This window comes from Entelurus aequoreus, linkage group LG11, assembly GCF_033978785.1.
Source record: "Entelurus aequoreus isolate RoL-2023_Sb linkage group LG11, RoL_Eaeq_v1.1, whole genome shotgun sequence".
In the NCBI taxonomy this organism is placed as follows: domain Eukaryota; kingdom Metazoa; phylum Chordata; class Actinopteri; order Syngnathiformes; family Syngnathidae; genus Entelurus; species Entelurus aequoreus.
This window is the reverse complement of record NC_084741.1, coordinates 51,758,899-51,830,987: the sequence shown is the minus strand read 5'-3', so window position 1 is coordinate 51,830,987 and position 72,089 is coordinate 51,758,899.

Genomic DNA, 72,089 nt, shown 5'->3' with positions numbered 1-72,089 from the left:
TGACCCCTTTAAGTCAACATGACAAGCAGATATTTAGGTATTCATTTTTGGTAACAAAAAAAAAGTTTGGAATATCAGGTAGTATTAAAATGTAAAATATGTGCAATTGTATTCAGTGAGTTTTTAAAATCCAAATAAAAATAATACATTTAGCCAGAAAAGTGCTTCATTGATGCACAGTATGGAAAAACTGACAATAAAAAACTTTTAAAGTCTTTAAGTACATCCGGGCTTTTGCAGGCCAGATAAAATGATGTGACGGTCAAGATCTGGCACCTTAGCCTTGTGTTTGACGCTGGGGACTTAGAAGATCCAGTTTTGTTGTCGAGAATTTCAGGGGTAAATTAAATATGTTTTAGCAAATACTATATTTGATCACTGTATCATCAAAATTCAAGCTATTTATAGGATCCTCTGATATTGCAGGTAATATTTCCACTCCTATATACTGTACATAAATATCAGTGACGTGAGGGAAGTTCATGCCGGTGAGGCACTAACTTTTTTCTTTTGACTTCAAATTGTTGTGCTTTTATAATTGTTAATACAGGTTGCTCATTAATAATATAACAAGAAAAATAGGAGAATGATAATTTTTTTTCGGTAAAAATGTTGTTTTCAAATACTTTTTAATCCAATCTATCTTTTTTTGAAAATAAAAATGATTTGTAGTCCAGGCTACATTTATTTTCAAAGTCCATGCACCAGCAAGCTCAAGTACGCCTTGCCAAATGTATCTGCAATTTGTCAGATTAGCAAGAATAATTATGTTACTCTTACATGGTTACATTACAGAGTGTTTGTCATTGTATTTGTAGATCCTCAAATGTCTCTGTGATGATAAATATGTTCCACCAATGAGCACCCAGCAGTGGGTTTTTTTCACCCACTTGGTATCAGCAGTAACTAATAGCAGGTAGAGCCATGTCAGGGCAAGTCTGTAAACAAGGGACACTTGTCTGCAAGCCCATTGCTCGTTCTGAGACAACTATGTTTTTGCTCCTGTCATTATCAAGTAAAATGTAAACCAAATGCTGTAATACATCCATAGAAAATGGTATTTTTCCAATTAGCTACACTCTTGTAACTCAATACTGGTGGAATATCGGATCTGGTCTAGTCAAGGCCATGATACGCCTGTTCTTTGGTTCAGTAGGATGCTAGTGTGGTCTTATTGTGTTTTGGGGAAAGCCCATATAGCCATTGCAGCGAGAGCGTGTGTGTGTGTGTGTGTGTGTGTGTGTGTGTGCGTGTGTGTGTGTGTGTGTGTGTGTGTGCGTGTGTGTGTGTGTGTGTGTGTGTGTGTGTGTGTGTGTGTGTGTGTGTGTGCTGTATATGTTACAAAGGATGCATTCAAGCAAACCACATGAGATGCACACTGAAAGGCCAGTCTATGTCTTCAAGCCAAGTTCACGCTACATGACTTCCGAAGCTGTCACATATTTGCAGTGTTCTCACAACAAAAGTTGCTGTCTAGAAAGATCAATCTTAAAAGGGACCTATTATGCTAAACCGACTTTTCTTCCCTAATAGTACCTGGTTTTTGTGTATTTGGGATCTGCATAAGTCCTGAAAATTGTTCATCAAACCATGAAGGCATGGCGGAGATATTTATAAAACAATCGTGCCTTCTTTCATACTTCCTCCAAACGAGCTGTTAGGAATTTGCCCAATTTGTGACATTAAGGGATATCTCCATATATGGTCAAAATTTACCCAATGAGCTTTGCACATGTCCGTCATTGTAGTCTGACATTGTAGTCAGTAAGTGTTTTTTTTCTCTATCCTCTTGTGGTGGTGCAGATTGGCTCGCACATGCACATGCGTCCTCCAATGTTGCCATTTTAAATACAAATCTTTCAGTAGACTCCATATGGAAGCGCTAAAAACTACATCATGGCTGACGGGGAGAAGATGCAGTCAAAGTGGAGGCACATGATTAAGGCCACCTGCAAAACGGCACATCCTAAAGAGTAGATCAGAAAATGGCTTGAAGATGGTCTGTAAAACATAATCTATGCAACATTTTGAACAACGAGTCACTAAAATAAAGAAGTGTTTTAAATGTAGAAAATAAATAATAATTGGACCCCTTTAAGTGTATTTTGCACAACAAGACTAAGCAGCACATTCTCACTAAGGATGGGTACAGAAACGTGGTTCTATAATAGCACCTTTGCAGGGGCATGCAGTGCATTTTGTACTTGGGCCTTCAGTGGGGATTCAACCGACTTAATCCACCTCCAAATAACACCCCTATCATGTCATACAAAATCATCAAAATTATATTACATTTTATTGTAAATTCAAGGTATTATAAATGCTCTTTGAATATCCATCCATCCATCCATTTTCTATCGCCTGTCCTGTACGGGGTCGCCGGGGTCTCATATCCAATATATAAAATGTGTTTAGCATCAAAACTAAGTTGAAATCAAATTAATATTTTTACTTTCATTTCATGTTAATGTAATACAATGAGTTATTTTGAGTCATACTTTGCTTAGAAGTCAATTCAAAATGACAATGCCAATTTGAAGTCAGTCAAAGGTGTGGCCAAAACCCAATAAAACTGACCTATTCTTTAGACAAAATACTTCTTAAAGAAAGATTTGGCTCCAATATGAAATTAAATAGAAAAGCAGTTTTATAAATACGGCCGAAAATCGGTCACACTGACCATGTTTAAAGCAATGCTAAATCAGGAGTTTGCTCTGCGAGCTTTTGAATGGAGACTCGGCTGCAATAGATCTGACTGGCATAATTACAAAAGGACAGGGACAAACGGTAGAAAATGGATGGATGGATGGAGGTTGACTCACCGCTGTGTATATGTTTGCAAGGACAAGTGTATCCAGTTCAGATCAGTTCAATTCAGGCAATCTAAGAAGAACAAGCAAACGCCTGCAGAGATTGGCAGCCACACAGACACCGGGCCAGCCATTGATAGACTGGTAGACATTTTGAACTCCAGCAATAGCAATATTAATTGAATAACATGACAGGCACATTTTAAGACGTTAATTACATACACACTCACTTGTAAGCATGTGGTTCAGAAATGGAGATCAAATCATTTCCCACGCTGAGACAAGCTAGCCAGCGTCGGGGCTGGCCAAACGTTCCTTACATGTTTAACTTGTCTTGAAAGGTGCGCCTTGAAAAGTATTTTTCTTAAATGTCCAACACAGAGTCAGAAAGTCCGCCTTTCAAATTAGGTTCTTATAATGTCCGATTCCAACTTTGCTTCTGTCATGATCCGTTACCTGGATCATGTTTTGTTTAGTGTTTGACTCCCTTAGTTCTGTTTTGAGCACTCCTGGGTTTGTGTTTTAGTTGCCATGACTGCAGATTAGTTTCTCCTGCCTCTGATTAGTGTTCGGGACGCTCACCTGCTCCTGGGCACTAATCAGAGAGCTACTTATTTCCTGCTTTTCGCCATACTCATTCTTGCTGTCTTGTTTGCTTTACGCAACAGTTACGTTTGATGAATTCTTGCTTCTATGATTCTTGATTCCTGTTTACATGCTAAGCTTTCGCGGTAGCTAGTTCCTTTGCTCCCTGTGCGATCGGCATGCGTCTCTTTGTTTGTATCCTGTATTTTTGTATTTTATATGATTTATGAGGAAGAAATCATATTCTTACCTGCACGCTTCGTCCGGAGTTCCGTCTGACTTCTTGGGAGAACGATTCGCGCATTACCATGCCACCCCGACGTGACAGCTTCCTACTCCGTCAGCCATTGTGTGCTGTATTGTCTGCAAATCACTACACATGATTAATTTTATCAATTGTCTTTGATAAACCAATCACGGAACAGAAACATGCTGACATTATTGTCCTAAAATCTGATGGTTTAAAGAATCTGCCACATTGCTATTACAAGCTGCTTTCCAAGTATATTGTAGGTGTTTCCATTAAAGGGTGTTTTGCGTCATGAGCCGTAATTCTTGTAAAATCTCATCCCGCGAGACTCCACTTTGAGGAAAATATTGCAGCCACTGCTCCGAGATGTCAATAGAAGGCAGTGGGTGATCGCTCAAAGGCAACGTCCTTACAACCCCCTTAACACTTGTTTGGGCATCCCCCCGAGCCTGCGGGGAAGGAAGACCAAGACTGCCCTAGTTGTCCTGCACAGTCGCCCCTTAAGTTCGGTGTTTAGGTGCCCTTTAAATGCGAAAAAAATGCTTCCTTCAGGCTTTTGCGAAAAACTTCAATATCGAAGCGTCTCAAAAACTACCTCATGAGAACACAAAAATGTTTTTGCGATATTTAAGAGGTTTTTCGAAATATGGGTGTTTCCATTACAAGCTTTTTTATTGCGATTTTTAGGTTTGCCGCATTTCTAGGGATAATGGACACGCAGCTAGTGTTTATGTGACTACCGCCTGCACTACTGATTTTTTTGTTTTTGTTTTTTTGTCATAAAAAAATACAATCATGTGTGCTTACGGACTGTATCCCTGCAGACTGTATTGATCTATATTGATATATAATGTAGGAACCATAAACATTAATAACTTTTGTGTGAATGAGTGTGAATGGGGAGGGTGGTTTTTTGGGTTGCTGCACTAATTGTAAGTGTATCTTGTGTTTTTATGTTGATTTTATTTTTGTATTTTTTATTTTTTTAAATGTTTTTTAAATGATTTATATATTTTTTTTTTTTCTTGTGTGGCCCGGTACCAATCGATCCACGGACCGGTACCGGGCCGAGGCCCAGTGGTTGGGGACCACTGAGTTAAAGTAAAGTATGGAAAGACAATTTCAGGGGTAAAGGGTCTGTTTTAGATTCAAATGTGGGCTGATCTAAGTGAAATTTCAGGATGGTTAATTTAGGGATGCTAAGCACCCAGTCACAATAGGGTAATATTACAGTTAATTTAGATCAGGGGTTCCCTAATGTTTGTCCTCCAAGGGTTTTTTTTTTTTTTGATTGAGACTTTTATTAGTAGGTGAAGTACATATTCCGTACAATTGACCACTAAATGGTAACACCCGAATAAGTTTTTCAACTTGTTTAAGTCGGGGTCCACTTAAATTGATTCATGATACAGATTTATACTATCATATATACTATCATCATAATACAGTCATCACACAAGATAATCACATTGAATTATTTACATTATTTACAATCAGGGGTGTGGAGGGGGGGGATATGGACATCAAGTAGTGGACATAGAGAGAGAGAGAAAGAGAGAGAGAGAGATCAGAAGGCATAAGAAAGAGAAAAAGTATCTGCATTTGATTGTTTACATTTGATTATTAGCAATCCGGGGAGGGTGTTAGTTTAGGGTTGTAGCTGCCTGGAGGTGAACTTTTTTTGCGGTTTTGAAGGAGGATAGAGATGCCCTTTCTTTTATACCTGTTGGGAGCGCATTCCACATTGATGTGGCATAGAAAGAGAATGAGTTAAGACCTTTGTTAGTTCGGAATCTGGGTTTAACGTGGTTAGTGGAGCACCCCCTGGTGTTGTGGTTATGGCGGTCATTTACGTTAAGGAAGTAGTTTGACATGTACTTCGGTATCAGGGAGGTCTAGCGGATTTTATAGACTAGGCTCAGTGCAAGTTGTTTAACTCTGTCCTCCACCTTGAGCCAGCCCACTTTAGAGAAGTGGGTAGGAGTGAGGTGGGATCTGGGGTGGAGGTCTAGAAGTAACCTGACTAGCTTGTTCTGAGATGTTTGGAGTTTAGATTTGAGGGTTTTGGAGGTGCTAGGGTACCAGGAGGTGCATGCATAATCGAAAAAGGGTTGAACGAGAGTTCCCGCCAGAATCCTCAAGGTGCTTTTGTTGACCAGAGAGGAAATTCTGTAGAGAAATCTCGTTCGTTGGTTAACCTTTTTGAGTACCTTGGTTGCCATTTTGTCACAGGAAAGGTTAGCCTCTAGAATGGAACCTAGGTAGGTGACCTCATCTTTCCTGGTGATGACACTGTCACCTACTTTTATGGTGAAGTCATTGACTCTCTTAAGTTTGATGTGGGACCCAAACAGGAGGGATTCTGTTTTACCCAAGTGGATGGATAGCTTGTTGTCAGCGAGCCAGGTGCAAGTTCTACAGAGCTCAGCACTGAGGATTTTCTCCACCGGTGACTTGTCCTTGTCTGATACCAGCAAGGCAGAGTCATCCGCAAACAAAAACAATTCACAGTCGCATGCCGATGACATGTCGTTTATGTATATTAGGAACAGTAAAGGTCCCAATATACTGCCTTGGGGGACTCCACAGCTCACCGAGAGGGGGGGGACACGGTGCCGTTCACCTCTACCACCTGCTCCCTCCCCTCCAAGTAAGACTGCATCCCAAAGTGAAAAACAGGATATTTAAGCATTTGTTAAAAATTCTTGTGTTCAGACAAATGTTTCTTTGTAAGAAAGGTTTCTCACGTGCTGACAGTTTCGGGTGACATTTCCGCCTTCGTCAGAGCTGTTGTAGCTTTTTTTTGTCAGCCGAAACTGTCAGCAGGTAGGAAACCTTTCTTACAAAAAAATATTTGTTAGAACACAAAAATTCTGAACACAGTTATTTAAGAAGACAAGATGAACACATTCGATTTAATTCGACGATATTCAAGCATAGGGCAGCACGCCGAGTAAAGAATTTAGCACCATGTCACCATATATAAAGAAGTACAGCTCATAAAATTCAATAGACTGCAACTATTTAGCCTTGCGGACATGCCATGAATAATTAATTGTATGAGCTTGAGAGAAGTCAGTCTGGATATATTTTCAATTTGGGAAGCCACCCTTTGGCAGGTCAAACAAACAACTTGGTGGGCCAAATTTGTCCACAGGAGCCAGTGGGACTATGCAGAAATGTGTCTATAGATGTTCTCATTCATCCATGTCATTCTATTCTCAGGGCATTCAATCGATCGCAACTGGACTGTTTGGTTTGTTTTAGAGGACATTTTGCCTCCAATCCAAGTAGGCTTCATCAGTTAGTGCTCATAGACTTAGATTGGTCAGATCTAGTCTAGCAGGCTGGTGTCGAAACCCCAAATAATTATACTCCAACACCAGAATGGTGTGCCTGGGCAAGGATGTTTCAGTCCTATCGTAGAGAGAAAATGCTAAGGTTGGGGATTTCGACTAATTGGACTGGCAGCGGTCGATTCACAGCGATCGCTCTGCCACACAATACATTAATGCTAACGAGGGGAAATTACACTTCAAAGACTGTCGTTGGCATTGGCAGTAGGATTGCTTGTTTGCATCTCAACACTTATGTAGAGATATTTGCCATAAAATTCTTATCAGCGGCGGAGCAAGAAGCGCCTAGGAATACATTTGCAGTACAATTTTATATGATGCACCCTTTCATTCATTAACGCACAGTGTATGATCTGCGTAGAGGGAAGGACGGCCGTGGTTGTGGGTCTCATTGGTGATGCGTGGGACCAATTCATACTCAAGGTTCTTTTCTTCCCTGGAAATGACCACACTTTGTAAATACTACCCATGCATTAAATCATATTCAGAAAAATGTGTGCAGATCACATTTGGTAGGCATTTGGTAGGCAATACTGTAGTTTAACTAAAATACAGAAAATTATCCTCAAAATCTTTAGCTAATTTTGTTAAAGCAAAGCTGACCTTACCATGGCTATTCTGTGTCATCAATCAGCCTTCTTCCAAAACACAATGCTGAAACAGAATTAATCTCACATGTATTACACTGTAAATCACAAAAAAAACATTCTAAATTGAGGGTTTGTTTTCATTTGACTGTGGATTGTAATCAGGAAAAAGTAGTCAAGTATATTGTCCTAATTCATTTTTATTTCAATAACATGCTACCACTGGAGGGGAGATAAACAGACGCATAACTAGCAAGCCACCACAACAATTTTGTAAAAATCCCATTACAAAACTGATGGCTTGTGAAAGAAGGAGAGAAAGAACAGATAATAAAAAATAGTCTAGTGTAACACGAATGGAATTTGAGGTTTAGTACGTTTTTCTTGATTTGGACATGTTTAAATAAGATACAACGTAAAATGGTCTAGCTTAAGCAATCCACATTCAGAACACAATTTCACCCACAAAAAGGAACATCTGTAGTGGCGCACATGTTGCTAGAAGAACAAGCTAGAACTACATTCTCTTATACTCGAACCTTGATAACACATCTCCCACATATCTATTCTCATCTACGTCCAATCCCACATCCCTGTCATTGACCCAGAGTCTCATGTTGGATGCACAGCTAAAGAGTCTAAGAGGCCAGGGTCAACGCTACTGACAGGCAGTCTTCACTGATCTGTCTGTTGGCTAGACACATGCACACAGATTTGGTTCCTGATAACGGGGAACTTCACAGGACAACCTGACATGCGCACAAACAAATTAATGTTTGCTTGTGCGCACATGTCTTGGTTTCCAGTAGTGATGTGCGGATCAATACTGAAATATCGATACTGGATTTATGCCATCTCAAATCAAAATATTGACACTGGATACCTTAGTTATTTGAGATAATATGTAATAACAGGAATACAGTGTAAAAAAGTAACTACACTTGTGAAAGAGGCAGTGTGTCAATATTGGATGCTTTTGTTGAGTGTTGTTCACATCATCACTTTCAATATTTTTATGTTCATTATTTTTATGTTCATTATTTTGTTAATTAGTTTTTATTCTTATAATAGTTCTCATTAATCGATGTATTTCAATGCTTTTATGATTATACTTCTTTCCATTTTTTTTTCATGGTTTGGTATTTTGTATGATTTTGTCCTCTGTTTTTTGTCTGTTGTATTAGCTCTATATTGTTATTTATGCCACTACCTCAATATACTTCAGAATTTGAACTAAATAAATAACTTTCTCTTATATTCTCGATGATATGAAATATGTTATTTGAAATACACAACTTTTTACATTTTAGCAGACATTATGTATATGTGCACAAGTATCAGTATCACATCGATGATACCAACCTGAATTTTACTTGGTATCGGTTCATGAATAAAATCACTGGTGTCATACATTACAAGTCTCGAGGGTTGTTTTCGACTTTTTTAGGATTTTGATATTTGATTGATTGATAATCAGATTAGTTTGATTTTGCCAATAGTTGATTATCAGTCGAATCTTTGGCATTTTTTTCACTTAATCGCTGGTCAGTACACACTACTACAAATCACAATCTGTTTATTTCTCTCAAAACAGTGCTATAAATTCGACTGATCGTCAACGATAGGCAAAATCTAACGAATCAGATTCAACTATGAAAATCCTTAGTTGAAGACAACCCTATTGGTTTGCATTAGGGATGTCCGATAATATCGGGCTGCCGATATTATCAGCCGATAAATGCTTTAAAATGTAATATCGGAAATGATCAGTATCGGTTTCATAATTATCGGTATCGGTTTCTAAAAGTAAAATGTATGACGTTTTAAAACGCCGCTGTGTACACGGACATAGGGAGAGGTAGAGAGTGCCAATAAACCTTAAAGGCCTACTGAAACCCACTACTACCGACCACGCAGTCTGATAGTTTATATATCAATGATGAAATCTTAACATTGCAACACATGCCAATACGGCCGGGTTAGATTAGTAAAGTGCAATTTTAAATTTCCCGCGAAATATCCTGCTGAAAACGTCTCGGTATGATGACGTTTGCACGTGACGTCACGGATTGTAGCGGACATTTTGGGACAGCATTGTGGCCAGCTATTTAGTCATCTGTTTTCATCGCAAAATTCCACAGTATTCTGGACATCTGTGTTGGTGAATCTTTTGCAATTTGTTTAATGAACAATGGAGATAGCAAAGAAGAAAGCTGTAGGTGGGAAGCGGTGTATTAGCGGCCGGCTGCAGCAACACAAACACGTAGCGACTACGTCGTAGCCGGTGTTTCCTTGTTTACATTCCCGAACGATGACAGTCAAGCTTTACCATTGGCCTGGGACAAGCTTTACCATTGCCCTTGGACAACAGAGAATGTTACCAGGAGGACTTTGAGTTGGTTACGCGGTACCGTGAGTACGCAGCTGTGGCTTACAAACATTTGATCGCTTGCCCGTACGTGCGTGCCGCTATGTGCATGTCATGCACGTAACTTTAGGGAAATATATGTGCTGTATGAACTTTGCGGAGGTGAACAGTACTTTGGGCTGTGGGATTGAGTGTGTTGTGCAGGTGTTTGATTTGTATTGGTGGGTTATATGGACGGGAGGGGGGAGGTGTTTTTTATGCGGGATTAATTTGTGGCATATTAAATATAAGACTGGTTGTCTTGTGGCTAATAGAGTATATATACAGTATGTCTTGTGTTTATTTACTGTTTTAGTCATTCTCAGCTGAATATCAGGTCCCACCCGCCTCTCACAACATCTTCCCTATCTGAATCGCTTCCACTGCCCTCTAGTCCTTCACTCTCACTTTCCTCATCCACAAATCTTTCATCCTCGCTCAAATTAATGGGGAAATCGTCGCTTTCTCGGTCCGAATCGCTTTTGCTGCTTGTGGCTATGATTGTAAACAATGTGCAGATGTGAGGAGCTCCACAATCTGTGACGTCACGCTACTTCTGGTACAGGCAAGGCTTTTTTATCAGCGACCAAAAGTTGCGAACTTTATCGTCGATGTTCTCTACTAAATCCTTTCAGCAAAAATATGGCAATATCGCGAAATGATCAAGTATGACACATATAATGGATCTGCTATCCCCGTTTGAATAAGAAAATCTCATTTCAGTAGGCCTTTAAAGGCATTTCCTTTGCATGCGTGCCGTCCGAGTCACATAATATCTACCGGCTGTTCTCATCACGAATTAATGCAAGGCATACTTGGTCAACAGCCATACAGGTCACACTGAGTGTAATGGTATAAACAACTTTAACACTGTTACAAATATGCGCCACACTGTGAACCCACACCAAACAAGAATGACAAACACATTTCGGGAGAACATCCGCACCATAACACAACACAAACACAACAGAACAAATATCCAGAATCCCTTGGAGTACTAACTCTTCCGGGACGCTACAATATAACAGAATAGAAAAATATTACAATAAGAATAAAAATAAAAAGCAACAATGAGAATAAAAATATAACAGTAAAATAATAATATAACAAGAGAAACTAGGCAGTAGTGACCATGTTATGAAAAAGTATTGCACTGTTATTGTTTTGAGGCATGTTAAAAAAAAGAATGCACTTTGTGACCTCAATAATAAATGTGGCAGTGCCATGTTTGCATTTTTGTCCATAACTTGAGTTGATTTATTTTGGAAAACCTTGTTACATTGTTTAATGCATCTAGCGGGGCATCACAACAAAATTAGGCATAATAACGTGTTAATTCTACGACTGTATATATTGGTATCGGTTGATATCGGTATCGGTAATTAAGAGTTGGACAATATCGGAATATCGGATATCAATATCAGTGTGTCAAGTGGTTTGTCTGTCACCTGCTTTGGTTTAGCACCTGTGTGATGTGGCCAAATTCGACTGGAATATTGCTATGTATGCTCACTCTCACTTGTTTTCTCACAGTAATTACTTGGAACTCAAAACAATCACATCTCAAAGCAGCCCCGGCAATTGAAATGAATTAAATCAATTTAATGAAGTGGACAAGCGGTAGAAAATGGATGGATGGATAATTGGTACTTGCCCCTCCCAAAACACCAACATTTGAATACACTTTTTAAAAAGTAAAGCAAACTTTTAGACAATAAATATTATTCAAAAAAAGCATTACAATATCATGTACTGCAAACAACTGCAGTAGTTTTATGTAATCATATTGTACAGCATTTTTCTTGGGGACCGGACTAATGTGGTGTCTCCTTCGAGCTGTTTCTCCATCCAGTGTTGCCAAGTCGGCTTATTATAGGCAAATTGTTTTCATAGTCCTGGTTGCTTGTTTATCTCGAGACATCTGGCAACTTTGTCTGTGCCGTATAACAACAGGAACTAGGGAATAGTTTTTTATGTTTCACGTGGAAGTATTTAAGTGACGGACCGGACAAGGGAGATGTGTCTCCAGTCCCAAAAAAATTCTCGACTGTCCAGTTTGTAAAATCAGGACTAGATAGGACAATTTGAAACACGGCATCTGCAGCTTCTCAATATTTTTATAGATAAACTTAAGTTGTTTGTGGCCACATGCCGTAAAGGCTGGCTGCTAACTGGGAGGACACATTTTTAATGGTTTGTTTCTTAGATTTGGTCGTCTGCTTCCTCTTCTTCGCACTGATTTTCTTAGTTGTGATGATTGGATGGCAGGATTGTGTTGATCTCTGAGCAGTGCTCAAACACCCACGTCAGCTGTCTAATCAAAACTTACGTTTTTTGTGTGAGTAAAGGAAGCAGGAACAGCAAAGTGTAACCGTATACAGAGGAACCTTAAATTAACCAACTTAATTCATTCTTGAACAGGGTTTGCCAAGTGAAATATTCATATAGTGAAACAGATTTACCCATGAGAAACAATGTAAAAATGAACAATTGGTTCTAGCCTCTACAAAAGTCCCTATCTTTTATAAAAATGCACACTTTGAAGACACTATTATGTGTATACACACTATATGTATCAAACCAACATAAGTCAACAATCTCTTTTTTATCCAAACACAACAAAACATCAGCCAGCTTAATACGCACACAAAAGTCATTTTGGTGCGCTCCTAAATGTTACCAAACATGTTGCTACAATGAAAAACAAAAAAGGAAAATCATTTCACCTTTAATATTTGTGGCAATTATTGAACAGTCTGGGAGTGGTAATCAAGCATAGCTTCACCTTTCAGCCACCGCTAGCGTTAGCACAAACTAGCAGTGTGAGGCGATCCTCCATCGACTTGTGTCTCGCTACTGCAACTTTCCTTTACTGTAATAAAGGTCCCCTCTGGCATTTTTTCTGCAAAAATCCGGTCTTATCACGTTTAAAAACTGACAAAGGTAGAAATCTCCCCTTCACAGAAAAAAATCCATGAGCAGCCTCGCCATGCTGCACCAATGCTGTAAATGATGGCTCCTCTTTTTAAACCTTTCCAAACACCCACGGCTCGCCTTAAATTGTTCTTCCGTGCTGAGTTCCAGTATGGTTACTTTTGGACATCAAGTCGCCATTTAAATGGCGAGCCTTCTCTCAAATGATAGCCTACCTTAGTGAGCCACCTTATGTGTTCTCTTAAGTGTAAATGTTTAAAGTTGTAATCTCGTTCAAACTTTTCCCCACTAAAATAATTACAGGCATAATGTCATAACATGGTCTGCTAGCGTTAATCATAATTAAAAAAAATGGTTAACATAATTGTTGTCATTGGCTTGGCTTCTTTTGCTTCTTGACTCTTGTCGGTTGACAAACACATTTTTACTGCTGTCTTTTTGTAACCACCACAATTTCAAAACAATTTACGTATACATAACACGGCCATTGACAGAACAGTATGTGTTCAGTCTCATTGATCTTGCTGCGGCTATTATAAATTATGCTTTACAGTATCAATTATGTATTATGTATGATGTTTACTACCTTATGGTTTGTGTGTTTGGTCGGTTTGAGGCAGTGGGAAGTGCTTTCTTGGTAATTACCTCTCTGGGGCATCAATATTAGTTAGAATTTCGGCATGCTATCCCTGTGTACAACATGTGCAATTATCGATATCAGGCTTTTCCATCTGCGGTTGAAATGCAACTTCTCTTGGATTCAATGCCAGCATACTAAAACATAATTATGCTCACATTTTCTTCATGAAAAGCATGAATTGATCACTTAAGTGTAACACTGTGTGGTATGAATCAGAGGGGCAGGTTGACGTAATCCACTATGAGACGTAAAACAATCACATAGTACTTTTTTGCATTTGACTATCTGCAAAAACATTAGCAGTAACTGCATTAGCCACACTATAGGATGGGCAGAAAAAGCACATTGGCTTGTACTTTAGAATTTTGGAAACAAAACACAAGCTGGTACATCTTTGATTTGTTTGATTTTGAAACTAATTGAATACATATTATATTCTAGCACCGCAGCAGGCACAAGACATTAAAACAACGTTGAGAACTTGTTGAATTAGGTCCTGACGTTGAGCAACTCAAACATAACGTCAACCACATGTTTATGACAACGTTTAATCAATGTCGGATTCTGACGTTGATTTGACCATTGAAATTTGGTCATTTCCCAACCAACTACATGGATGCAACGTTAAACATCAACGTTGTCTCAATTTACAAATACAACTATTTGGCAACGATGTTTCAAAGTCAGTTTTGAAGGACACTTTTGTAAAATCAACGTTGTATCAATGTCTTGTGCCTGCTGAAGCCAATCTGTCACCACCATAAAACATTGATTTACTGTTATGAATAGAAGGATTATTAGTATTGTAAAAACAGCGGTAAAATTCCCGACGGTATGGTGAGCAATACCACTTCAAATGTTTATTACCTCGAAACCATGATTAATTACCTTACTTTGAAAAACTAATGTTGAAATTGCTCATTTCTCGTAGATGTTGCTAGCAAGTTTGAATACTAACATGAATAGAAGACACATTAACATGTTTCCCATTACAAACATCATACATCAATGTCATGCACGCACAAATGGAGCAAACATTTTTGGTTTTATTCAAATAAGCTTAAACTTTTATTTTCTACACTGCATTACAATTTTCTTATATACTTTGACAAAAATATTGCTATGTACAGTAGTGTGAGCCGCATACAGGTAGGAACCTTTGTCACAGAAGCTGTTGAGACAGGATTGTGTTAAGGGAGAACTGTCGCCCACATTCCAGACGCAATCTGGATGAAGAACTGAGTTCTCCGTGTCTTACTTTCTCTTTTCATCTTATTTTATTTTATTCTTTTTACTGTTACCATATTCTGGGACATTCAATAAATTATGGGGGCTTGTCCTGGATTGTCATCATCCAAATTAGTGAGGGGAACAGATCCAGTGATGGAACCACAAGGCCAAGACGTGATGTGACTGCAGAGGTGACAACAGCCAGTGGGTGTCCAAAGGGGTAGATCAGAGCCAGAAGGGGGAACTTGTTCTTCCAAAGGAACCGCAGCGCTGCTTTCTCAGACTGACGTAATGTGCACGAAGCACTGAGTATTCTGTGTCTTACTTGCTGCGCTCATCTTAACTGTATCTACAGATTCTGTACTTTGCTAGTGTAGTACCGTATTCTGAGGCCCCATAACACCAATCTCAACCTTTTCTCCTCTATCCAAAGAAAATCATATTGTGTGTGAGTTGTTTGTATTAATTTATTTCAACAAACAATTGGTCAAAAGAAAAGTATTTTTTGAGCACATTCAACAATAACATGATAATAATGTTACTAGTGAAAATAATATAGTTCACAATATCCATACTATGATTTTTTTCTCATTGTTGTATCCCTAAGTATTTAAGCAACTTTGTTAAAAAAAATAAAAATTAAAAAGAAGTTAACCACAGTAAAATGAACTGTGAGGTGTGACATTAAAGCAGTGCTATTCAACTTGCAGGCCGCTGGCTAAATCCGATTCAGGAATGACCGAATGGCCCCTGAATTCAGTTCAAAACTTAGGAGACAAAATATTTTTGCAGCAAATTCCTAAAAACACAAGAGTGCTCCACTGTAAACACATTGGCAGATTTTTGCATTGATATTTTAACCTTTCTAGCAAACATAGACCACAGGGGTCCAAACTTGTGATTTTCATAACTGAGACGTGTCTCAAAGCAACTCTTTAAGTCCTCTGCTTGTTGGCAGTTATGTTGTTTTACATGTTTCGATTTATGTAACTCTGTTGTTGTAGCTTGTTTACTTCAGATGCAATCAGTAGTCATTTGTTCAACTTCTTTAATTATACAAGTGGTGTTCCTCAAGATTCTATTTTAGGTCCTCTTTTTCATCACTTGGGCCTTTCAACTGGTGGCCAAATGGCAAAATGAAGTTAAATTCTAGAATGCAGGACTTCTGCAGGAACTTTCTCGGTACACATTTTCCATTTACAAGAATGGTTCAAATCAAGGACATATTTTAATTGGCTCTGCCTTTACTTGCCATTGTGGAAGTGGGCATCACCCCTGTCACTTCTTATGGTTGTAGCCAGATTGGCAGCTAGACGTTCAGAGGTTTCATTTACATTAGAATCTGTCTGTGTGCATTTTTGTCTCCCCACCTGTGAGGTAAGTTGTGTCGATGGTTCCATTTGTCTTAATTTGTATCACTTAATTGCTTTGACCCCTTTAATGTTTTTTTCAAACAAAGCTACCGAATTGGTGTTTATGTTCTTAGTTTTTGATGGCAGTGACCTTATTTTGTGTAACATAACCACACAGCTTTCCAGTGGACCTGTAAAATGCTTGAACATGACGTTTGCCTTATACCCCTGTCAGACACACTCACGGGTGGTACCGCCGTGGGAACCAGGGATTCCTGCTCAGACACGCATTCCTGTCCAGCACATACACCTTCACTAAAACACACACACACACATATGCTCTCCCAGCCCGCCCACCTGGGCTGGATGACCCCCTAAACAGCTCCAATTACCAGGCACTGACAGACAGACAGATTAGGGCTGAACAAGGCTGCTGAGGCCTGTGCAGACAGAGAGACAGACGGGCTGAAAGAGGTAAAAACAGCATCACGGTCACGATTAGAGGATTGAGTCTTCAGTACAAGAGCAGAATTAACGAGGGAAATCTGTTTTTGATTACCCTTTTTTACACGAAGCCTTCTTCAGACCAAGTTTGGTTACATTTTACACACACACACACACACACACACACACACACACACACACACACACACACACACACACACACACACACACACACACACACACACACACATACACACACACACACACACACAGACACACACACACACCTTCACACTGCTGCCTGCCACTGTCCCCCATGACCTACGACACAGCCCTATCACTGTGAGCCTGTAACACACACACACACACACACACACGACAACATCACTGCAAATCACTTTTATTTGTGGGACTTTTCCCTCTGAAACAAATGGAAGGAAAAGGAAGGGAAGGGAAGGGGAAAGAACACATTTCCAGAGTCTGAATGAGGCCTTTAAGATGATTTAGTATCCTGAGAATTTGGACTTTCTTTTGTGTTGAAGTTTTTCTTGTTAGTAAAATATCTTGCTTTCTTTCCCTTTTAGCAAAATGCCATTTCCATTAAAGCCAGTGTTTCACAGAAGTGCATGAAGTGTTGAAAAAACATGCTACACAGTTAAAGAAGGAGGTACAGATAGATGTTTGATTGATGAGATTTTGCATCAATACAGTGCGATCAAAACAGTGATTTTAGTACTTTAAAAAAAGCTTTACGAGATACAGCTCATGGCCTAACCACAAAACCCCTTATGATAGAAACATACATACTGAAAACCAGCAAACATGCAAACATCTTCATGACAAAACAGTGAATCATGTTGTCCCCCTTTAATTAGTCATGCTCACAGCAGCCGCAGTAAGGATAACAAGTGTATTTTCTTTCCCCATAGTTCTCATGAGTGGTTTTGGGCTTCTTTCAATGCCGTTTTCTGTTTATGGCTGTGATAGAGTATTTTTTACAATTTTTTTTTTTTTAGGTCTCAATGTTTACGTTCTTGAGAAGGCCTTCAACTGAGGCCTTGAAGCATTCAAGTCAAAGTACAGTATGTGTGACTTGCAAATAGATGCGGTGTGGTTCGACTGGTTTCCCATGACCTAAACGAATCACATATTTATGACATTCAAAATCTATAACCTAAAATTTGTTGAGGTTTTACAGCGGAAGCCAAGCTTGTCACTTTCATTTTGCTTTCAGTTACACATTAAAACATTGAAATAAAACGCGGAAATATGACGGCTTGACAAGATATGAATGAGAGAGGTGAGCATTCACTGTTGATGGAATTTCTTTTGGCCCTGTTTCCATGTACTAGCACAATTGCCAGAAGTTGTCAAGGAGACAAAAGTTACCAGTTTTTCGCACATTTCTGCTGAGGTAACCACTGAAAACCTAGTACCCTTACAGTCATTCTACGACTGCGCTACTTTGCACACATGTACTGCATGTGAAAAACAAACAACATGTTTACTTGACCCACTTCCTGGGAAATTTATCAAGAAACTGTTTGTAATATTAGGATCATCAGTGCTAAATAGTATAAACTTATCACTTTCCTCTGGCACTGTTCCCCTAGCATTCAAAAAAGCGGTTATTCATCCTCTGCTCAAAAGATCTAACCTCGATCCTGACCTCTTGGTAAACTACCGGCCGGTGTCCCACCTTCCGTTTATTTCGAAAATCCTCGAAGAAATTGTTGCACAGCAGCTAAATGAACACTTAGCGTCTAACAATCTCTGTGAATCCTTTCAATCCGGTTTCAGGGCAAATCACTCTACGGAGACAGCCCTCGCAAAAATGACTAATGATCTGTTGCTAACGATGGATGCTGATGCGTCATCCATGTTGCTGCTTTTTGATCTTAGCGCTGCTTTCGATACCGTTGATCATAATTGTGGAAACCTCTTGCTTCAGGGTTCTTCGGACCACCAGTTACAGACAAGACAGCAGCTTGCATGGTTTGATACAAGGATTTATTTTTCAATAAATGTCTCTTGTCTTGCTTTTCAGCCATCGGGTTGTGTCTGTCTTCTCCTTCTCGCTCGAGCACATGAATGGTTTTCCCCGGAGTGTCGTCTGTCTTGTTCTTGCTCTCGCTCTTACTCATGCCCGTGTGTCACCAACCGCCATCACCAACAACAACCCCTTTCTCCTTCCCGACTGCTGCCTTTAACAGAGCGACAGGTGATCAGACAAACACTTACAGTTGTGTCATCTACGCACCTGCCGCTAATCTCGAAGCCGGTCCTGACACGCCCCGCTTCTCTGCAGGCCCGCAGGCCACGCCCCCCTACAATAATATTTTATTACAGAGTATCAAAACACGTATTGGTATGTCAGACTTAGCCTTCTCTTGGTTTATCTCCTATCTTACTGACAGGACGCAGTGCGTCTCCTATAACAATGTGACCTCGGACTATGTTAAGGTAACGTGTGGAGTTCCCCAGGGTTCGGTTCTTGGCCCTGCACTCTTCAGCACCTACATGCTGCCTCTAGGTGACATCATATGCAAATACGGTGTTAGCTTTCACTGTTATGCTGATGACACCCAAGTCTACATGCCCCTAAAGCTGACCAACACGCCGGATTGTAGTCAGCTGGAGGCGTGTCTTAATAAAATTAAACAATGAATGTCTGCTAACTTTTTGCAACTCACGGAAATGCTGATTATCGGTCTTGCTAGACACCGACACCTATTTAATAATACCACCTTAACATTTCAATGTCAATCAATCAATCAATGTTTACTTATATAGCCCTAAATCACGACTGTCTCAAAGGGCTGCACAAGCCACAACGACATCCTCGGCTCAGATCCCACATCAGGGCAAGAAAAATTTAACCCAATGGGATAACAATAAGAAACTTTGGAGGGGACCGCAGATGTGGGGATCCCAAAGATGTGTTTTAAGACATGGCTGGCTAGCTAGCAATCAGCTAGCATCCAGCCACACTTGGCAGTGTTTTATCTACTTCTAAATCCCTAATCCTCACCTCCATGGCGACAAATAAAGTAGGTTTCTTACAAGTATCATCCCTGCAATGACGAGGAATAGCTAAACATGTTTGTTAACAAACGCCATGGGTGGATCTACACCTGACATCCACTGTAATGATACCAAATACAGGGGCGTATCTTGTCGATACTTAAATTTGTGGTCTCATCCAAAACTAATGTAAAGTATCAAACAACAGAAGAATAAGTGATTATTACATTTTAACAGAAGTGTAGATAGAACATGTTAAAAGAGAAAGTAAGCAGATATTAACAGCAAATTAACATGTGGATTAATAATCAATTTTTACAGTTTGTCCCTCATATTTTTGACAAAAAATAGAATGATAAATGACATAATATGTTACTGCATATGTCAGCAACTAAATTAGGAGCTTTTTTTTGCTTACTTACTAATTAAAGAAAAGTTGTCTCGTATGTTCACTATTTTATTTGAGGACAAAATTGCAATAAGAAACATATGTTTAATGTACCATAAGATTTTTTGTTAAATTAAAGCCAATAATGACGTTTTTCTGTGGTCCCCTTTATTTAGAAAAGTACAGAAAAGTATCAAAAATACATTTTGGTACCGGTATCGGTGACAGCCTGAACGCCAGTCGTTCGGCTTGAACAGTGATTTGTACAACAATTCTGTGACAAATACGCACATATACTAGTTTTTTTTCTTAAAGGGGAACTGCTCTTTTTTGGGGAATATTGCCTATCATTCACAATCATTATGAAAGACAAGAACATACATGCCTTTTTTATTAGGATTTTAAAGATGATAAAAAGAGCCTGGAAGGTGTGGCTAATGGGAGTCACCGTTGTAGCCTTCAAAGCCCTCTAAGACAACTTCATAAACCCTCCATCAACGTTTTATATACACACTGCAAGTATATATATATATTTATATTTATATATATACAATGTTGTAACAGATACCTTCATTACAATATGTAATATGGTCAATATTTAGCATATTTTGATCATCTTAATCAATGCCTGGACTGACTTCTTCAACGCATTGATTTCCGTTTCCAAAGCAGCATTCTACAGACTTCTGGCAACAAATGTTTGTCCTACTTCCGGAAAAAAAACACTTGTGTGTGTTCTAATCATAGGCAGACTTGGTAACAAACAAGATTCATAACTCATAACTTTATCTTTTTGAATCTGAAGATACAGAGGATTAAAGATTAAAGTACCAATGATTGTCACACACACACTAGATGTGGTGAAATTTGTCCTCTGCATTTGTCCCATCCCCTTGGGGAGCAGTGGGCAGCAGCGGCGCCGCGCCCGGGAATCATTTTGGTGATTTAACCCCCAACTCCAACCCTTTGTTGCTGAGTGCCAAGCAGGGAGGTTATGGGTCCCATTTTTATAGTCTTTGGTATGACTCGGCTGGGATTTGAACTCCAACCTACCGATCTCAGGGCGGACACTCTAACCACTAGGCCACTGAGAACTGCTGCTTCTAGAAGCGAGCCCGAAGAAGAGGGTGAAACGTTGGAGCAGACGGAAGCTGCAAATGTGGAAGAAAAGTTATCTCGATATAAATGCCGTGCTTACCCCAATCAACCAGAAAAAGCTTCCCCGGCCAGCTGGACCAAAGAGACAACAGTCCCTCGAGTGAGTCACACTTTATATTGATTACGATGCATGCAGCACGTCATGCGTATATCATGACAGAAGGCGTATGCAGTCTGCCTAGCTGTGTACAAACAAAAAAATTAAATATGGCCTAATATTTTACAGATACTGCAATATGATTGTTTATGTTTTTTAGTCAGTACAGATTGGTGTCTTACCGCCTTGCGTTGTGCATCACAAACTCAAACAAGTTTTGTGTTGTCGTAGAAGCTAGCTTATCTCTTGCCGTAGTAAGCTTTTATGGATAATATCAAAGCGGCCAATGTGTTAGTATGCGGGAAAGAGAGTTCCTCAGTGTTTGCCCTTACGATAACAATGTCGCTCTAGTTTGGTTATTATACAGGTGACGAAACGTACACTACCGTTCAAAAGTTTGGTGTCACCCAAACAATTTTGTGGAATAGCCTTCATTTCTAAGAACAACAATAGACTGTCGAGTGTCAGATGAAAGTTCTCTTTTTCTGGCCATTTTAGCGTTTAATTAACCCCACAAATGTGATGCTCCAGAAACTCAATCTGCTCTAAGGAAGGTCAGTTTTGTATCTTCTGTAACGAGCTAAACTGTTTTCAGATGTGTCAACATGATTGCACAAGGGTTTTCTAATCATCAATTAGCCTTCTGAGCCAATGAGCAAACACATTGTACCATTAGAACACTGGAGTGATAGTTGCTGGAAATGGGCCTCTATACACCTATGTAGATATTGCACCAAAAACCAGACATTTGCAGCTAGAATAGTCATTTACCACATTAGCAATGTATAGAGTGTATTTCTTTAAAGTTAAGACTAGTTTAAAGTTATCTTCATTGATAAGTACAGTGCTTTTCCTTCAAAAATAAGGACATTTCAATGTGACCCCAAACTTTTGAACGGTAGTGTAAATGAAGTATTGGTGACAGTTTTTGAATGCATTTTTAAAGCGATTTAGAGGTAGATTAGATTGCTCCTATTAGCTGCATTGCTAGCCACTTAGAACGAGCCGATTTTTACAAATCTTTTGTCTTCTTGTCTATCATAATGGTTGTGAACGATAAGCAAAAAAAGTGCAGTTTCCTTTTAAACCACTATTGTCAACATATGATCACTATTGGAGATGTTCTTACAATTTTGTCTTAAAAATGTTTTTGTTTTAAACATACTGCACATACTGCACTTTCAACCTAATGTTTTGTTGCACAACGTTTCGAGGCAACCACTGCATCAAGGAATTTCTGTAATAAGACGTCTTCACCCGTCGACGGCTACTTTAGCCTAATCTTTGTGGACAAACTGCTTGCAGGGTTCCTTCTCCAGACTGCAGGTTTTAGCTTCTTGCACAGGATTTATAGCAGATCAGGGCTTGTAGTAGACCTCTTCAAAATGGTCCGGTGTTTTGTTCTTATTAGCCATTGATGACTGTTTCTCGCTGTATTTTAGGTCATTATCATGTTGGAGATTGAGGACCAGGCTTTGGGCAGCACATTTTGCTCCATAATGTCTTCGGAGTGTTGAGACGTCATTGTATCCGTTGTAACATAACAGAGTCTACTCCATGTTTCATAGTAGGCACACTGTTCTTTTCTTTGAATGCTTCTTTTTATCAAATGGCGTATGAGATAAATCTCTGTGTTATGTGGCCAAAAGGTTCTGTCTAATCTGTTCATAGGGCATGTTACGTTCTGTTCCTGCTTTGTTTTCTTTTGGTTTTATTTTCTTACTTCCTGTTATGGCTTTTGGTTGGATTTCTTTCCTAACTTCACTTCCCTGATAACACTGTGCAGATCGATGAGTCTGTATCTCTTTTGCCATGCTGTTTTTACCTGACCGTTTCTTATTGCTGTAGGGAGAAACCATTCTTGCCTGAACACAACCTCCAAGTCTATGAGCATGAACTACCGAAAGCCTGGTCGAGAGGCAAAACGTCTTCTAAGACAAATTGAACAGTGCAGTTGCACTCGATCGAATGTCCTGAAAATTCAATGACCTGGATGGATGAGAACATCCATGGACTTTCCCTCTGAGTTTTGACATTTTTGGTGGTTAGCATGATCTTTAAAGGAGAATATCACTTTTTTTTTTTTAAATGTGTTCACAATCATAATGAAAGACATGACGACAGATGTGTTTGTTTTTTTTTTGCATTCTAACTCATAAATAAACGTAAATAAAAGTCTGCTTACAGCGGAGTGAATGGGAGGTCCTCTATTCCGCCCATAAAACCCAATAAATAACCATCCAAAAAGCGCCAACAAAACTCCCTTTACATTTCGTGACTTAAATATATTAACCAAGTATTAGTGATATTGTTATTATAAGCGCTAACGCAGACAAACTATTTATAGTGGCGCCATGATCACAAGCTTGTGTGTCTATGTTTCCATGATCGATTGATGAGCTGCTTCCTTACTCGTTAAAAATTTTCTATATCGTAAATAATGCCTCTCACTTGGATGAAAGAAGAATGAGGATGTATTCCGACAAGTTGGGACACTTTGACAGCCAATTTAAACCTGAAAATGGTGAGAACGACACAAAAAAGATGCTTGGTTCTGAGGACAGCGTGGCGCAGTTGGGAGAGTGGCCCTGCCAGCAACCTGAGGGTTCCTGGTTCAATCCCCACCTTCTACCAACCTCGTCACGTCCGTTGTGTCCTTGAGCAAGACACTTCACTCTTGCTCCCGATGGGTCGTGGTTAGGGCCTTGCATGACAGCTTTCACCATGTGTGTGTGAATGGGTGAATGTGGATAAGCGCTTTGAGTACCTTGAAGGTAGAAAGGCGCTATACAAGTATAACCCATTTACCATTTGGTTCCACCCACGTTTTTCTTTGTGAGAATTATGAGTTATTCTTCATGTTAACTGGAATATAACCAGATCCTATCAGTCGGCATCCTAATGACAACAGACATTGTACAGTAGGTGATGTTTTATTATGTTTGTTGGCTCTCATTAGGTTTGCAATGAGTAGTAATCAGTGATGTTGAAAAAAAAAAGTGAACGTAATGCGTTTTTGAAATTAATGCACCACATATGCTTAAAATGATCAAAATACGTAAATATCAAATGTTATCATAAATCTGCCTGTTACTACATTACACATATACTTACATCATGTAAATAAAACCGCAATGGTGGTGTTAAAACATTTTTTAAGGGTTTTTACAGGCATATTGGAGCGACTCTCATAGGCTCCATTGTAAGCAGACTTTTGATCGCTTTTATTTACTATTTACAATGCTTTAAAAAAAAACATATTTGTTCATGTCTTACATAAGGATTGTGAATGATAGACAACATTTCAAAAAAAGTGCAGTTCCCTTTTAACTATACCAGTTTAACTATAGAGCGCACCTAAATATAATCTGCACCCACATATTTTTGGGGAAAAATTATATTTTGCACAAGTTTATAAGGCGCAGGTTTTGAAACACAAATATTTACACAGGTGCTTGTGTTTATTCACAAATTTAACAAACGGCATACACTAGCCTACCGTAAAAGTCTTTGAACGCTGTCTCTGTCCTTCTCCCGCACTCTAAAGCCGCTGAAGTCACCTTCTTCGGTGTCTGAGATTAAAAGACTGAACATTTTCCTAGCCTCGTGTTCACATTTACGTTCGTCTTGAGGCAAATTCACCTCTGAGCTTACGCCATCTTCTTCACACGTCCTCATACACAGCAGTCCAGTCATTCGAAACCCGTTGGGGATAGTGTATTTCCGTTCTGTGCAGCAGCTCTATATCCTTTTTTGATAGCCAGGTCGATCAACTTCAACCTAAAAGCTGCATTTTGTCATGTCTTTGCCATGATGAGGTTGAGTTCATAACGTGCTAAATGGATGACTGAATGATTGTGTGAGTGCATTTGATTTAATGTAAACAATATCATTGTGATCCACCCCCCACCCCCCATTCTCCAGCATGACTTTAAACAGTATAATTTGCTACCTGCTCAGTGGCCTTGTGGTTAGAGTGTCCGGCCTGAGATCGGTAGGTCCGAGTCATACCAAAGACTATAAAAATGGGAGCCATTACCTCCCTGCTTGGCACTCAGCATCAAGGGTTGGAATTGGGGGTTATAACACCAAAATGATTCCCGAGCACGGCCACCGCTGCTGCTCACTGCTCCCCTCACCTCCCAGGGCGTGGAACAAGGGGATGGCTCAAATGCAGAGGGTAATTTCACCACACCTAGTGTGTGTGTGACTATCAGTGGTACTTTAACTTTAATTTGTCTATAAAATTGTTATAACTATACCTTTGCGTAACATTGTAAGCTTATTAACATTAAAGGAAACAACCGTACTTACAGTGACGTAACAAGTCCTACATGCGCTTCATCATATCCTGGTACGGCAAACAAAGCATGTTCCCCTAAATTTATTGGTGGCATGTGAAGCTTGTGAAAAAATGATGAATTAGCCGCAACATCATATACATCGCATGGTTCAAAAAGTGGGAAAAAACTTGCAGCTTATAGTTCGGAATTTGCGATATTTTAAAAAAACTTAGAATTCTGAATCTGCCGCTTCTTTGGAGACCAACATTTAAAAATAAGGGTACAGAGAATTTTGTCCCAGTTTTTTGTGTGACCATTTTCAGGTTTACAATATATATATATATATATATATATATATATATATATATATTGGCAAGTCAACACAACATTAAAACTAATAGGTTAAGACGGTGTTCTTTATGACAGTCCACAACGCACAGGAAGTGTTTTGAAGTGTCTCGCCAAGAAAGACTGGCTCAACGTTTGATTGGAACCACATTGTCCCGACAAAGTTGACAACCCACTGAAACAGAAAAACAGCGGGAAAACTTCCAAAAAAAGAAGGACAGAGAAGAAATAGAGCGAGGGGAAGAGGGAATTGAGTTTGTGTTTCTCTGTCAAGGAACCCCTTCAACAAGCAGACTTTTTGGAGCAGCCTATTGGAACCAGATGATGACTTCCTCTCGCTGTCCAGCTCAGAGTTACTGATAATTCAAAAGACCACACTTGGTAGATATAAAATACTGCACCTGGAAACAAAAATTTGTTTTTATGATTTGCTCATTTTGTTTTCAACTATATGACAGGTGTTACATGTTTTACCAAGACAGCTTTAGAAGGCACAGAGGTCAATAGAATAGATGCAGCAGTTTGGAAGTATGGTCTTTTTTTTGCTTTAGTTTTGGAAAAAAAGTAATTTTTTCACAAATATTATAATTTGAATAACAATTTTAAATACTTGATCACTTTGGAGTAGCTTTCCCAACACACACTTGATGGGCAAATATGATGTTTCAGAGATAGAACGATCGATATTACCTTCATTGCCTGTTGCAAAACAGAAATGTACCTTCGACAGGCTCTAAGACAGGGGTCGGCAACCTTTACCACTCAAAGAGCCATTTTGGAAAGTTTCACAAATTAAAGAAAACAATGGGAGCCACAAAAAAATTTTGAAAATTTAAAATGAAAAACACCACATACAAAGCTTAAATTGCTTTGCGCTATGTTAACCAGGGGTCTCTGACACACGCACCGGCACGCATCTCTATATGGAAATTTAATGTTAGTGCAGCCCGCGACTTTTAATTGAACGGCGCTTGATAGCGCCTTTCTTGCCAACCCTCTCAAGTTTCCGGGAGACTCCCAAATTTCAGGACGTGCTGGCACTGCTTTTAGCGCCCTCTACAGCCTGCCCAATAGTGTTGTGTCGTTCGTGAACGATTCGTTCGAAAGAACGAATCTTTTGAGTGAACGTACTGAACCGAATCACTTCATGAACTGATTAGTTCCTTTCTCAGTTCAGTTGAGCTCCGCCGCGACCATGCCGGTATGAGTGGAACTGGCGCATTCTGTGACTCACTGAACCCTCGACGTCGGCGAACGACGCAGCCAATGAGAGGGCGGGGGGAGGGACTTAGCGAACGATTCGTTCACCGCGGATTAACGACATGAATCACTCAGTGAACGACAACGCTCTCGCTCTCTGCTCTGCTTGCCCCAATGCCGCGAGTGATTCTCCCCCCGTCGCGGGGATATGTTTCATGCCATTGGCATCCGTTCTCCATTCATTCTCCAAGCTAACGGCTAATGTTGACTCAAGCCACATGAAAACAAACACACGTCCCCATTATCTCAACACATAAAGTTAAAGAAAATCCGTGCAGGCTGAGCAGCAGCAACGCGAGGGGGAGGGGCGGAGGGTAACGTGTAGGGCAGGCTGTTTTGAGAAGATTTAAAATAAAAATAATAACTAATGTACGTACACATACATAGGCTATTATTTACACAGTTATTGTAACAAAAATAAATTTCTCCTTGGGGATCAATTTTGATTCATATTATTATTATTATTATCCATTCCACTGCAACTGTTGTTGTTGTTGTTGTTTAGTAGCTATCATCATCATTATAATAATGCTGGTTTGCAATTAAACTGTACTGCTGCTGCAGAAGTAATTCGGTACACGTACTGAACTGGCCCCCGTGTGGCGTTGTCAGTCACTGATTCTAGTGATCCGTACTGTCAAAAGAACTGCAGAAGAGATTCGGTACACGTACTGAACTGGCCACGTGTGGCGTTGTCAGTCACTGATTCTAGTGATCCGTACCGTCAAAAGAACTGCAGAAGAGATTCGGTACACGTAATGAACTGCGGCCACAGTGTGGCGTTGTCAGTCACTGATTCTAGTGATTCGTACAGTCAAAAGAACTGCCGAACCCATGAAAACAAGCCACATGAAAACAAAATGAGAGTAGACTAGTAGAGGAGACAGAAAGAAGGGGCGGGGGGTAAAGTGTAAGCAGGCTGTTTTGAGAAGATTTAAAATAAAAATAATAACTGATGTATGTACACATACATAGGCTATTATTTACACAGTTATTGTAACAAAAATAAATTTCTCCTTGGGGATCAATTCTGATTCATATTATTATTATTATTATTATTATTATTATCCCTTCTACTGCAACTGTTGTTGTTGTTAGATTAACGTGAGTCCCTACGCAGTGCGCGAATGTCTGCACTGTACTACGTACGCCCCCCCCCGATTTTTTTTATTTATTTTTTTTTGGGGGGGGGGGGGTGATTCTGTGAACAAATTTTTTGAACTAATCAATTTAAGGAACTGATTCTAGTGATTCAGTACAGTCAAAAGAACTGCCGATCCCATCACTACTGCCCAAACAGCGTACCTGCTTGGCCACATGAGTGCCAGCAAGGCATACTTGTTCAACAGCCACACAGCTTACACTGACGGTAGTCGTACAAAAACAACTTTAATACTGTTACGTTACAAATATGCGCCACACTTTGAACCCACACCGAAAAAGAATGACAAACACATTTCTGGAGAACATCTGCACTGTAACACAACACAACAAATACCCAGAATCCCATGCAGCCCTAACTCTTCTGCTCAACCGACGCACGGATAGGGGGGGGGGGTTGATGTGTGGGGGGGTTTGGTGGTAGCGGGGGTGTATAATGTAGACCGGAAGGGTTAGGGCTGCATGGGATTCTGGGTATTTGTTGTGTTGTGTTACGGTGCGGATGTTCTCCAGAAATGTTTTTGTCATTCTTTTTTGGTGTGGGTTTACAGTGTGGCGCATATTTGTAACGTAACAGTGTTAAAGTTGTTTTTGTACGACTACCGTCAGTGTAAGCTGTGTGGCTGTTGAACAAGTATGCTTTGCTGTCTCCTACGTGTGCAAGTAAAAGCAACATATAACATGTGGCCGGGCTAGCACACTGTTTGTAAATGCTATAGAGGACAATTAATGCAGTGCCATTAGGGCACGCCCTTGATTAAGTCATTAGAGTGAAAATAGGATAATATTTGCCCTGGGAGATTCTAGGAGAGGCAGTCTCCTGGGAAAATCAGGGGGGTCGTTAATAGTGAGCGGTTCGGCAGTTCTTTTGACTGTACTGAATCACTAGAATCAGTTCCTTAAATTGATTCGTTCCAAAAATTCGTTCACCGAATCATCCCCCCCCCAAAAAAAAAATTGGGGGGGTTGTGCGTAGTACAGACAGTACAGTGCAGACATTCGCGCACTGCGTAGGGACTCGCGTTAATCTAACAACAACAACAGTTGCAGTAGAAGGGATAATAATAATAATAATAATAATATGAATCAGAATTGATACCCAAGGAGAAATTTATTTTTGTTACAATAACTGTGTAAATAATAGCCTATGTATGTGTACATACATTAGTTATTATTTTTATTTCAAATCTTCTCAAAACAGCCTGCTTACACTTTATCCCCCGCCCCTTCTTTCTGTCTCCTCTACTAGTCTACTCTCATTTTGTTTTCATGTGGCTAGTTTTCATGGGATCGGCAGTTCTTTTGACTGTATGAATCACTAGAATCAGTGACTGACAACGCCACACTGTGGCCACAGTTCATTACGTGTACCGAATCTCTTCTGCAGTTCTTTTGACGGTACGGATCACTAGAATCAGTGACTGACAACGCCACACGGTGGCCAGTTCAGTACGTGTACCGAATCTCTTCTGCAGTTCTTTTGACGGTACGGATCACTAGAATCAGTGACTGAAAACGCCACACGGTGGCCAGTTCAGTACGTGTACCGAATCACTTCTGCAGCAGCAGTACAGTTTAATTGCAAATCAGCATTATTATAATGATGATGATAGCTACTAAACAACAACAACAACAACAGTTGCAGTAGAATGGATAATAATAATAATAATAATATGAATCAGAATTGATCCCCAAGGAGAAAGTTATTTTTGTTACAATAACTGTGTAAATAATAGCCTATGTATGTGTACATACATTAGTTATTATTTTTATTTTAAATCTTCTCAAAACAGCCTGCCCTACACGTTACCCTCCGCCCCTCCCCCTCGCGTCGCTGCTGCTCAGCCTGCACGGATTTTCTTTAACTTTATGTGTTGAGATAATGGAGACGTGTGTTTGTTTTCATGTGGCTTGAGTCAACATTAGCCGTTAGCTTGGAGAATGAATGGAGAACGGATGCCAATGGCATGAAACATATCCCCGCGACGGGGGGAGAATCACTCGCGGCATTGGGGCAAGCAGAGCAGAGAGCGAGAGTGTTGACGTTCACTGAGTAATTCATGTCGTTAATCTGTGGTGAACGAATCGTTCGCTCAGTCCCTCCCCCCGCCCTCTCATTGGCTGCGTCGTTCGCCGACGTCGAGGGTTCAGTGAGTCACAGAATGCGCCAGTTCCACTCATACCGGCATGGTCGCGGCGGAGCTCAACTGAACTGAGAAAGGAACGAATCAGTTCATGAAGTGATTCGGTTCAGTACGTTCACTCAAAAGATTCGTTTATTCGAACGAATCGTTCGCGAACGACACAACACCAGTCGTTAAGTATACTGGGAAAACCGGGAGGGTCGGCAAGTATGCAGCTGAGCCGTATCAGAGTGGTCAAAGAGCCGCATGCGGCTCCGTAGCCGCGGGTTGCCGACCCCTGCTCTAAGACAAACACACAGGAGAGAACAATAAGAGATGAAAAATAAAACCATAAAACAGACACAAAATGTAAGAGATAAAGGATGATGCAACGGTGTTCAATTATTTTTGTTAGCGATGATGGCAGTAGGAATGAGAGTTGTTTTAATGTTTTTTTTCGGGCAAGTGACACTTTAAAGCAACAGCCTGATGGTAGCAGCTAAAATGAAGAATGCAGTGGCTGTGTGGGGTCCTGAATAATGCAGGTGTCTTTTTTTGGTAACTGCCTGGGTGTAGAGGTCTGTGAGGGAGGTCTGACAGAATTCAATATTTATCACAATGCTTGTCTAACCTATTAAGTCATCCACAGGCTGAATCTCAGGCTCTGTAGCTTGGTTCCTATCTATCGTCCCCAACTTGCCCACAACACTTGTAACTTTGACCTGATGTCAGGTAAACATTGTCTACTGGCTTGTACTGCTCGAAGTGTTGTATGCAGGGGACCAAAGATCTGGAACCTGCTTGATGAGAGTCTCAGGATGCTGTATTCATTCTCCAACTTCAAAAAGAAACTGAAATCATACCTATTAACCACCTATTCCAATGCCTCATGTGGGGTAGACTACTGTTGGGTTGTGGCGTGTGTGAATGAATGTATGTATGGTTGTGTATGTTTGCTTTAGTGCTCCTATTTTGTGTTTATCATATAGCGTTTTTGTGCTTGCCACCATGTTTCAGCATTCCATGCATATACTGACTTCTGAACCCCCTGCTAAAAGCTTCTCGTGGCTTATCTGGAGGACCTTTTCACTTACCACCATCCTTAAATGGATATTCACTACTGTTGTAATTGTAATATGGTATTGTGAATAAACTTGAAACTTGAAACTCTGGGGCAGGTCCAATTATTTTCCTTGCCTGTTTTATTATGAGGGAAAGTTTTGTTTTATGTTTAATGGTCAGTGACTTGTACTAGGAAGCCTTGTTGAAAAGTAGTATGGATTCTATTAATGATTTGTAGAGAAGGTCAGAGTGTCCTGACTAATGCTGAAAGACCTGAATTTCCTCAGCAGGTGGAAGCGCTGCTGAGCTTTTAGATGAACGGCATCAGCAGGTGTGGTGAAGGACAAACAGCTGCCAATGTCCGTCCCCAATAATTTGAAGGACTGCGCCTGATCTACCAGCTGACCATTGATGCTGAAGGGCTGGAATAGTTGCACTATACACTATGTCCAGACACATTTATATTAAAACTACTGCTGTCAAACAATATATTTTGTTAATCAGATTAATCACAGTTTTAAATTTTGATTAATCACAGTAAATTACTTGATAATTAAAATTAACTTATAAAAAAGACTGCAATATTTTTACACAAATGTGATTTTATTGTCAAAATGTCATACACTTCAATCAATCAATCAATCAATCAATCAAAGTTTATTTATTTAGCCCTAAATCACAAGTGTCTCAAAGGGCTGCACAAGCCACAACAACATCCTCGACTCAGGGGCCGTATTTATCAAGCGTTTTAGAGTGCCATTTTACACTTAAGTCCTGAGAATTTGCGAAATTCAGTCCTACTCCCAAATTTAAGAATAAAAGCTATTTATCAACTTTCTTAAAGGCCTACTGAAACCCACTACTACCGACCACGCAGTCTGATAGTTTATATATCAATGATGAAATCTTAACATTGCAACACATGCCAATACAGCCGGGTTAACTTATAAAGTGACATTTAAAATTTCCCGGGAAATATCCGGCTGAAACGTTGCGGTATGATGACGTATGCGCGTGACGAAGTCAGAGTAACGGAAGTTATGGTACCCCGTAGAATCCTATACAAAAATCTCTGTTTTCATTTCATAATTCCACAGTATTCTGGACATCTTTTGCAATTTGTTTAATGAACAATGAAGGCTGCAAAGAAGACAGTTGTAGGTGGGATCGGTGTATTAGCAGCGGACTACAGCAACACAACCAGGAGGACTTTGTTGGAGAGCAGACGCGCTACCCGCCGACCTCACCTTGACTTCCTACGTCTCCAGGCCGCCAAACGCATCGGGTGAAGTCTTTCGTCCTTCTGCTGATCGCTGGAACGCAGGTGAGCACGGGTGTTGATGAGCAGATCAGGGCTGGCTGGCGTAGGTGGAGAGCTAATGTTTTTAGCATAGCTCTGTGCGGTCCGGTTGCTAAGTTGCTAAGTTAGCGTCAATGGCGTCGTTAGCACAGCATTGTTAACCTTCGCCAGCCTGGAAAGCATTAACCGTGTATTTACATGTCCACGGTTTAATAGTATTGTTGATTTTCTATCTATCCTTCCAGTCAGGGGTTTATTTTTTTTGTTTCTATATGCAGTTAAAGCACGATGCTATCACGTTAGCTCGTAGCTAAAGCATTTCGCCGATGTATTGTCATGGAGATAAAAGGCACTGAATGTCCATTTCGCGTTCTCGACTCTCATTTTCAAGAGGATATAGTATCCGAGGTGGTTTAAAATACAAATCCGTGATCCACAGTAGAAAAAGGAGAGTGTGGAATCCAATGAGCCAGCTTGTACCTAAGTTACGGTCAGAGCGAAAAAAGATACGTCCATCACTGCCTCTCAAGTCCTTCACTGTAACGTTCGTCATCTACGAATCTTTCATCCTCGCTCAAATTAATGGGGTAATCGTCACTTTCTCGGTCCGAATCGCTCTCGCTCCATTGTAAACAATGGGGAATTGTGAGGAATACTAGCTCCTGTGACGTCACGCTACTTCCGGTACAGGCAAGGCTTTTTTTTTATCAGCGAGCAAAAGTTGCGAACTTTATCGTCGATTTTCTCTACTAAATCCTTTCAGCAAAAATATGGCAATATCGCGAAATGATCAAGTATGACACATAAAATGGATCTGCTATTCCCGTTTAAATTTAAAAAAATCATTTGAAGTGAAGTGAATTATATTTATATAGCGCTTTTTCTCCAGTGACTCAAAGCGCTTTACATAGTGAAACCCAATATCTAAGTTACATTTAAACCAATGTGGGTGGCACTGGGAGCAGGTGGGTAAAGTGTCTTGCCCAAGGACACAACGGCAGTGACTAACATGGCGGAAGCGGGGATCGAACCTGGAACCCTCAAGTTTCTGGCACGGCCACTCTACCAACCGAGCTATACCGCCCCACAATTGCAATTTCAGTAGGCCTTTAAGTCTAAGAATCACTCCTACTCTCCACGATATTTAAGAGACCTTCAGAGGTGTCCTAAGTGGTTAGGAATTGCCAGCGGGGGATGGCACTGAGGCGAGAGAGACGTGCGCGAACGTTCAGGGAGCGGAAGGATGTCCTGGCTTTGTTTGATGACGAGCAGATGATCAAACGGTATCGTTTAGACAGAGCGGGTATTATTTTTGTCACAGATTTAATAAGGGGCGTCATCTCATCAGCAACATCACGCAGCAGAGCTTTCACAGCAGAACTAAAGGTTATCACAATGCTTCGATATCTCGCCACTGGGAAAATGCAACAGTGTAACGCTGATGAATTGGGGCCATCACAGCCATCATTAAGCAGAATTGTTATGGAAACAATAATGGCCCTTACTGCTCCTCACCTCGTCATGCGTTTCATTAAATTTCCAACTACACCCCGGATAATTCAGCAGTAGCAAACTGCATTCATGCAGGTAGCTAGCTTCCTTGGAGTGGTCGGGGCAATCGATGGTACACATGTAAGGATCATCGCTCCAAGTGTGGACGAGAGTGTGTTTGTTAATAGGAAGAGGTACCACAGCATCAACACGCAAGTAGTGTTCGATGCAGACTATAAAATCTTGGATGTGGTACCCAAGTGGCCTGGGTCCACCCATGATGCACGGATACTAAATGAAAGTGGTCTGAAGCAGCTTTTTGAGAGGCACATTGTGCCACCTGGATGTCACCTAATTGGGGATAAAGGATATCCTTTACGCCGCTGGCTTCTTACCCCTTTTCAGATGCCACAGACACAAGCACGAATTAACTATAATAGGTAAGCCAAACAAAATGCCTAATTGTTTTAAATCAAAAACATATACATCATATATGGTTTAATAGGAGGGTTCATTCTTATCACAGGGCACACAAAAGCACACGAAGTGTGGTGGAGAGGGGGATTGGCCAGTGGAAACGCAGATTTCATGTGCTGCATTCAGAAATACGGCGGGGTGGTAGCGGGGGTGTATAATGTAGCCCGGAAGAGTTAGGGATGCATGGGATTCTGGGTATTTGTTCTGTTGTGTTTATGTTGTGTTACAGTGCGGATGTTCACCCGAAATGTGTTTGTCATTCTTGTTTGGTGTGGGTTCACAGTGTGGTGCATATTAGTAAGAGTGTTAAAGTTGTTTATATCGCTACCGTCAGTGTAACCTGTATGGCTGTGGAGCAAGTATGCCTTGCCGTCACCTACATGTGCAAGCAGAAGTTGCATACAATATGTACCTGAACTGGCACGTTGTCAATGCTGGTTGTAGAGGGCGCTATTATTGTTGTTTGGGTGAAAATCAGCAGACATTTGAGAGAACAATTGACTTATATTTTGGGGATCTCCCGGTAAAATCGGGAGGGTCGGCAAGTATGACACTGTCAAGCGCCATTCATGTAAAACTCGTGGTCCGCACTAACATCACATTTTCATATTAAGATGCGAGCTGCGTGTTTGAAACCCCTGGTTATTACATAGCACAAAGCAAAAAAAAAACTTTGTAGGCAGTGTTATTTCATTTTAAATTTCAAAAGAGTTTTGTGGCTCCCATTGTTTTCTTTAATTTGTGAAACTGGTCAAAATGGCTCTTTGAGTGGTAAAGGTTGCCGACCCCTGCTCTAATGCATCTCGATCCAAACTGAAACATAAAGAATATGGCTGAAATATCAGAAATGGTCCTGTTGTTGTTGTTGTTATGACGTGAACAAACACATTTTAGATATTTACTTAACAGTAGCCTGCATATCCAACAACAATCACGCACGTATCTCTCACCAAAACACACCTAGGCTGCAGCGCAATATCCCTATAGGGTTGCAACAGCAATAATTTGTGAAGTCACCCTTTTGAAAGCAACTCAAGCTTCATCGCAGCTGGATCCTGGCCGCCGTCCAACCCAGATTTGATTTGATTGGATTTTTATTAAGGATCCCCATTAACTGGTTGCCTCAACAACCCACTAGTCCAGACCTGGGCATTCTGCGGCCGCATCCGGCCCTTTGTGCGTCCCTGTCCGGCCCGCGTGAGGCCAATTATAAATTACAAAATAAATTTAAAAAAGTATCTATGTCGAGTGTGCAATACAACGGTGCTGCTTTTGTTTTGAAAATCGTTATTTGTATTACTTCCGTGTAGACGTATGCGTGTGCGTGATTGTGAGTGAATGTGAACAGCTGCAATCACAAAATAAAGTTGAAAAAACATCTATGTCGTGCGCGCAATACAACTGTGCTGCTTTTATTTTGAAAAGTATTATTTATGGGCGTGTGTCCGTGTGTAACCTGCGAGTGAAGGTGCACATGCAGCGACAAGTGATGCACGGTTTACACCCGAGACGCTAAAAAGAGAAAATTTGATGATGAATGCCGTGTTTCCAACAAGACATGGACTGCAAAGCAACGTTCCCTCTAAGGTGCGTGCCTGCGCGATTGCGCACTGCTCAAACGTCCGCTGCGCGCAGAAAATATATGCTGCGCACCAAATCAAATCCCATCTGAATTCTAAACATAATAAACATATTTATTCTATGTAATTTTGCAATGCAACTCTGAGTGACAGTGACAACAAGCGGCCCTAACGGTGTTCGTCAACACCGTTCAATTGAACACCGTTTAATTATTGTAACGTCTATCGAGATGCTTCGAGGCCAGGAATTATATCGATCACTTTATTGAGCAAAACTGTTTATATTCGGACATAGCCACACCAAAAACATGAGTAAAACAATTCTATCTCGAAAAACTAGTCATTTTCTGCCGTACAAACCAGGCCAAGACCAACTTGTCAACTGTCACCAACACGCATAGCACTAAACCACTGGTGCGTTTATGGCCACACAAAAAGTCGGACAACTCAAACACCACACAAAGTTACACTATGACTCCTCAGTCATATGTGTGCTTATTTTACTGTCATTTATTATTAATGTTAATTTATTTATATTTGTCATGGAATGCTGTTATACACACTGTGTTGAAGTGTTACTATTATTATTATTAATTATTATTATTATTATTATTATTATTATTATTATTATTATTTATCTTACGGTATATATCAAAAATAATATTGAGCAAAATGTAATTGAAATATTGTCGATGTGGCCCTCCAGCAGTGCTCGGGTTGCTCATGCGGCCCCCGGTAAAAATTAATTGCCCACCCCTGCACTAGTCAGTGGCGTGCGGTGAGGTTAATGTCTGGTGAGGCACTGCATCATCACAGTCAGATTTACAAACATATGAACCCTAAATAGTATCTTATTCACCATGTGATTGGCAGCAGTTAACGGGTTATGTTTAAAAGCTCATACCAGCATTCTTTACACAACTGTAGCACACAAAAAAGCACATTTAATAAAAAAAACATTATTATGGTCTTACCTTTCTTGCTGGACAGCCTTTGCATGTGTACCACGCCGTTTGAAAAGAACGGGTCTTCTGTCTCGAAGTCAAAAGCAAACCTTTTAGCTCCGGCGTTGGTATACCTTTAATTATTACCTCCTGCTTCGATTGAAAGTCCAGTTTAGAAAACTGTTTTATTTTACATATGTAATCCTCCATGTTTTTAATAAAAGTCCAGGCTAGAGGAAATAAACAATCGCTTGCAAACTTTTTTTTTTTTTTTTTTTCTTCTGCGGCCGAGGAATGATCTCTGGGATCACTACCGCTCTCTACCACCAGGAGACCGGATTACTGCGAGCCTCAACCAGTACGTCTTTTGCAGCATATTTATGAATGCTCAGCACAAGAAATACGTTACACACGTACAGTTTTTGACAAAATACACTGTACATTATATACCTCAGCTAACTAAACTATGCCATAGTTTAGCTAATTCATATAGCAATACAGTCTCACTGCACAGCAGCTCAGCAGTTAGCCGAGTCATTGTGCACAATCCATGTTGAGGCACAAATCAGTGACGTGCCTCAACTGGCTGCTGATCACCGCACCGTCTCTTCTCAGTATTTGAACGGCAAATGTGAAAATAAAAATAAAAATAATCTAAAACTGGTGAAGTTAAATGGAAAATAACTTTAGTATAATCACTGGATACATATAACAATTTAATTATTATTTTTTTCTTTTTACATTTTTTTTCTTTCCATGACGGCAGGTGAGGCCCCGCCTCCCTTGCCTCTAGTGACGGCACGCCACTGCCACTAGTCTTCCTGGGGTTCACAATTCAATACAATTACAAGTAAAAGCATATAATTATAACTACACAATACAGAAAAAAATAAAAGCATCAATAAAAAACAAGCAAACAATTTACAGTCACAGTATAACAATTACCATATAAATATAACTACACAATATAAAACCAAACAAATCATCAACGAGCAAACTAATTTAAAAACTCAGATAAAATATTACTCTCTTTTTAAAAACCTGTTTACTTTCAATGCTGGTGAGAATTCGAGGCAGGTTATTCCAAAGCGATAAAGATCTATAAATAAAAGATTTCCGCAAAGCATTCTTCCTGGGACGAGGGAGTACAAAATGCCCCTCACTGGATGCCCTGGTATTGTGATTATGTATAGTGCTACTGTAAACTATTTGGGCCATGAGAAAAGCAGGAGTTTTACTACCGGTTACTGATTTGAACATAATAAGAGTATTAGCCAACAACCTGTTCTGCACTGTTAGCCAGGAAAGAGAAGCATGCATTTGGTTCACATTGGTTCTTAGTGAACAACCAAGAACCAGCCTTGCTGCCCTATTCTGGACAATCTGTAGCTTACTGATCTCACCACTTGCAGCAGACGCCCAGACTGTAGAACAATAGTCAATATGACACAAGACTAAACTCTTAACAATTTGACAAAGAAGAAGTGGATCAGCAAAAGCAGCACATTTCCTGGAAATACCAACAGCCCTTCCCATCTTTGTAACTATATCACTGATATGATTTGACCAGGATAGAGTGCAGTCCAGCATCACTCCAAGGAGCTTGGCACTTCTGACTTGTTGAACTGTTGAAATACCTTGCCTCAAATCCAACTTTGGGTCACAAGATAACCCTTGCCTAGTCCCCAATATAATAATTTTTGTTTTTGAGGTGCTGGGGTTATCCTCTCCAAGAATGCGCTGCACAACTTCTGCAACTGCGCTCAAATCTTTGCCAGGTGGTCCTCCGCCTGCGTAAGAATATACAAATGAATTAATTAGATATGAGCGAATAAGTACAGGGGTACACGGTGGAACAGGGGTTAGTGCATGTGCCTCACAATACGAAGGTCGTGAGTTCAATCCCGGGCTCGGGATCTTTCTGTGTGGAGTTTGCATGTTCTCCCCGTGACTGTGTGGGTTCCCTCCGGGTACTCCGGCTTCCTCCCACCTCCAAAAACATGCACCTGGGGATAGGTTGATTGGCAACACTAAATTGGCCCTAGTGTGTGAATGTGAGTGTGAATGTTGTCTGTCTGTCTGTGTTGGCCCTGCGATGAGGTGGCGACTTGTCCAGGGTGTACCCCGCCTTCCGCCCAAATGCAGCTGAGCTAGGCTCCAGCACCCCCCGCGACCCCAAAAAGGGACAAGCGGTAGAAAATGGATGGATGGATGGATGGATGAGCGAATAAGGTGGCATGCAAGCAAATGAAAAAGAAGCACTACATACCATTGCGCATGGAGCAGGCCTTGAAAGCTGCGATTTCACTTCTGCTTTTCGAAAGAACGTTATACCACTTTTTCTCGCAGTCAGCTGGTGACCGATGGCTGAAGGTTTGAGAGGCGTTAAGTTGATTTGATATGTCTTCCCATGCCTGTTTTTTGTCATGGCTGGTAAGCGTCGGGCTGAACTTGCCTTTAATGATGACCTTCCTTTCCTCGACTAGTTCTACTAACAATAGTGTCTCCTCCTCTTGCCAGTTTGGTTTTCTTTTCGATTCCATGTTGATTTCTGCATGTGGCTGCAGTGGGCTAGTATATACAGAGCCACCTATACCAGTTTCAAATTAGTTGTCTAATTAATGAATTGGAAAGAAAAGGAAACATTTATTTTTGATTCATTGCCAATATTGTTTGTTTGTTTTGTATTATTTTGTAGTTTATTGTCAAAATATACACTCCCATTGTCCACTTAAATATTTCTAAGATATTTCTTTATTCTTAGACAAGGGATTCCCTTCCGTGATTGGTCATTTCTATGGACACAGAAATGACGTCACCTAAAATTCCGTTTACGGCACATAGTAATGTCATAATTCAGCTCTGAGTGTGACACTCAAGATTCAGTCCTACACTTCGACTGAAAGTGTGAGTAAGACGCTTGATAACTAACTTTTAAGTGCAGCTTTCAGCGGAGAATTTCTTTACTCATAAGTCAACTCTTAGCAGACTTCTTAGGAGTAATTCTAAGAAGCTTGATAAATACGGCCCCAGATCCCACATCAGGGCAAGAAAAAACTCAACCCAATGGGATACAATGAGAAACCTTGGAGGGGACCGCAGATGTGGGGAATTTTTTTGATTAATTGCATGCGTTAACACGATAACTTTGACATCCCGATTGAAACCTAAATATTTTGCATACTGTCAAGTCTGACAAAGCATGAGATGGTGAAGCTAGTAGGTGGTGGAAGTCTTTACTATGGTATACTGTAACGTTATTATTACAAAAAAAAACTGACAAACATAAAATACATTAAATAAATGTGCTTATTCAAGACGATTTTTAACATACAATGATGGTAACTGGGCCTTAACGCGATTTAGGATTGGCAAAGACATGCACCTGGGGATAGGTTGATTGGCGACACTAAATGGTACCTAGTGTGTGAATGTGAGTGGGAATGTTGTCTATCTGTGTTGGCCCTGTGATGAGGTGGCGACTTGTCCAGGGTGTACCCCGCCTTCCGCAGCTGGGATAGGCTCCAGCACCCCCGCCAGCGGTAGACAATGGATGGATGGAAAAAGATTAAACCAGGAATAACTAAAAAACACCTCAACCTCATAATGGCACTTCCGCGTCATGTAGAACAAGAATACATTTCAAACTGATACGTTTGTCCAAAAACTCGAAAAAGTAGGAAAGCACCGCGCTAAGAAGAAAAAAAAGGGCCACAAACCCTTTTAGAGACTATCTTGACATTGCAAACTGTAATATAATGTGTTATAATGATGTGGCAATTGTCCTCCTTACCAAATATGTATCTACTCATAGTGAGACAGGTAGAAAGTGGTGGTTGCCAGTGTGATGGACAAGGTAATCATCACACAATCACAACAATTAATATTGTGGTTGGCCTTCAAACTAGATTGAGGGGGGAAAAAATGCTGACATGCTATGTAATGATGAATTAGTGCTGACAGGAACCAATGACAGGTATATATTACATGGAGTCACACTTGACCTCTATAGGACAAGAAATAGGACACAAAAACAGAACAGAGAATATGCATTCACTGGAGACAACAGTTCAGAATAATATGGCATAATGCAGGGATGTGCAAACTATGGCCCGGGGGGGCCATAGTTTGCACATCCCGGCCCCTTGGTCTTATTAATCCGGCCCGCCAAATATTAGAACAGAATTAGGCGAAGATCGGTTTTTGAAAACAGAACTGATACTAAGCTTTGACGCACTGACCAAAAAGGGTGATCATCAACAAAGCTCCCACTAAAAGAGAATGTAAATGTTAACCCTTTTATGACCATTTTTATGTCTTTGATGTTCTTTTTTTTTAATTATTTGTTTTAACCTTTAATATAACCAAGAATGTCCTATTGAGATTAAGATTCTCTTTTTCAAGGCATTCCTGCACATTCACACACCAGTGTCGGTGCCACAGGGAGCTAAGTGGGTAAAGTGATTAGGATGCCAGAAGCTGGAATCAAACTTGCAACCCATGCCGATCTGATATAATATTGTTGAAAAAAAGATGTACTATAAGTAAGTAGCCCATGTTTGAGAAGTCTACTCTTCGTTCCAACACAAATAAATTTTAATAGGCAATGTGGCCTCTGAGCCAAAAAGTTTGACATAATGGTAAAATTATCGTATTATAAACTCCTTTTGAGGTCTTTATTGTTTGTGTTCCTCCGCCCTGATTAATGTATCTGCATTGACAGTTCCAAGTCTTCTCTTCTAACACAACATGTCTACCTGTAATACAAAACAATGGGTAGATGATGCACGACAGTGTAATTCAGAAAAAGTTCATCAGGAACAAATAGGTTTTTTTGAAGTTCAAATATCGATTGTCCAAAAGGGACAATCGGTAGAAAATGGATAGATGGATGGATGTTCCTTATCTTAAATCTTCAATGTGTCTTAAGTCAAACTCGCTTGAGAAGAATGCCAGGGATGATTACATTCCTGCAACATCATGTTGTTGTTCACAGCAATGGCAGAACGTGTGCGTTTCCTCCAGTGTGAGTGGACGGAAAGGAAATATGCTTGAAAGATGCTTGACCGATAACTCAATCTACATATCCAAGCACTCGCACACAAACACAAACAGAAAGCTAAATGTCCGGTAAAGGCAGAACATTGTGTTATGTTAGCTGTCAAGTCTACACAAAGACTTTAGTGTAATTATCCTTACACAGAAAAACCAAACCATTTATGACATGAAAGATGTCAGATATCGACATAAATCCCAGATAAGGTACAGTAGTACCTACTAGTGTTGTAACAATATCAATATGTTGGTACCTTCATCAGTACTAAAATTATTTCGGTACTTTTCTAAATAAAGGGGACCACAAAAAATTGCATTTATGGCTTTATTTTAACAAAAAATCTTAGGGTACATTAAACATATGTTTCTTATTGCAGTTAAGTCCTTAAATAAAATAGTGAACATTCTAGACAACGTGTCTTTTAGTAGTAAGCAGAGGTGTGGACTCGAGTCACATGACTTGGACTCGAGTCACATGACTTGGACTCGAGTCAGACTCGAGTCATGAATTTGATGACTTTAGACTCGACTTGACAAAATGTAAAGAGACTTGCAACTCGACTTAGACTTTAACATCAATGACTTGTGACTTCACTTGGACTTGAGCCTTTTGACTTGACATGACTTGCTACTTTCCCCAAAACCTAAAGTTTAAAAAGTTATTTGGGAGCGCTCTGTAGCTTTCATTTTGTACGTGTCTGTCTATCAGCGTGTGTGCTGCGTGTCAGCGTGTGTGCTCTCAGTACAACAGCCAATCAAATTAGATCTACATTGTTTTCATCACACAGCATTCAGCCAATCAAATTGCAGGACAACCAATGAACAAGAGTTGTTAAACAACGCGCCAGTGAGAAAGATTTATACCAAAGTTGGTTTCGTTCGGGTATAAAAACTACGACTTGGTCAACAAAAAACGAATTGCAGGTATGCAAATCACGCAGTTTGAATATTACAGACGGAGACGCAACAACTTCCAACTTCGTTCGAAATTTGAAGTTGCACAAAGAAGGGTAAGTTTTGAATGTAAGATAACGTTTATTGGCTAAGTAACATGACTTTTATTTGCTGTGTAGTTAAATCAGTGAGGCTGTAAACTCACTGCTAACGTCATAACCATAGACATCTTATAAGTAGAAGCAGCATCGAGCGCTACTGCTTACTGGCGCAGACGAGACGCGGGGCCGCCATCTTGGAGTGGTGATCCGCTCCACTCAGTGCAATTCATTTGGCAGGAGCAATGAACTGTCAGCGCATTTAATTCATTTTACCTCACTAAATACCACTCATTTTCACGCGCTTTTTTGTCATACGTGTAGCTATGATAACGGACACATGTTTTATTATTCATAGTTTGCTTAACAGTAATAGAATATTCTTATATGCTATAAGTGACCAGACGTCCAAGATCAAAACTGGGAATATAAGCCCAGAGAAGGGGGAAAAAAACGGTCAGCTATTTTTAAGTTGAAGAAACAATATAATTACCTTATATATACATGCGTATATCCTACATAAACAATGTATGAATACATTAGATATCTATATATCTTATAGACCGTATCTCTGTTGCTGCAGCAGCAGAGAGTTTATTCTGTCTTGACACTTTGTATTGATATTTTGTATTACATTCTTCCCTTAAATGATAATGTTTACAGTGATTGTTATATATGTATTTTTTATGTATGTCGCTTTGGATAAAAGCGTCTGCCAAATACTTAAACATATATAAACACCTGAAAGTCTTTATATCAGCTAAAACCACCAATCTGTTTCACTGGATTCAGAATAAAACCAAATTCTGTTTTACCCAACAATGTTAGTATTTGAATATTGTTACTTGAAGACTTATTCCTGGTTACAATTATACTGTTAAGAAAGTATTGTCTTATATTTTGCCTAAAATGAGAATGCATCATAATCAGTGGCGGCTGGTGAATTTTGTTTTAGGTGGGGCTGAAAGTTTGTAAACCAAACCCCTGTAGGGGCGTCATCCTCCCCCAGAAGATTTGTTTGTGATTTTCACATACAAATATTGAAGATCTTTGCTCCTTCTCAACACTGTGGTAATGTTATTTTCATAAAATACAACCAAAAGTACATTAATGTTAAATCTTACTTGTGAAAAGTAATCCCCCGATTCCTATTTTCAACAGTCCGCTCATTTGAGCAGGAAAATGCTGAACACCAGCCCGGCATCTTTGTTTTCTACCTGTCAACTGTCAGTTTAGGCTACTCGCCGGCTCCTCATCACCACTTCAAGATGCAATTTGCTCGCGTCACAGCAACCAATACTGCGTCTACTTATAAGATGTCTATGGTTATAACATCATTTCAAACACAGCAATATGTTGCGTCCACTGCAGTTTGCTACCTTATTCATACTTTTTGTCAAGTGATTTTTTTAAGCAGGGTTGCATGAGGTACCTACACTTAACGTTACGTTAGTCAATGTATCACACACAGTAACATAACGTTAAGACGGCGGTCAGCAGCACCGCATATTTTAGCCACCTACAAAAAGACAAACATAGTCAAATAAAGGTCAGTTAAAATGTATACTATATTAAGAATATGTGTACATATTGCATAGGGCCCTGACATCTAAAAAGTACAACTCGTTATGTTCATGTATTTGTTATGTTTTTCATGTGTACACACACATAAACACACATACAGTATGAGATGAGATCAATGAGATAAGGTAAGAACAGAATAGAAACTGCTGTGGAACTAGTTACAATGCAATATGCCATGGAAATACAATGTTAACACTTTTGTACAAATAAGTACAGTTGCACTTGTTTTTGAAAATGTGTTTATTCTGTAAAGGAATGAGTTAAATGTTTAAAATTGTTTAAACTATTAAAATGACTGGTTAATAGTGCTATTATGAATTGCAATGTCAGTACTATTTTTTTCCCTGCTATTTCAAATGCACTTGTTTTAATTAATAAATAAAGCGGTTTAAAAGCATACACAATCTGTGTAAAAATATTAGTCTGTGGTTAAAAGGACTTGAAAGGACTCGAAACTCAAAATGCAGGACTTGTGACTTGACTTGAGACTTTCCAGTCTTGACTTTGGACTTGACTCGGGACTTGCCTGTCTTGACTCGGGACTTGACTCGAGACTTGAGGGCAAAGACTTGAGACTTATTTGTGACTTGCAAAGCAATGACTTGGTCCCACCTGTGCTGTCTACACTTATGTTAAAATGTAATACTGTAATCACTTATTCATCTGTTGTTTGATACTTTACATTAGTTTTGGATGAAACCATAAAATTGGGTATCAATCCGATACCAAGTAGTTACAGGATCATACATTGGTCATCAGTGTTGGGTTAGTTACTGAAAACCAGTAACTAGTTACAATTACTAGTTACTTAATTTCAAAAGTAACTCAGTTACTAACTCAGTTACTTACATCAAAAAGTAATGCGTTACTGTGAAAAGTAACTATTTAGTTACTTATTTTTTTCTTTTCTTTTTTTAAAGCTCCCATTAATGCCCTTTTAGCCTTCATTACAATACTGTTATTGCACTGGAGAATAATACAGTTGATCAACTTGACATGCATTTTTATTTTCATTTTAACATAATTAATTAAAAACAGTGCAACATAAAAAGGCATTTCTCCTTTCTTTAAACTTGGACCAATGACCATTAATAAAAAACAACTTAAAGTGCAACATAAGAAGGCACATCATCTTCCTTGAAACATAGATAGTGAAATAAAGCCTGATGCTGCTGTCTTCCACACTTGGAGCCATGGGTTGTACAATCCTTGTTTTCAGTGGCAGGATCATTGACACAGATGGTGAAGTTTCAGTGCTCAGAAGAGATGTAACACGTTTGAGGGGTTTAAGCACCTGGAGGACCTCCTCTGCCACTCTCACATCATCATCAGACAGGTTGATGATGTCTTTGACATTTTTCTTCAGGGTGTTGTGGGTCAATGCAGAGTATATAGCTGCCTGCTGCTCCAACATATCATAAGTGGAGTTCCACTTCGTTTGGACATCATGTATGAGCTTTATGAGTAGGCAGTTTTAGCATCTCTTGCTTTGTCTTAAGTACATGAGCAGCTGTTGTGCTAGGAAACCTTTGACTGAGATGTGATGCCAAATTCACTACATGTGCAAAGCACCTATCTGTGGTCCCAGTCCTGCCTCATTCACTGCATTTATGTGATTTTTGGCATTATCACTTGTGACTGGGATATCTTTATCTTCCATTCCTCCACTGCTTGTGTCAGTACCTGCGCAAGGTGACTCTCGTAGAGGGGGCGTGTCTTCTCATCTGCCAGTCTGCTGTGATGAAGTGAGCGCTTATCGTCACATAGTTTCCCTGGACGTGCACCAGTCTGTCGTGAGCGCAACAGATGATGCTCTGGATAGTTCATCCTCAACTTTTTTCTTCTCCTGCTCATAAAGATCTGGCACAATCTTATCGCTGAAGTGGGTGCGCGACGGGATGTCGTAACGTGGCTCAAGCACGTTCAGCATGTGTTTAAAACCCTCGTCTTGCACAACTGAGTCTGCACCTATAAACACACCGATTAAATGGCGCGGGGCGTTCAAGCTCCTCCGTTACTCCGCTCGCCATGACCACGCTGTGTGTGGACTGAACGTGCATGCGAACAACCTTTTTGTTTTGTTTTATATATCAAACCGCGGATCACGTGTGTCCCTCCCCCCCACACCCACACCCAGACACACACACACGCCTCTTTTCTTCTCTCCGGCGTGTGACAGAGGAAGATTCAAGATTACAACTTCACCTTTATCGTTAGTTTTTAAGCCAAAATGCATGTGTTCTCCCTTTTCTGTCTACACACTGTGTCTGCTTGTAAGTTCTCCGTGATTGTGTGCTACCGAACATGCTCGTCTGCTCCTAAAACCAGCAATGTCACAATGTGACTTCGGCGCGGGACCGGTAAGTTTCAGGGACCGTATCGTACCGAAAATTATTCATTAGTATCGCGATACTATACTAATACCGGTATACCGTACAACCCTAGTACCTACAAATGAGTGTGGGTATTTTACCTGGTACCAGTGCCAAAGCTGTCCTTAAACCTGTACTTCAAAAGTGGAAACAATTGTACATTTTGTTAAAAAATTACATTTGGTGAATTTTGTGACATGCAAGTTGAACAGAATAGTAATTTAAATATCACAAGAAAAAATATATAAAAGTAATACATTCAACAATAACAAAATAAAATCCACAACACATACAGGGTGACCCCCCAAAAACAGAACCCATAAAAATGTTATCAAATCCTACTGAGATCCGGCAAATTTTTGAAATTTCAACAAACTGACCTTGAACTTCAGTCTGTGTACAATCCGTCATGGGTGTTGGAGGCAAACGTGACTATGTTACACAAAATTGTCAATATTTCGAACACAATTCTCTTTTGGATCTTAGATTTAACACACAACACAGTCCCGTACTTTTTGAACTTTCGAACGTGGTCAAAAATGTTGAATTTTGATGGAACGTGACGGCACCTAAACTTTTTCTGACAACTAGTTTGTACTATAATGTAGAATTTGTCAGATAAACCGACCTCAACACGAAATGTATTTTTCTTGATTGACCAAGACATGTTGGGAAAGACTAGTGCGCCAATATTTTGTTCACAAAGGCAAAATTAACATATTTATTCAAATATTTGTTGGGTTCTGGTTTTTGGGTGCTATCCTGTAATTATCGCAGCAAACATAGAGGATGTGCCAAAAAGAAAACAAAAAAAAACATGCTTGTGTTGTGATGTTGATGTCCAGAATTCCGAGGTTTATGAATGCACCTCACTCGCAGTGACCATTGTTGGTGGATAATGAATCAGAATTGTAATCAGCTTTATTGGCCAAATATGTTTAACACACAAGGAATTTGACTTGGTAGACTGTGCTCGCACAATTTTCAATGCAAGAAACAAAGAAAAACGCAACAACTACAGGAGAGCACAGATGTAAGGAAATGTTTTGTTCCTGTTGTGGTGACGCTTCAGTGGAATGTGTGTGCAGTACTGGCTCTTAGGCAGTGGTCCCCAACCACAGGGCCACGGCCCAGTACCGGTCCGTGGATCGATTGGTACCGGGCCGCACAAGAAATAAATAAAAATAATAATATTTAAAAAAAAATAAAAAATATATTTTTTTTGTTTATTAAATCAACATAAAAAACACAAGATACACTTACAATTAGTGCACTAACCCAAAAAACCTCCCTCCCCCATTTACACTCATTCACACTTATTCGCACAAAAGGGTTGTTTCTTTCTGTTATTAATATTTCTGGTTCCTACATTATATAGCACTATAGATCAATACAGTCAGCAGGGATACAGTCCGTAAGCACACATGATTGTATTTCTTTATGACAAAAAATAAAAAAATTAAAATACCCAAATGTTTATAAAAAGCTGCCATCTGTAGGTCAGTGGAGTCTCAGATCCAGACATGACTCCACCTTCCTCCAGTGTGGGCTGCAGGGAAGATTGATCAGACTCCATGGTTGGCTATCCCTGATGGAAATGAGATAACTTGCCACTTCATCTTAGTTTGGCTGAGGAAGTGAAACTTGTGTCATCTGCAGCTGGTGTAAGTAAATATATGTCACTTATTGTACATTTCAATGGAAAGCAGCACCCAGCATGCTGACAATGTAGTTGTTTGAATAACCAAATGTTGTGCTGCATGACGCCACGGATTTGGATTAGGTGTATCAAGATCTGAGGAATGTTGCAAAACAAACAGCATGTCTCATTATCAAACCATGACTATCCAAATTCCCATTCTGGTGTGTATGTTTGAATAGGGAGTTAATTTGACGGTGGTTAAAGGCAATAAACGCCTCACTTCCCATCTCTCTTATCAGCTAACTGATTGGTGGAGGAGTCTATCCAACTGGATTTAAGCATAGCTTTGTGTATCACTTAGACTGATAATGTTCATCTGCTGAACTTTACTGAGCATTCTCCTCACTGCTCTTTTATAATAAAATGTGCCTAGACAGGACAATTCATTTATTCAGTTTTTATGTATCCTAAGGAAGTAGGCATTCCTGATATATACCTACATTAATATTATTTGGATAGTTCTACATCCTCACAAAATTATCAGTAAGGATACATATGCTATACTGGATAACTACAATAACACCCAATAGAGTTCAGACATTAGCCAAAGCCCAATTCTTAAAAGTGACAAAAAACTATTATTTAATTAATGCGTTGACAGTATTTTCTACCACATGGGTAGGCTGGAACCTATCCCAGCGGAATGGGTGAGAAGTGGAAAACAACCACCTGGATTGGTCACAAGTCAATCACAAGGCACATTTACACAAAAAGACTGTGTTCTCACCACTGAATAGAAAACGTGGAAGATATTCATTGAATCAAAAAAATAATTAATAAAAAATATCAACCTTGTAGCCCATTTCAAGCATAGTTGGAGCTCAGCCTTCCGAGTCTGTGCTATACCCACACAGAGGGAGTAAATAATTGTAGGGAAGGACATTAAGATAATAGCTAAAAGGCGTACATTTGAATATGAAAATATGAAAAAGCTGCTGATGGTGCAATTGACAGATAAGCAGTTCGGAGGGGACACTTTAAAATTCCACTGTCCAAAGTAAATGCTGTACACTAATATTATAATACTTTATAATACTACTGTAGTACGTTGTAGTACATTCTATTGCATTGTTTCTCATACAATATTTATTATCAAAAAATGTGTTTTTCTTTTCAAAATGTATGGTATTTGTTAAATGGTGCTGTTTTGGGGAGGCAAGCACTAATTAAATGAATTTTAATTATTTTCAATAGGCGACGTTGATTTTAGAGTGTTTTGAGTTACGAGTAATGTCATAGAACAAATTAAGCATTTTTGCATTTTGGTTTTGCTTTTGGTGAAAGGGTTTCACAACTTGTCAATTGGTTTTCAGTGTTTGAAAAACTGATGTGCGGTGCAAACACAACCAAGCGAGTGTAGCAATGTGCTTTAACCAACTCGAAGTATTAAAACAACAAGCACAGCCACATCACACCGCAGCAGTCCAAACAATAATCCATGGTGAAGTAATCTTGAGTAATAACTCTGAAGGGTTTGCTTTGGCCCTTTTTTACTAGATTATAATTTTGACAGGAAATACTTGCCTCTGGCTTGGTAGTTTCACACAATCCATCCTGTGGAAGGAACAACAGCTCAGCCTGGCATCAGCAACCGTCACTCGGAATCGTCCAGGTCGTAAACGAGCACAACTTGTACCAAAAAGAAATGGGGACATGAGGTTATGAAAACTTAAAGGCCTACTGAAACCCACTACTACCGACCACGCAGTCTGATAGTTTATATATCAATGATGAAATCTTAACATTGAAACACATGCCAATACGGCCGGGTTAACTTATAAAGTGCAATTTAAAAATTCCAGCCACACTTCCGGTTGAAAATCTCCTTTGGATATGATTTATGCGCGTGACGTCATAAAATGCACGGAAGTGTTTGGGCCCTATTGGACACAATACACAAAGCTCTGTTTTCTTCGTCAAAATTCCACAGTATTCTGGACATCTGTGTTGGTGAATCTTTTGCAATTTGTTTAATGAACAATGGAGGCTGCAAAGAAGAACGTTGTAGGTGGGATCGATCGGCGTCTTAGCGGCTAAGTACAATACTTACAGCAACACAACAAGGACTACTTACCCTGATAGAAGACGCCTAGCTGATGCTTGCCGCTAAACCCACGGATGAAGTCCTTCGTCGCGCCGTTGATCGCTGGAATGCAGGTGAGCACGGCTGTTGATGGGAAGATGAGGGCTGGCTGGCGTAGGTGGAGCGCTAATGTTTTATCATAGTTTTGTGAGTTCCGGCTGCTAAGTTGCTAAATTAGCCTTAGTGTCGTTAGCAACAGCATTGTTAAGCCTTACCAGGCTGAGAATTTTTAACCGTGTAGTTACATGTACATGGTTTAATGGTATTTTTGCTCTTCTGTCTATCCTTCCAGTCAGGGGTTTATTTATTTTGTTTCTATCTTCATTTGAGAACGAAGCTAGCACGTTAGCTCAGTAGCTAAGTGTGTCACCGATGTATTGTCTTGGAGATAAAAGACATTTTAAATGTCCATTTCGCGTGCTCGACTCTCATTTTCAAGAGGATATAGTTCCGAGGTGGTTTAAAATACAAATCCGTGATACACAATAGAAAAAGGAGAGAGTACATAGTTCTGTGAGTTCCGGTTGCTAAGTTGCTGAATTAGCCTTAGTGTCGTTAGCAACAGCATTGTTAAGCCTTACCAGGCTGAGAATTGTTAACCGTGCAGTTACATGTACATGGTTTAATAGTATTTTTGCTCTTCTGTCTATCCTTCCAGTCAGGGGTTTATTTATTTTGTTTCTATCTTCATTTGAGAACGATGCTATCACGTTAGCTCAGTAGCTAAGTGTGTCACCGATGTATTGTCTTGGAGATAAAAGTCACTTTAATTGTCCATTCCGCGTGCTCGACTCTCACTTTCAAGAGGATATAGTATCTGAGGTGGTTTAAAATACAAATCTGTGATCTACAATAGAAAAAGGAGAGTGTGGAATCCAATGAGCCAGCTTGTACCTAAGTTACGGTCAGAGCGAAAAAAGATACGTCCATCACTGCCTCTCAAGTCCTTCACTGTAACGTTCCTCATTTACGAATCTTTCATCCTCGCTCAAATTAATGGGGTAATCGTCAATTTCTCGGTCCGAATCTCTCTCGCTCCATTGTAAACAACGGGGAATTGTGAGGAATACTAGCTCCTGTGACGTCACGCTATTTCCGGTACAGGCAAGGCTTTTTTTTATCAGCGAGCAAAAGTTGCGAACTTTATCGTCGATTTTCTCTACTAAATCCTTTCAGCAAAAATATGGCAATATCGCGAAATGATCAAGTATGACACATAGAATGGATCTGCTATTCCCGTTTAAATTTAAAAAAATCATTTCAGTAGGCCTTTAAGTCAACACATTTGCTCCAAATCTTTGGATTGTGGACAAAGGCCGGAATTAAGCCATCAAACTGTTTTGAAAGTAATCATAATTTTGGGGTAATAAAATATTCCTGTATATACTGGTAGTTTAAATGTAAAAGACTTTAAATCAAATATCATCAAAATATATGATATTTAGCGTAGGATAGCGTGGCTCAGATGGTAGAGCTGCCATGCCTGCAACTTGAAAGTTCCAGGTTTGATCCAGTTTCCGCCATCCTCGTCACGGCCATTGTGTCCTTGGGCTTAACACTTTACCCAAGTAGTGGTCCAAGAGGACGTAGGTGCAAATTGGCAGACACACCACCGCCAGTCTAACCCAGGGCAGCTGTGGCTACAAATATAGCTTACCACCATCAAAGTGTGAATGTGGGGTAAATGAATGATGGGTTCTCAATTCTCTGTGATGTTGCGGGTTGTCAAGGGTGTGACCTCGGAATGCAGAAGCGGGAGGCAAGGTAGAATACAAAAAGGGAAAACATTTAATAAGTCCAAAAAGGGGATAACAAAAGGCAGTGGGGCAGAACTGCACACCATGAAACTAACAAAACTGGTTCCTCTGTTGTCGGCGGGGAAAAAGCCAGGGCGCACAAAGCACAGCAAAAGTCTTCTTTAAATCAAGGTGGCTAGGAAACAAACATAATGAGGTCAAGATAAACAGGACTAAGAAAAGGCACGTACCAAGACAGATGATGCAGGCACATGCGCGTGCGGGGTTCAGGAAACATTAACCAGCAAGGTCAAGCAGTGAGTGACGAGCCTAAATACTGGTGAGCTAATTGCCAGCAGGTGCGCCACCAGGTCCGCCCCTCGCCGAGGACGAATCACTAAAAAACACAGGTGCAGACAAGGAGAAGGCAGGAAAACACTAAAAACACAACATGTGAAGCACTTTGAGTGTCTAGAAAAGTGCTATATAAATATAATCCATTATTAATTTTTTGTAATCATATAGTCAAATTAAAGATATGACTGCAGGATCAAATAAATATGGGTTACGGCACAGGTGTCCAAAGTACGGCCCGGGATCCATTTTCAGCCCGCTGCTTGTTTCGTATTAAACTTTGGTATATTCTAAAAATATAGTAAATGTATTAATGATGAGATTGATTATTAAAATGTTACTATTAGGGTTGTAAAAAAAAATGTCAGATTAATCACGATTCTTATTGAAATGATTCTTAATTGATGAATATATATATATATATGTGTATATATATATATATATATATATATATATATATATATATATATATATATATATATATATATATATATATATATATATATATATAATTTTTTTCAGGGAAAACATATTGTTGATGTAGATGCCATATTTGCTGTACAGATTTAGTTTACAAAAGAGAAGTGCTGGATACTTCTCTTGTTGCCTTATTTTTATTTGACTTTATTAAATGTTTGGGAAACATTCTATTAAAAAAAACCGATTTTCCTTTAAGTAATGTATAAATTGATCATAACTGTTTATCTATTTTATGATGAAATGTAGTTAATCATAGAACTGGCACACAATGTTATTAAAAAAGTATAGATTTTGAATCAAGAATTATTTAGAGTCGAGAATCAATTCTGAATTGAATCATTACCCCCAAGAATCAAAGTGAATCCAATCGTGTGGTGCCCAAAGATTCACAGCCTTAGTTACTCAGATTTATTTAGTCTCTTAATGGTTGGGTCACAGTGAGGTGTCAGGGTAGTCGCAAGCGGCAGGAGAGATTTTCATTGCTTTTGGCTATACTCTAGTATTCATGTTAGAGCATTGAGCTCGGTGGCAGCAGTGCAGATGTAGATATGGGGTTCACAATGTAAAGCGCTTTGAGTCTCTAGAGAAGCGCTATATAAATATAATGCACTTCACGTTGTTGCAAATTTTGCAAAAAAAAACAAACAACAAAGCTGACAAGTGACCAATGTTAACAGTTTTAAAACATTTTCAATGTTCAATATTTTGCCGATGTTATCATTTTATGCATATACTTCATTAATAAGGTGATTATATGAATAATGTAAGTCAAACAGATTAATTAATAAATATAAAGTTCTCAATAGCAATTAAATACCAAGAGCGGTCACGGAAATGTATGTCCCTCACAGGGGTCACGACAGAAAACATTAGAAAAATATATTGGCAAATATTGAAATGGTTTTAACATCTTTAATGCACACAATGTTTATATGGGACCTTTAGTCAACATCAACTCGAATCGGCTCCAGCTCAATCATAAGATAAGTCGTAGAAAATAAATAACTGGGTCCAGTTTTGTAATTGTCTTGGAGTTAGTATAACATATACTATGACAAGGTCATGCTTCACAGCTTCTCATCTGAGGAGTTATAGTGTAACGTGCAGACAGCAGAGCATGACAAAGTCACATTATTTGATCTAAACAAGATAGATGAGAGGCAAATAAATGCAAGAGGTATGTCACAAATGCAATTACGACTCAGGGGAAAGCCTCTGGATAGTTTCACCCAAAAGAGAACATTAACTGGAATTTAATGAGGAAAACATTCCCATTCCATGTCAATTATGTCATTTGCCACAGCTTGGTAATTCATTTCATATATCTGTTATTAATTCTTCCATTCATGCTATGCCAAGCTAGCAATGACCAGCTCAGCCTTGCTTGGCAGATGAACTCAAGAACATCCAACTTTCACTCTGCGGCAACAACCACAATGATAGCCTCCTTATTGTCTTTGATGTATTCACTTTGACATTTTGGATTAACATAAACAATTTTAAACTGCTCTAATAGTGTTGGGAAAACCGCTGTCTCACAGAGATGACAGTCAAAGACTGAGGAAAAAAATCTCGACAAAATGTGGGGGAATTTTTTTCTTTAATTCTTAAGATACGAGGATTGTGGTGATGTCCTCAAAACACAAAACTCAGCCATGACTGACAGTACTCTATGAATACCACTCATACAATATTTTACTTTATTAGTCAGTGGTTTCTTGGAATTCCATGTAATAACTACAAAAATGTACAATTGTTATATTACTTTGTATCCACATTGCTATTTATTGAACTAGATGGCAAATACACAACAATGAATGATTATTGAATAAACTGTAGGTTTTCTCATGGGTGTCGAATATTTGGCAATGGTATTTAATTGTCTGGTTTGTCTTTCGCTGGTATCTATTGTTCTTTATATTCCATTTTGGGATGGAATAATTTTCTCATGATGAATTGGACTCAGCAAAGTATGCATATACTTGAATGAACTCGCTGCTACAATTTCCCTTTCATGTTGGTTTTAGTTCCAGCTGAACAAATATGTACAGTTACATGTGCTGTTTGCAACTTCCTCAGTAACATTTTTCAAAGCAAACATTCTAACAAGAACACCACCGGCTAGCTTATGTGACTTTTAATGGTTTGACAGAACACATTTTTGTTTGACAATTGTCTGTATTTTTCACAATTACATTGTTTACGTAATAAACATTTTTAAAGGCCTGATGAAACCCACTACTACCGACCACGCAGTCTGATAATTTATATATCAATGATAAAATCTTAACATTGCAACACATGCCAATACGGCTGGGTTAACTTATAAAGTGCAATTTTAAATTTCCCGCTAAACTTCCGGTTGAAAACGTCTATGTATGATGACGTATGCGCGTGACGTCAAACGTTGAAACGGAAGTATTCGGACGCCATTGAATCCAATACAAAAAGCTCTGTTTTCATCTCAAAATTCCACAGTATTCTGGACATCTGTGTTGGTGAATTTTTTGCAATTTGTTTAATGAACAATGAAGACTGCAAAGAAGAAAGTTGTAGGTGGGATCGGTGTTTTAGCGGCTGGCTGCAGCAACACAAACAGGAGGACTTTGAGGTGGATAGCAGACGCGCTATCCGACGCTAGCCGCCGGCCGCATCGGTGATCGGGTGAAGTTCTTCGTCGCACCGTCGATCGCTGGAACGCAGGTGAGCACGGGTGGTGATGAGCAGATGAGAGCTGGCGTAGGTGGATAGCTAATGTTTTTAGCATAGCTCTGTGAGGTCCTGTTGCTATATTAGCTTCAATGGCGTCGTTAGCAACAGCATTGTTAACCTTCGCCAGGTTGGAAAGCATTAACTGTGTATTTACAGGTCCATGGTTTAATAGTATTGTTGATTTTCTGTCTATCCTTCCAGTCAGGGGCTTATTTCTTTTGTTTCTATATGCAGTTAAGCCCGATGCTATCACGTTAGCTCCGTAGCTAAAGTGTTTTGCCGATGTATTGTCGTGGAGATAAAAGTCACTGTGAATGTCCATTTCGCGTTCTCGACTCTCATTTTCAAGAGGATATAGTATCCGAGGTGGTTTAAAATACAAATCCGTGATCCACAATAGAAAAAGTAGAAAGTGTGGAATCCAATGAGCCAGCTTGTACCTAAGTTACGGTCAGAGCGAAAAAAGATGTGTCCTGCACTGCACTCTAGTCCTTCACTCTCACGTTCTTCATCCACAAATCTTTAATCCTCGCTCAAATTAATGGGGTAATCGTCGCTTTCTCGGTCCGAATCGCTCTCGCTGCATTGAAAACAATGGGGAAATGTGAGGAGCCTTTCAACCTGCGACATCACGCTATTTCCGGTACAGGCAAGGCTTTTTTTATCAGTGACCAAAAGTTGCGAACTTTATCGTCGATGTTCTCTACTAAATCCTTTCAGCAAAAATATGGCACTGCACTATCGCGAAATGATCAAGTATGACACATAGAATGGATCTGCTATCCCCGTTTAAATTTTAAAAAATTCATTTCAGTAGGCCTTTAACATCCCGATTAAAATGATTGGTGTTTATAGCGTCACTCACTGGGTCTCGTCAACACGAACGAGCAGGAAGTGCATGCACACCTACAAAAGCAGTCCAAGAGAAGCAACGAACAATTTACAGCTCCAACTTAAAGTGGAGAAATGTTTGTTTACATCATGAACACAACAGTAAAGGTGTTTAATAAACATGCAAAATTATATTTTCTTTTTTTTAAGTGTCTTTGCATACAGTGCAACCTTGATTTATAAATGTAATCGGTTCTTGAACAGGGTTTGTAAATAGAAAATAGGACAAAATGTATATATGACTGTGGAAGGGGCGTGGTCCACGCGTTCCCTACGGGCAGGGCGTGTGCAGGTGCCGGCCATGAAGCAGCAGACAGGTGAGTGGATATCTCAGCTGGAACGAGTTATCTAATCACCTGTTCCTTCATTAGCAGCGTCGGAGAGGAGAGGAGCGAGAGACGGCTGGAAAGCACGAAGAGAACAACAAACAGAAAGACTGCTGAAAAGCAACAGAGACTTTGTAAAAGAAAAAAAGAATAAAAGACTATTGTAAACTCTGCATCAGAGGGGTGTGGCGTGAATCCTGTTGGTCCAAAAGAACCCCGGGGTCAGGAAGTCCTTCACAATGACTAATTAGTTCCAGAATCCATTTATTGTCTACCGCTTGTCCTTTTTGGGGTAGCGGGGGGTGCTGGAGGCTATCTCAGCTGCATTCGGGTGGAAGGCGGGGTACACCCTGGACAAGTCACCACTTCATCGCAGTAGTTCCAGAATGACAAGACTATATTGTAGTATTTGTTTTTACACTTTGAACACAATAAAAAGTACTATACAGTACTGTATATCAAACAAACGTAACAAGGGGGTGAGAGATCATATATATATATTAATATATATATATATATTTAATAACAAGGTTCTGGTGACACTCGCACACATTTTCACTAGTCCTGTGGTGTACTCAGTTTTAAATCTCAATACTCCTTAACTTTAACAGCTGGGTATCTGCAATCGTTAGGAAGAAAAAATGAAATCTGCGTTACCTTGTTAATTAATTGTGTTGTGCAGCAGAAGGGGTAGGGGGTAATGTCAACAACGCTGTGGATACTTCCTGAATGTTTCAAACCACACATCGCTTGTCCATTGCTTTGTTTGGTAGACTAGAAAAACCTGTAAAAACGCTAAGAAAAACATTTTAACAGCCAACAAAGTACCACTGAGCACAGAAGTTAACGATAAGACCGAATGAACAGTGAAGCACGATGTATACTCTACTGTATCGCTGTATAGATTAAAAAAACAATAATATTGAATGTTTAATCCAAATTAATCCAAAATAATGCTGTGATGAATCCGATCATCCATCATCTGCCAGCACTTTTATAAATATTAGAATTTAAAATATGATGCAACACAACATTTCAGAGCTACGGGTATCACGTTTCATTGGCAGAACTGTCTACTAAATGTCTACCACTTGGGAGATTTACGCTAACAATAACAGTCGTTTGTGGTATGTTTTGATGAAACAGCTCATCCTTTCTCTTGGAAAAAAAATGGAAATTTGGCATACAAGGTTGCCATCAGACAGTGACCATCTCCAATCTTATCAAAACCGGCAGTACCATGCCGGAGTGTACTTCTCGAAGAGTCCGATTACCACACACTGTGTTACATGTTCATTCATGAAATTCTCTGTCGAGATTATAACCAGCCTGATTTTGATGGATGATGAGTGTGTTTACATTGTGAGGAATTTATATTTATTCAATGACTCAGTGAAAGTAACTTTCTGGATCATCTTTTTTGTTGTAATTTTAAAGTTTGATTGTGTTCCAATTATATTTTTGTATGAAAGTGTTATTTTCATTTGCAATGTATCTCCCTGAGAACCAGCCTCACTGTGCAGTGGACATTCGTTTTTGGTGAAACATTTTAGTAAAAACAAAACTGTCCAATGAAGAGGATGCTGGCTCTCAGGTGGATATTACATTGATTTAATATGGAATTGAAGCAAGTTGAAACAGATTCTGCTCTTAGATTAATGTATTGTGCCAGAACTTCTCTCCAGACGATGTCTGGTAATGCGTCCCAGTATTGGTTTAGCCTGAACTTCATTAATGCACAATTACTAGAACGGTTTATTGTGAGCCCTTACAGATTATCAGCGTAATAAAACTGACGTACTTCAGCTATAATTATTGTGGACATCCAGCAACCTAAAGCAATTCTGACAGTCGCAGTGGTTTAAGACTACATAATTAGGTTAATGCACTTAAACTTGTTCATGTGTCGGTGGTTGTTGTCGAAGAAGCCTTTGACCCAGGAGGCAGCTCGGAACCAAAAACTCAACAATGGTGTCACACATTAGCGTCTGATTTGGCATGAAGAGGAGATGTGCGAAAAAGGGAAGTTATAAATGGTAGGACTGTCTATATTAGAGGTAGACCGAATGTGTTTAGCAAGGCACCAACGTTACTTAGTGTTTATACACACTTATACTTGTACATTTAGCACAGACATTCACTGTCTTGGAATCTGTGAAACCTTTTTTTGGGGGAGTGTCTTTACACATCAGGAAATCATTTGAACCAATATATCTATTAAAATATTACAAAATAGTTTTTACAAAAAAAAACTTCTAAGCAACCAGTTCGTCACGGTAAAAGAAGTTGAACTACAAAATCCTGGGGCATGCTAAGAGTCAGCACATCAAGGCATTGTTGGTACCGTCAAAAAAATGTTGTACTTGTTTTAACATCTTTTCAAAATGTGGCTAAAACAAACATTACTGATGGCAGAACCTGGGAAGAACCTGTCTATTTGAATTTCCTGGTCATACAGTGGTAGCTCAGATTGTGTTACTCAACAGACTGCCGAGTGAGCAGAAATGGGTGGGAATTGAAATAGTGATGTGTACAGTATTTGTTTTCACACTCATTTAAATAATAATAATTATCTAAGTGTCTCAATTAAACTTTGCTTCAATTTTTTATTGTACAATAGCAGCAAAGATGAATCATATTGTATCTGCTGTAGATTGTGACATCTGTTTTTGGATTTTGAGAGTATGTGACTGGTTAGGTTTTACAATGACCTTACCAGGTTGAGTATGTCAAGTCTAATGTAGATCCATGCAGTGCAAATAATCGTAATTAGAATCAACATGCTAGCAGGGCATCTGTCCATCCATCAACTGAGGTAAGTCTAGAGCTTTGCCCTTTTACTCAGCTCTCTTTACCATAATAGACTTGTACACCGATTGCATCCCTAACTTGAAGCAGAACTTTGCTCTCCATCTGGGGAGTTCAAGCTTCCCGACTGAGAACTATGGCCACGGATTTAAAGGTGTTGAGTCTCATCCCGGTGACCGCATACTCCACCATGATCCATCTCAATAAAAGCTCAAGATCACAGCTAAATGAAACCAACAGAACCGCATAATCCACCATTCCAGTCCATGAATCAAGTTTATGTCCAGTACTGTACCTATGAACTGGGGAATTTCTGTGATCATACACAGGACATATGTGATATACAGTGGGAAATAAGTATACCCTCTGTTATGGAAGTTTAAGTTTTTTACAAACAGGCTTGCTCCTGGCAAAAACATTAGTAATATATACAAACACTTTGTAAGGAGGGTCATGAGGGGAAAGTCCGTCTACATCATACCCAGTTGCCATTTTTGTCGTCATGGTTATCCGAAATATGTCATAATGATGTATGATCCATATTACAAAATGTGTTTAATTCACTATTTTTTAAGAGCATCATTATTTAATTCACTGTACTTTGAATAATACTTTGAGCATGATTTAATTGGATTTTGTAATTGCCTTTTAGAGAAGCCAAAAACGGTTGCTATAGCAACACTGCAGTGGCGTATTCTAGGGATTTGTACATTGTAATTGTCTTCCCTTAAGAGTGCCTTTATATAGTACAACATACTGTACGGTTGTTTAGGGCCACAACCTTTAGAGGAGTGGGAACATGATCAAAAAAGTGTCTATATAATAGTATATAGTTCATCATTTCAAAATCTACTGGTCCCTGCAGCATTTTAAGGTTGAATTTGATTAGCAACTGATAAAGTCAAACCATAGTAATATTAAAGACCAAAATAGCAAAATATTGTCTAGGGCACCATTCATATCCTGGTTACAGAGATATAAACGGTGCAGCAGTTTTAAGATTAAAGATTAAAAGATTAAAGTACCAATGATTGTCACACACACACTAGATGTGGTGAAATTTGTCCTCTGCATTTGACCCATCCCCTTGGGGAGCAGTGGGCAGCAGCGGCGCCACGCCCGGGAATCATTTTGGTGATTTAACCCCCAACTCCAACCCTTGTTGCTGAGTGCCAAGCAGGGAGGTTATGGGTCCCATATATATATATATATATATATATATATATATATATATATATATATATATATATATATATATATATATATATATATATATTGCAAAAAAGTGAAAAAAAAAATTTTTTTAAAAACATTTTAAAAAATAAATATATATATATATATATATATATATATATATATATATATATATATATATATATATATATATATATATATATATATATATATATATATATATATATATATATATATATATATATTGGTTTTTTTTTTTGGTTTTTTTGTGTTTTTTTGTTTTTTTAATTTTTTTTTTACTTTTTTGCAATATATATATACATATATATATATATATATATATATATACATATGTTAGGTCAGGAAAAAACACAAGAGACTATGTCATCCCTACAAGCCTGTTTCACAGGTTTCACTGCCTCATCAGGGGATTTTATTGAAGCGTCTTTGGCTGTTACATGTATATATATAGGATACATTACATGGGGGTGTGGCCATTGTTGCACAATAGCGCCTTTAGAGCGCCTACATACATGTAACAGCCACAGACACTTCAATAAAATCCCCTGACGAACAGGGAAACCTGCAAAACAGGCTTGTAGGGATGATATAGCCTCTTGTGTTTTTTTCTGACCTAACATATATTCCGCTCTACCCCGGTACTGAGCACTGTATAACAGATAAACCACAGAAACCTTGACTATTTATATATATATATATATATATATATATATATATATATATATATATATATATATATATATATATATATATATATATATATATATATATATATATATATATATAATATTTAGAAGAAAAAAATGTAATCATCTACCATGCAATAAGAAATGTGTTCCTTACAAACCAGTTATGTGTCCATGAAGTTTACTATTGGCTTTACAAATCGTAATAGGAAGAGATACAAAATATCATTTTGCTCTTTTTCTGGATCTCCATGCAAAATTTCACCTGGGGGTAAAGATATTTCGGAGAAAGGTAAGGGGCTCAGCCCAGAATTATAATGAAAGAGCTCATAAATAAAGGTCCTTGGACCAAATACATCTAAATAATTCGGAGAAAGAGGGAATATGATGACCAGAATTTATCTCCTTTTCATCAGCTTGACTCAGGGTGTTTGCAGAGAAATGTTGAATATGATCCCAACAACAAAATAACTCCTGTCAGACACGGAAGTGGAAACATTCTGCTTTGGAGTTGACTCTCTGACTAAAATCTGTCCTGAGATTTGTGTTACACCGGTGACCAACTACAAGAAATGTCTCACCTCTGCGTGCCAAAAAGAGTGCCAAAAAGAAGCCACATTTTTGTTTTGGAATCGAATACTTATTCTCATCAATCAAATACAAATGAATGTATAAACATATTTGAAATATGTATCCTCCCTGCTATAGGTATAGGCTTGATAAACAAGGGCATTTAAATATATTAATAGGTAAATTATTGGTATTGTTCATTATCATTAGCGCTATTTCTATTAGTATCTGTATTGCTCCATTTGTAGTGTAATAATTCTCATTGTCATTTCTGTATTATTTTTTATTTTTCGCTAAGTGCTTATTTGCTATCACTTTTACCATCATATTTATACATGTCGTATTTGCTGATGTTGCTCTATTGTTGTTGTTGTTATTGTTGTGTTTGCTGTTGTTGTTTTTGTCTCTCTGTCTTATCCCCCTCTTGTCCCCACAATTTAGCCCTCTGTCTTGTTTTTTTCTCTTTCTATCCCCTCCTGCTCCGGCCCGGCGGCACCAAATGATAATATAAATACATTTAATAAATTCAAATACAAATAAGGCAACAAGAGAAGTATCCTACACTTCTCTTTTGTAAAGTAAATCTGAACAGCTGATATGGGCATCTACATCAACTATATGATTTGCCTGAGAAGCTGGACAGGACAAAAAATAAATAAATAAATACATTTTTTTTTTAAATAATATATATATATATATATACACTACCGTTCAAAAGATTGGGGTCACATTGAAATGTCCTTATTTTTTAAGGAAAAGCACTGTACTTTTCAATGAAGATAACTTTAAACTAGTCTTAACTTTAAGGAAATACACTCTATACATTGCTAATGTGGTAAATGACTATTCTCGCTGCAAATGTCTGGTTTTTGGTGCAATATCTACATAGGTGTATAGATGCCCATTTCCAGCAACTATCACTCCAGTGTTCTAATGGTACAATGTGTTGGCTCAGAAGGCTAATTGATAATTAGAAAACCCTTGTGCAATCATGTTCACACATCTGAAAACACTTTAGCTCGTTACAGAAGCTACAAAACTGACCTTCCTTTGAGCAGATTGAGTTTCTGGAGCATCACATTTGTGGGGTCAATTAAACGCTCAAAATGGCCAGAAAAAGAGAACTTTCTTCTGAAACTCGACAGTCTATTCTTGTTCTTAGAAATGAAGGCTATTCCACAAAATTGTTTGGGTGACCCCAAACTTTTGAACAGTAGTATATATATATATATATATATATATATATATATATATATATATATATATATATATATATATATATATATATATATATATATATATATATATATATATATATATATATTAATCGCCACTCAACACATGTATTGTCTAATGTGATGTGTCCAGATTGGATCAAATGATTACATAATTTGATTATAGGCTTTACAGGCATATTCATTTTAGACAGTTTATTTATTTATCTTCACGCATAATTATATTTGGAATCTGGATAGTTGGCCACTCTTCTTGGCAAAATTGGTTTAGCTTCTTTAGAGTGGTAATTTTCCTGGAACTTTGGTTGAATAAAGCTAAGGTTGGGGCTTTGGAAAAGCTATTCCATTCTGAATGCTAGCCTACCTAATCTATTGCAAAACCAGTTTTGATGTTTGTTTGGGCAAATTGTCCTGTTGGAACACCAAAGTATGTTCAAGTTTCAGCCATTTAGATGTTGGTTTGTGGTAAATGTGAAGAATTTGGAGGTAGTGTTTCAGGATTGTATCCACTTTTAGTACACAAATGCCACTGGGAGCAAAACAACCCAAGAGTATGATCTAACATCAGCATGCTTGACAGTTGGCAAAGTGTTATTTTTGGTTGGAAGGCCTCACTTTGACTCCTACAAGCATACTTATTGCTATTGTGCTCAAATATTGTAATATTTGTCTTGTTTAGCCGTTAAACTTTTGTCCTGAAGACATTTATCTTGCCCATGTGGGCATCTGCACTTTTAAGTCAAGTTTAAAGTTGTCGATTTCTTCTAAGGATATGTTCACAATGCAGGTAGATTCTGATCTGTTTGCCCTATTGTGACTTGTATCATATTTTTTTTCAAATGAATAGTACAATACGGATTTTTTCAACTGTAGGCCTCTTTCAGATATGTGGTCATACTGTATATCCAATATGTATCCAATGCCACTGCAGTCTGGACGCTAACGTTGCGTTCGTCTAAAAATAAATGGTCACGAAAAGTGAAAAGATGAGGAGCAGTCGGATCCTGGCTCCAAATCCTCACCCACACACTCCTCGGGGCATATGTCGAAGCAAGTGACCATAAACTGCGAGAGCAAAAATCCTTGCACTATTTCTTCTTAATCTCCTACGTAAATAATTCCACAAAATCTAAGGCGTCAAAACAGTTCCATAATCTTAGCGTGTAAAAACCACACTCGGGGTGTGCGAGGTCTCCCGCGCGCACACTCATTTTGCATGCGCGCAGAAGCATTTGAAGCATGTTGGTGGTAGCGTAAAATTAGTTCTAAAAAATAAAATTTGTTCTAAAAAATAACATTTATCAAATATAATAAAATTAATTAAATGATTAAAAACATATATAAATCTAGACTAATTTTGAAGCATGTTGGTGGTTGCATAAAATGAGTTCTAATGCATAACATAAATAAAATCAACAAAATAATCGAGTAAATAATTCCACAAAATCTAATGCATCAAAACAGTTGTAGCACATAAAAACCACAATCAGTGTACATAAGGTCTCTTTGAACGCCAGGACTAATTTTGCACACACGTGGACTAATTTTGACACATGTTGGTGCTGGTGCACACTAATACACACAGGGATTTTGGTACCGTTTTGACACCATAAAAATCCTTGAAATTGCCACAAATGCGCAAGGACTGAGACCTACTAGAATCAGAGATGTTTACTTTCGTAAACACACTGTGCATGTGATGTCATGTATTGTGCCCATGTGGCTCAGTTCACATTAGACATCTCATTGTGTTTCCCCGTAATGTGAACAAGACCATAAAAATATCGGATTTCACAAAAAAAAATCATACCCTGATGTGTGAACTTTGTCAGCTTCCTCCCCGCCAATGGTAAAATCGGCTTAATTGACACTAGTTCCGGCTTTGTGGTTACTACATTGCCCCTCCAACATCATAAACAATTTCCTTTTATCTGAGGGTGAACATAACAGTCTTCTGTCAGACCTTAGTAAGGTGGTGAAACCTCCAAATAACATCATACTGTCTGAACGTTTGATTTGACAGTTGTTTAAATATGGTTCTAAAAGACTTCCCCAACATGTGCACATCTACAATTCTTTTTTTTTTTACTTTGCCATTGTTCTGAGTGCTGTCAAACAAATCCTATTTAAGCTGGTTTCCAGCCGCTATCAAACATGATCACTAACAAGACATTAATAGGGCTTTGCCTTGTCAAACTAAAAGACATTCTGCATAAGTTCTGACAAGATTCCAGTGACTATAGTGCATATTTGAGTTTTGTATAATTTGTGGATAGAGAAAATCACAAAACTTCTGCACCCCAGTCTTATTTTATTTTATTTTTTTATTATGCTCTGAGTTGAAATACTATTTCACCCTGGAGAAGTATCGGTTCAAATAAATCATTTAGGCCCAAAACAAATATGACAGTCAGGTATTGCCATGGTGCTAAAATGCAAGGTTAAGGTACAGGCACGATCAGGATGATTTGAAATGTGGTAAATTTGCGGTGGTGTACAATATCTGTTGATATTCAGGATACTGAGTTATTGCAAAATACTTGCTTTGACTGTTTAGCTGTGTCAGCCAGCTCCCGAGTTCAGCATCCCATTAAAACAAAACTCAGATGTCTCAAAGGCGCAGAGGAGTACTTTAGCAGGACGATTTAACTCAAAGGAAATGAGCCGGGCAGTACGGTACATTTTTCTCTTGCAGGCTCAATCTCCACAACAATTCATCAAAAGTTTGAGCTGCGCAGTTCAACACAATGACAGTTTGAGACACAAAAAACAATGATGGTAAAATGTAACTTTGGTCCGAACTTCTTAAACCCTATTTAATCACATAAAGAAGCAACTGTAACCAAGCAAACCGGCACTTAAGAGTCCCCAACGTGCTTTAACTCAACTTAATTATTGAGAAGAAGTTTGATGGATGTGTTTAATAGCGTAGAGAACTAAACCACTTATGAGGCTCATCAATCGTAAACTACGTGGGAAGAAGACGACAAATCCCTTCTCCGTATCATTAGGATTTGACTGCACCTTTTAGGGAGCTTTTCCAAGCCACGAGACAAATTGATTCCCTTTGGAGAGGGACAATGAGACACAGAACACAAAAATGGAACAAAGATGGATTGCAGACGGAAGGGGTAAAAGAAGGGGTATGTGCTTATATTAAAGTACAAAGGTATTTTGGATAAAACTGTACTTAAATGCTACATGAACGCAAATCTGGATGAGAAACCTTTAGTAGGAGAACAGATTCATTCAGTGCAAAACCGTGAGTTTCTTTGGTAATTTGTTTCAAGGAGTTGATTAAAAAACAAATGTTTCCATTGGAAACGATGTAAATTCAATTAATACCTTCCATCCGTTACCCAAAAACAATAAAGGGGTCATATTATTATTATACATACATTTTTATTTTTTTTTACATTTAAAACACTTCTTTGTGGTCTACATAGAGTGTAATGGTGGTTCTTTGGTCAAAATGCTGCATAGATGATGTTTTACACACCATCTACAAGCCGCTTTATGACCGTCTCTTCAGAATGCAACGTTTTTTGGGCCGGTCTTATTTATGTGGCTCCACTTCGACTGCGTCTTCTCCACGGACATTTTGTCGTAGTTTTTAGCGCTTCTACTGTATATGGAGTCTACTGACACATATACGTTTTAAGTATAGGCTACTTTGTATTAAAAATGGCAACAGAGGAAGATGCATGTGCATGTACGAGCCAGTCTGCCCCACAACAAGAGGATAGCAGGAAAAAAAAGAAGCTCATTGACTACAGCGTCGGACTACAATGGCGGACGCGTGCAAGGCACTCTGGGTACATTTGTACCACATGTGGATAATCCGCTGACGTCACACACGGCAAAAACGTCACAAAAGGGGCCAATTCCAAACAGCTCGTTTGGCGGAAGTATGAAGGAAAGAAAAATGGTTTTATAAATATCTCCGCAATGCCACAACAGTTAAAGTTCAAATTTCCGAAACTTAGGCAGTTCCCAAATACACAACAGCAGTTACCTATAGGTAAGAAAAGTTGGTTTTGCACAATAGAGCCCCATTAACAAAAAACACTTTTTATAGGGAACAACTATAGTTTAATCTTCAGAAACAATCCAAAATAAACATAAATGACGAATGAAATGGATTAATTATGCGAATATAGTTGTACACGTTGGCTCCAATGACACTAGAATGAGACAGTCAGAGATTACAAAGAGAAACATAGCCAGGACTTGTGATCTCGCCAGAAAGATGTCCAGGCATCGAGTAATTGTCTCTGGCCCCCTGCCTGCGAGAGGCAATGATGAGAGATATAGCAGATTAGTCTCGCTTAACAAGTGGTTGGCTAGCTACTGTAGGCAGAAGGGACTAACGTTTATTGATAACTGGCCCTCTTTCTGGGGCAAACCAGGCTTGCTGATGAGAGACGGCCTTCACCCTAACCAGGAAGGCGCCATCATCCTGTCTAGAAACATAGACTACTATTTAAGTCTCACTTGACTGACTACACTAGAGCAAGCCCGGTCACAGGCAACTACAATGTCTGTTAGTCCGGGTGAGGAGTCAGTTAAGCTAGAACTAGCCAGCGCCAGGCTGGATAATCCATGTACGCATAGCAATTCTCTTAGAATAATACACAATTCACATAATGTTTTTTCTGTTGTGTCTGTGTCAGGGGTGGACATGCATTCTACTGAGGTGGCAAATTATGATATGTCCAGTCTATTGCAGCACCAAACAAACAATCGGAAAATTCCCGTCATATCAATTCCTAGATATGGTCGAAACTATTTAAAGTGCACTACGCATAATAAACGCAACATTGTTAATATTGCCACTACGGATAATCTTAACAAAAACTCGTCAAAACAGCCCAATACCTATAATATGGGCTTTTTAAACATAAGATCATTGTCTCCCAAGGCGTTATTGGTTAATGAGGTCATTAGAGACAACAATCTTAACGTCATTGGTCTTAGCGAAACCTGGCTCAAACCGGACGAATTTTTTGCGCTCAATGAGGCATCTCCTCCTAACTATACGAATGCGCATGTTGCCCGCCCTCTTAAAAGGGGAGGGGGTGTCGCACTAATATACAATGAAAATTTCAACCTTACCCCTAACCTAAATAATAAATATAAATCGTTTGAGGTGCTTACTATGAGGTCTGTCACACCGCTACCTCTCGACCTGGCTGTTATCTACCGCCCCCCTGGGCCCTATTCGGACTTTATCAGTGAATTCTCAGAGTTCGTTGCTGATCTAGTGACGCACGCCGACAATATAATCATAATGGGGGACTTTAATATCCATATGAATACCCCATCGGACCCTCAGTGCGTGGCGCTCCAAACCATAATTGATAGCTGTGGTCTTACACAAATAATACATGAACCCACGCATCGCAACGGTAATACAATAGATCTAGTGCTTGTCAGGGGTGTCACCACCTCCAAAGTTATGATACTTCCATATACTAAAGTAATGTCCGATCATTACCTTATAAAATTTGAAGTTTTGACTCTTTGTCAACAAGCTAATAATAATAATAACTGCTATAGCGGCCGCAACATTAATGCTGCCACAACGATGACTCTTGCTGACCTACTGCCTTCGGTAATAGCACCATTCCCAAATTATGTCGGCTCTATTGATAAACTCACTAACAACTTTGACGATGCCTTGCGCGAAATTATTGATAGTATAGCACCGCTAAAGCAAAAAAGGGCCCCTAAAAGGCGCACCCCATGGTTTACAGAAGAAATTAGAGCTCAGAAATTATCATGTAGAAAACTGGAACGCAAATGGCGCGCGACTAAACTTGAGGTTTTCCATCAAGCATGGAGTGATAGTTTAATAACTTATAAACGCATGCTTACCTTAGCTAAAACTAAATACTACTCAAATCTCATCCGCCTCAACAAAAACGATCCTAAATTTCTGTTTAGTACAGTAGCATCGCTAACCCAACAAGGGACTCCTCCCAGTAGCTCCACCCACTCGGCAGATGATTTTATGAATTTCTTTAATAAGAAAATTGAACTCATTAGAAAGGAGATTAAAGACAACGCATCCCAGCTACAACTGGGCTCTATTAACACAAATACGACTGTATATACGACGGACACTGCCCTCCAAAATAGTCTCTCTATTTTTGATGAAATAACATTAGAGGAATTATTACAGCGTGTAAGTGGGATAAAACAAACAACATGTTTACTTGACCCACTTCCTGGGAAACTTATCAAGGAACTGTTTGTATTATTAGGTCCATCAGTGTTAAATATTATAAACTTATCACTTTCCTCCGGCACTGTTCCCCTAGCATTCAAAAAAGCGGTTATTCATCCTCTGCTCAAAAGACCTAACCTCGATCCTGACCTCATGGTAAACTACCGACCGGTCTCCCACCTTCCGTTTATTTCCAAAATTCTCGAAAAAACTGTTGCACAGCAGCTAAATGAACACTTAGTGACTAACAATCTCTGTGAACCTTTTCAATCCGGTTTCAGGGCAAATCACTCTACGGAGACAGCCCTCGCAAAAATGACTAATGATCTATTGCTAACGATGGATTCTGATGCGTCATCTATGTTGCTGCTTCTTGATCTTAGCGCCGCTTTCGATACCGTCGATCATAATATTTTATTAGAGCGTATCAAAACACGTATTGGTATGTCAGACTTAGCCTTGTCTTGGTTTAACTCTTATCTTACTGACAGGATGCAGTGCGTCTCCCATAACAATGTGACCTCGGACTATGTCAAGGTAACGTGCGGAGTTCCCCAGGGTTCGGTTCTTGGCCCTGCACTCTTTAGTATTTACATGCTGCCGCTGGGTGACATCATACGCAAGTACGGTGTTAGCTTTCACTGTTATGCTGATGACACTCAACTCTACATGCCCCTAAAGCTGACCAACACGCCGGACTGTAGTCAGCTGGAGGCGTGTCTTAATGAAATTAAACAATGGATGTCCGCTAACTTTTTGCAACTCAACGCTAAGAAAACGGAAATGCTGATTATCGGTCCTGCTAGACACCAACATCTATTTAATAATACCACCTTAACATTTGACAACCAAACAATTAAACAAGGAGACTCGGTAAAGAATCTGGGTATTATCTTCGACCCAACTCTCTCGTTTGAGTCACACATTAAGAGTGTTACTAAAACGGCCTTCTTTCATCTCCGTAATATCGCTAAAATTCGTTCCATCTTGTCCACTAGCGACGCTGAGATCATTATTCACGCGTTCGTTACGTCTCGTCTCGATTACTGTAACGTATTATTTTCGGGCCTCCCTATGTCTAGCATTAAAAGATTACAGTTGGTACAAAATGCGGCTGCAAGGCTTTTGACAAAAACAAGAAAGTTTGATCATATTACGCCTATACTGGCTCAGTTGCACTGGCTTCCTGTGCACTTAAGATGCGACTTTAAGGTTTTACTACTTACGTATAAAATATTACACGGTTTAGCTCCAGCCTATCTCGCCGATTGTATTGTACCATATGTCCCGACAAGAAATCTGCGTTCAAAGAACTCCGGCTTATTAGTGATTCCCAGAGCCAAAAAAAAGTCTGCGGGCTATAGAGCGTTTTCTATTCGGGCTCCAGTACTCTGGAATGCCCTCCCGGTAACAGTTAGAGATGCTACCTCAGTAGAAGCATTTAAGTCCCATCTTAAAACTCATTTGTATAATCTAGCCTTTAAATAGACCCCCCCTTTTTTAGACCAGTTGATCTGCCGTTTCTTTTCTTCTCTCCTCTTCTCCCCTGTCCCTTGCGAGGGGGAGTTGCATAGGTCCGGTGGCCATGGATGAAGTGCTGGCTGTCCAGAGCCGGGACCCCGGGTGGACCACTAGCCTGTGCATCGGTTGGGGACATCTCTGCGCTGCTGACCCGTCTCCGCTCGGGATGGTTTCCTGTTGGCCCCGCTGTGGACTGGACTCCCGCTGATGTGTTGGATCCACTGTGGACTGGACTTTCACAATGTTA